Here is a 63,214-nt window from a genome sequence, read left to right on the forward strand (position 1 = left end):
GAGTGAATCCAGTCCAGACTCTGCGTCTTACTGGCTGCATGACCTTGGACAAGTCTGTTCCCCTCTCTGAGCCTGTTTCTTTTTCTTTCTTTCTTTTTTTTTTTTTCTAAAAAGATAACCGGTAAGGGGATCTTAACCCTTGACTTGGTGTTGTCAGCACCACGCTCAGCCAGTGAGCTAACCGGCCATCCCTATATAGGATCTGAACCCGTGGCCTTGGTGTTATCAGCACTGCACTCTCCCGAGTGAGCTTCAGTTTCTCATCTGATGAATAGGCATAACGATGGCACGCACCTGCCTTGCAGAGTGTGGTGAGGAGTTCAAGAATAACATAACCGTGAAATCTTAGCACAGTGCCTGACAGGCTGCAAACACTCAGTAAATGAGAACGCTATGTTTATTATTCTTTTTTTTCTTTTCTTTATTTTTATTTTTATTTATTTTTTATCGAGAGTGCTATGTTTATGATTAATAAAACTAATGCTTTTCCACCATCCCTGACTGACCCAGGCTGTCTTCTCCTGCCGTCCCCTCCTAAATTCGGCCTCAATGGGGCGTGGAGGAGCAAGGATCGTGTGGAGGGCAGAGGGCCTGAGAGGTCCTGGGGCGTACCGAGACACCCCGAGGTTGGCAGCACTGAGAGCCTGGCCCCTCCCACCCCAGGAAGCTGAGCGCTCGCAGGGCGGGGCACGGAGGGGCGGGGCGGGGGCGTGTCTGGGGGGCGTGTCCTGCCCAGGAGGCGCGGCGAACTGTTGAGGAAGCGGGGGGTGGAGCGGGGCGGGGCGAGGCGGAGGGGTGAGCTCGGGGGCGTGGCCTTTTCGGCGCGGGCGCGGGCAAATGGGGCGGGGCGGAGCGAGGCAGGGCTCGGGGGGGGGCGGGTCCGAGGCGGGGAGAGTCCTGTCCTGTGGGAGGAGCAAGCGGTGGAGCGGGGCGGGTCCGGGGGCGTGGTCTACAGGTCATGCTCCGCCCCTGGAGTCCTTCTCTGAGAGCTCCGAAGCTCGGTGGCTGAGAAAGGCGGGAGCCGCAGGGCTAACGAGGTCCCCGGGCTGCAAGCGGTGACCACGGGGAACGATGACTGCAGTGGGCCGAAGGTGTTCCGCGCTGGGGCCCCGGGGGTAAGTGACCGAGCTGGGCCGAGGACGGTCAGCGCGGGGTCGGAGTGGTCTGAGTGGGAAACCTGTGCCCCTGGGGCAACTAAAAAACCCAGGTGTGGATTTAGCTTCGGGGACTTTTCTAAGCCAGCTTTTTTTGGTTGTACCTCTGTCCCCTCCCTGCCCTGTGCAGGCCCAACATCTACTCATCTACTCCACAACAGCCTCAGGAGAGAGGTACTATTATCACCGCCATTTTATAGATGAAGAAAGGTTTGCTTGTCCAGTTGGACACAACTAGTGAAAAAACCGGATTTAACACAGCCTTCCTGGCCCATGCTCTTATGGCTGGCCAAGTCCTCTGAGAAAGGTGGTGTCTTGAGAAACTTTGAGAATGCCAAGTCCAGGACCTAGCACAAGCCTTCCTCCCCAGTGGGCAGAGGCCTGGTGGTCCTGGCAGTGCCTCTGGCATCAGGCTTGGCCTGGAGTTGATGGAGGAAATGGAGAGGCTTTGCCTCCCACTCTCATAATCTGAACTGTCCAGGGATCCTGAGGGGGTTGGGGTTAGCAAACCAGATTGAGCCCCCTCCTGTTGCCCTGGGACCCAGTGTCCCACCTGCCCTCTACGGACTGTTGAACATTTCTTCTGGGAGTCCCTGAACCTCAGCCCTGTGCCCTGGAGTCAGGAGAGCAGCCTTGTCTGTGTGATCTCAGATGAGCCCTGCCCAGCTTGGGCCTTGGCCTCCCCAATAACCCAGATGGGCATGAGATGGTCTCTAAATGTCCATCCAGCTTGGGAGGAGGGCATTTGAGAATTGCTAGTGAGCAAGATGGGGGGTTGCCATTCCTGAGTATCCCGAGGGGGTTGTCCCAGGGAGCAGCCTAAGCTGGGGGAGATGGTATACGTCCCCCACTGCCTGGGAAGCAGGGTGCACCTGGAGCAGGAGGAAGGAAGGGGAAGAGGTGAGGCTGCAGGAGTTTCCTGGTGCCCTGTTCCCTGCTGAGATCACGGGGACAGGAGGAAGGAGGGAGGAGGGGCCTTTAGATGCTGAAGAGGAGAGCACCGGCCTAGCCTGCCTTCCACCCCCACCCCCAAGGACCCTCAGCCTTCTGCATGGAAATACCCTGGCACTGTCCCCTCCCTCTCAGTCCATGTTACAGAGGAGAAAGCAAAAGCATGGTCAAGGGAGGGAGGCCCCCAACATGCCTGACCCCACCCACACCCACACAGGAATTGTCAGATGGGGGTTCCACCAGAGGTGATCACAAGTGGGCACCTACCACACCAGCCCTGCGAAGTTCTTTGCTCCATTCTCCAGTAAGGAGATTGAGGCTCAGAGAGGGGAAGGGACACTCCTGGGGTCCAGAGAGACTGAATGTTGGAGCCTAGATGTGATCCCAGGACTGACCAACTCCCAAGCCCAAGCTCTTAACCACTAAGCCACATTCCAACCGCTGTCAGTAAAAATTTACCATTATTTCAAATGACTTTCCATAATCCACTAGAAGGAAGGCTAGGAGTCCATTTTACAGATGTTGAGGTTTTGGGAGGTTAATAACTTGCTCAAGATCACACAGTTAGTTGAGTTGGAATTTCATTCATTTTACTATTTACTGAGGTGCAGCTATGCTCTAGACACTGTTTGAGGCTCTGGGAGACAGCCGTGAGCACAGCAGACAAAACCCCGGCCTTGTGGAGCCCCCATTCCAGTGCGGGGGAGAGAGATAATAGACAAGATAGATGAGCTGTGTGGTCGACTGGAAGGCAGAAGAGCTATGGAGAAAATCTAAAATCAAGTTGGGGAATTGGTCTTGGGCAAAGGAGCGAGTGCCTGGTGGTGGCAATTTAGGAAAGTTAGCCAGGAAAGAAGTTTTGCTGAGCAAGTGATGTCTGAGCAAAGGAGATGAGGGAACAAACGCTCTGGCTCTCTGGGAGAGTGTCCAGGCCAAGGGAACAGCATCCTCTGTGTGTTTGAGGAACTGCAAAGAACAGAGATGGGGAGTGCAGGAGGCACGGCCAGAGAGGAAAGGGCTCGCATGGCGGTGCAGGGCCTGGCTTCGACTCCCAGCAACCTGGGCACCGCTGCAGGCCCCGAGCAGAGGAGGGCTCGGCTCCGGCTTGTGCTTTAAGAGGCCCTCTCCTTTGAAGGGGCTCTGCGCGTAGGTCTGCTTCACTCCGTAGTGTCTCACCCAACTGTCCTTTGCCATCCACCCCCACTCCCAAGGGGGCTGTTTGAAGGAAACTGAGATTTGGAGAAGGTAACACTCTGTAGGAGAGCTGGGGGCACCCTGGGTTGCCCCTGCCCCAGCCCTGGTGTCAGGCACTGAGAACAGGCCAGCACCCCCCCCACCCCCCAACCACCAATTCCTTTTGGAATGTTGATTCTGGTCCAAGAATTCCCCACTCTCCCCAGAGTCCCACGACCCTCTCGGCCCTGCAGAATGACGTCAGCTGCTGGGCATCTGGTAGCGATTACCCACTGGGGGAGGGGGTCGTGGTGGGCCCAGCCTGTGCAGCCTCATCAGGCTCTGGGCGGCTGGTCCTTGTCTTCCAAAGAGGCCCAGCTGCTCCTGGCTCTCATTTCCTGTGGAGACTTTCTCACAGTCCCTGAGACCCTTTGACGCCTTGGGCTGTGGGAACTGGGCTGTCTCAGGAAGGATGGGCTGTCCCCCCTCCCCCAGTTGGAGCCACATCCCCCCGAAACCTCCAGAGGATCCTGTTTGCAGGCTGCTGGACCCATGTGGGGTGAGGGCTGTGGAGGACACAGTGGTCAAATACATCAGCAGCTCGGAGACCCACTGACTGTTCGACAGTGAGCAAGTCCCTTCCCCTCTCTGAGCCTCAGTTTCCCCATCTGTAAATTGGGGTCAATAACAGCACCTGGCTCACGGGGGTCATTGGAGGACTGGGTGAGATGGCAGGCAGAGCACTTTTCTTGGACTTTGCCCAAGGAAGTGCCAGTAAACAGGAGCTGCTCCGCTATAGAGGAGGAAACTGAGGCCCAATGAGAGGGGCTTGCCCAGGCCCACAGCTTCCTACCTCCCCGCCGCGGGCCCTCTGAAGAGCCCCAGAGGGTCTTCTCTCTGTCCACTCCACCCCATTTCCTCTTCCTGACATTGGCTGTGGGCTCCTGGCCTGACTGTAGTATTATTTTTCTTTGTCCCCCCTCCCCAGTTTCTCCCCATCTCTACCCAGGAGTGGCTCCCAATTTCTGGGGGAGCCTGTCCCATGTAAGGAACAGAACAGAGAATTTGATATCGGGTCAACCGGGTTCGAGTGTGAGCAGCTGTGTGCCCTGGGTTAGGTTACAGGCTTCATTTTCCTCCCCTGTAAGGTGGGGCTTCGAGATCACAGACGTTCACTCAGCACTCGGTAGATGCTCGGCCCTGTTGCTCTTCTCCAGCAGGCTTTGAGTCTCGGTTAGCAGCTCTCAGGGCTCAGAATCCACCACTCTGCCCAGGGAAGCATGGCCTGTTCTGCCCTCTCCTGCTGGACAGCTCAGCCCAGGCAGGGAGGCAGAGGGCGCAAGATGTGGAAAAGGTGCAGGATGACTTGGCACAATGGGGGTCCATCTTTGAGGGGGTGGGTCCGGGCAGGGTCTAAAGGCAAGAGCCTTCCCAGCAAGGAATCCCACAGGCCCTATAGCTGGGTGTCCCGGGAGAGATGGGGCTTTCCATCCAGCTCTCTTTGCCCAGGGCCTTTAAGGACTAAATGTGGAGCAGGCAGACGCCTGTTGCTTCTCTGCCACGGAGAAGTGAGATTGGACTAAAGAAAGGAAAGAAACGGCCCCCAGGAGGGGCAGGGTGGGAGTCTCCATGGGCGGAGGCTGGGGCCCCACAGGGGCGAGGGAAACTTGCACACTCCTTCTCATGGCCCCTCTGAGGACAGAGATATGACAAGCCCATTCACAGATGAGAAAGCTGAGCCTCCGAGAGCGGAGGGCAAGGAGTGGGGGTGGGTTGGGGGTGGGGGAAAGCTGAGAAGCAGGTGGCAGAGGTTGGGAAAGTCTCCATTCAAGGTATGACCAGACTCCAAGGCCCTAGGGAACAAACTGGGGACAGAGAGGGCAGTCCTCTGCAGAGGGCAAGGCCACCCCTGGTGAAGGAAGGCCAGGGTGGGGGCAGGACTGCAGCCTCTCCCCAGCACTGCTCCTATGGGATCCCTGGGGGAAGCTCACCCTTCCTTCTGGCCCAGAATGGAGGCCCTGAAGGTAAAGTTCAGATTTAAACATGCACTGGGGAAATAAAGGATAATAGGGTTTAATTACTGCTCATTAATCCAATTAATTAAGCTAATGTATGCAATAAGTGGTATTGGTTATCAGAACACATCAGTTAATACAGGCAATTAAAGGGATTGGTTATTTAAATAATTAATGTGGCTGATTAATGGGACTGATTTAGCTCAATTGTCTCTATTATTTATTAATTGATTTCACCACTAATATTAGAGGGGAAGTGTCTTTTAAGTCCGTAAAATAAGGAATAAATAAAGTAATTAATGGAGCTGAGTTTTTACAAACGGATGCTTTGATTCCTGGACTTGATCATTATGATGAGAGGGAAAGTGTTCTAGAAATCTCCAAGCAAAGTGAGATTGAAGGCTAAGTAGGAATTACCCTGACCTGCGGTGAGGGAGAGAGGACATTCCAGGTACAGGGAGCATCATATGCAAAGGCCCTGAGGCCGGAGGAGCAGAGCTCGTTGGAGGAAGAGCAGGGGAGAGAGGAAGGATGACTAGTAGAGGACTAGACTTTGTCCTCGGGGCTGCAGGGGGCTTCTGTGACATTCATTCATTCAAAGAAAATGTTTCTTGTGTGCCTATTGGGTGCCCAGTACGAGTGCTTGCCCTGGGGAGGAGAGAGGCTTGTGTGAGGTGGAAGGTGTGGCGGGTCAGATGAAGGCCTGGGACAAGCAGGCAGGGGAGGGCGGCGGAGTGTTGGGAAGGTCACACTTTCAGAGGCCGTGGTCAGGGAAGGCCCCGCTGAGAAGGGGACATTTTAGTGAAGACCTGAAGGAGGGCAAGGAGGGGACCCAGGAGCCATCTGAAGGAAACGTATTCCACACAGAGGGAACAGAACGTGCCAGACCCTGGGGGGTGCGTCCAGGGGGCAGCGAGCACGAAGTCCCGCTGGGCTGAGGCCACACCCGAGGGCAGCAGGCAGTCGGACGCGAGCCGGGAGGAGGGCAGGAGCCGGTCAGTGCAAGGCTGCTGGGGGGACCTGGGCTCTCACTGTGAGTGCAAATGGGGGCCCACCCATGGGTTGAAGCAGATGAAAGCCATGATCTGACCTTCATTTTAACAGGACTGCTGTGGCTGCTGGGCTTGGGGAGGAGAACAGGTCGCAGGGGGCACATATGGAGTCAGGGAAGCCAGTGGCAAAGGGGAGGCAATAGTCCAGGCAAGTGATAGCAGCGGATTGTAAGTGGACATGTTGACATTATGTCTTGAAAATCCCGAAGTGTTGCAGAGTTGCCTGGTGAGGCGATGAGGTTGAAGTGCAGCCCCAGGCTCTCGGCTTCCTGGACCTGGGCCTCTGCCCTGAGCCCCTCCCTGCTGACTCTGGCCACCCCACCCAGGCCTGATTCCTGGTGCAGGCACCCCCATCCCAAGGCTCTGCCCCAGCCCCAGAGTCTGAGGGGAAGCGGATAGGAAGCAGGAGGAAGCTCTGGGTCGATCTCAGTGTCCTGGCCAATCTGTTCCCAGCAGTGGGAGGATTTCCGGGCCTGAATGGCCGGAAATGTTGGGATGGGACACCTCACCCAGGAAGAGCGGGTGGAGGTGGGCAGGGGGAGGGGTCCCTACTCCACCTCACTCAACTGCTGCTGGACAGACAGAGCCCAGATGGCTTTGGAAGCCTCCTGTTGCCGGGCTGCAGCTAGAGGGACTATGGTTAGAGGTTAGGAGGGACTTTCTAGGAGGAAATTTTAGCAATAATGAAGCTCAGAATCTTAGAACAGGAAGAGCTGTCAGACAACTTCTCAATGAGGAGCCCCTGGCCTCAGGGGCTGTGGGGAACCCACATTTTTTTTTTTTGCTCAGCTTTCTTTTGTTTTAACTACTAGGCTCCTGTATTTGAGGAAACACTCCCCGCATGTTTGCTCTCCCTTTCCCATTTGCGGATGGGAAGACTGAGGTCTTTCCTAGCAGGAGAACCAGTAGCCAGTCTGATAACATTAGTAACAAAGATCGTGGCTAATACTGGTTGTTTACTGTTCATGCGTTCCTTGAGGCAGTATTTCTTGAGTTCCTGGTGTGTGCCAGGCGCTGTGCTGGGATTGGGGTCAACGGTCAATATGACAAGTCACTGTCCTTATTATCCGATGGAGGCATCAGATAATTAACAGTCACCAAATAAATGTAAAGTGGTCATTTCCGGCAGGGATGGGAAAAATAGAGGAAAATAAAGCAGGGTTGGCGACAAAGAGTGAAGGACAAAGGGCTATTTAGGTGGAGTGGTCAGGGAAGGCTTCTCTGTGGAGGTGACATTTAGCAGAGCCCTGAATAAAGCGGGGTAAGCCACAGGAAGATCTGAGGGGGAGCATTCTAGACAGAGAGAACTGTGAGTGCAAAGGCCCTGGGGCAGGAATGAGTGGGCAAGGAGGGCAATGTCGCTGGGGCAGGAGGGACAGAATGAGCTAGGGAGACATGTTGGAGGGTTGGCCAGGTGGGCAGTTGGGCACTACCAGGCCACATAGAGTATTATGGGCTGGGGAATGTGTGACCTGGCTTATGCCTGGTTTTCTGGCATGATAATGGCACCTCTTTACTCTCATAAGAGAAGAGAAGCTCTGGTTTGGATGATAAATTTCATGGCCATGGATGGGAGTTTAGATTTTGTTCTTCCAGAGATGGGAGCCCTGGAGGGCCAGTGGTGCACAGGTGCCGTGGCCTGCTCAGGCTGTAACCTTAGGCACTGTCTGGTGGCGGAAGCTGACCGGGGATGTGCAGGTGGACCCAGGGAGCCTGAGAGACGGCTGCTCTGCACTCCACAGGAGAGATGAGGGTGGCCCATCCTGGGCGGGGTGGACACACAGACAGAAGTGGTCAGGATCAGTTCGGAAAGCAGAGCAGCAGGATTTCCTGATGGGTTGGGTGCAGAGTGCGAGCCAAAGAGGAGGCACAGAGGACCACAAGGGTTTTGGCCAAAGCAGCAGGCAGGATGAAGCTGACATCAACTGAGATGGGGAGGATGACATGGGGAGCAGGGCACGGGCCAGAGGATGGACAGGTTCGAGAAGGCTTCAGACATCCCAGGGGAACCGTCAGGAGATAGGCGGGTTATGAGTCTGGCTGAAGGGGAAGTTCAGGCTGCATCAGATTAGGGATGGTCTCTAAGGCCATGGACTGGGGGAAGTGGCTCACGGTAACCCTCACCAGGAAGGATGACATTTTTTTGGCACCCTGGGAAAGCAGCCACCTCTGGCCTCTGGCCTTTCCAGGCTCCATCCCGGCCATCCTGAAGGCAGAGGGAATCAATTCTGTGGCCTGCTGTCACCAGCAGTGGCTCTGCAGTGTGCTGGGCAGCTGCTGAGTGCTTCACCATGCACTACGGTGAGAGTGGAAGGTGGGAGAGGAAGCAGAGCCACAGCTTCGGCCCCTCCAATGTTTAGACCCAGGGATGATGGGGGTACTGGGTGCAGTGGGGAAGGCAGGGAGAAAGAGAAAGGAGGAGAAAACCAGGGGAGCGTGGCATCCTGAGCCAGGTGAAAGTGACTGAGGAAGAGTCCCTGTGTTAACCGTGTAATGTTCATTACTCCCTGAGTCCTTCCAACAACTCGATTAGGCAGAGGCTGTTATTATCCCTGATTTGCAAATAGGGAGCCCAGGCTCAGAGAGGTGAAGGGACTCACTCAGGGTTGCACAGCTGGACAGTGGAGGAGCAGCCAGGCCAGCAGACTCCAGCAGGTGCTGTCAGCTGCAGTGCCCCTTCCTGCCTTCAGGATGAGTCATCTGGGGCTCCGAGGGCCAGGTGCTGGCCCCAGGCAGGTGGGCAGAGACTGGTAGCCAGGGAGCCAAGCAGGGCTGGGGACACTCACCTCTCTTCTCTTCTTCCAGGTCCGCTGGAGAGGTGGAGGCCGGCGGGGACTACGTGAAGGTAGGAGGGGCTGGGCTGGGGGTTGGTCGGGAACACTGGAGGGCTCAGAGCCTGGTCCCTAAAGGGCAAAGCCCTCTTTTGACCCTTGTTAGGAGCCAGACCTCATTTTCTGTTTCTAGGAGGAGCGGGTGTAGGGAAGGAGGCAGTGCTGGAGGCTGGTTTCACACTCAGCGTCTTCTTCCCAGGCCTGTCATTCTTTTCTGGGCCCAAACTCGGGGCATCTCAATGTTTATTACCCCAGACCCCACCCACCTGCCTGCTGGACGGGGCCCAAGGGTGTCTCCATGCAAAGGCTGCAGCACTCCTGTCCCACCCAGTCTTTGAGCATCTACCATGTGCTGGTGTTGGGAGGTGGGAGCGGGAAAGGATGACTCAGTTCTTCATCATGGATAATGGGCACAGCTCACACTTAGCAAGAGCTTAATTTATCCTGGGCACTGGGAATGTCAAAAACTCAGTTTTGAAATAATATGATAATAATAACAATACTAACATTTTGAGTGCCTACAGTGTGCGGCCCCTGTGCTGGCTACTGGGCACTGGAGGGGTGTTCTTTACGTGAATGAGGTCTTTGACCTCTTCCTTCATCACTGGGCAGTAAAGGCCTTCTTGTGCCCATTTACAGATGGGACACTTGAGGCCCAGAGAAGTGCAGTGACTTGCCCACAGTCACACAGCTATTACAGGCAGAGCTGGGATTGCACCCCAAGTTTGATGCCAGGACTATAGAAAAAGCACTTGGCCTCCCACCACCAGGAGCATCCCTGCCCGCCCAGCCAGGCCCCTGTTGAGTGTTGAGCATACAAAGGAGGGCCAGGAGCCCCAGGCCCTGCATTCAAAGGGCTCCTGGTCCATGTGGGGACCGGGGCAGAATCACACAATGGTTTGGACTTGTGTTTTGTGATCCATCAGATTCAAATTCTAGTCCCAGATTTGCCACTTACTTGCCACTGACTTTTGGTGTGTGCGTTAGCTCTCTGAGCCTCAGTGTTCACCTATGTAAAATGGGGGTGATAGTGGGCCTCTAACCTGGGGTCGCTATGGGCTCAGTGAGCCCATGCCCATGAGCAGGGGACCTGAGCCTGGAACAAGCCAGGCTGGCCTGGCTCCTGACCCCAGGGACCTTCCATCACCCCAAGATGCTACCTGTGAAATTCTGTGTAAGCGACCAGTAATGAGGCAGCAGGGGAGGTGCTCCAACTGTTGCCCTCACCATCGCCAGGGGGCTTGAGAGGGGGTCACTTTCAGCGGCGGGTCTGGGAAGGGGGAGATGGAGGGAGGCTTTCTGGAGGAGGAGGCATTGAAGCCAGACCATTGCAGTTGACCAGGAACATTCACCAACATCTCTCCCTGAATGAAAAGCTGGAAAGGAGACAAAGATAAGCAGAGATGGGCTGGAAAGTGGTCCAGGCAGAGGCAAGAGTAAGGCCAAAGTCTGACAGCAAACTGGGCGACCCAAAGGAGCACAGCCCAGGGCTGCAGCAGCTATGGCTGAAGCTGCTTCTGGAATCCAGGCCGCAGCTCATCTTCTAGAACCTTTGTACCACAGGGGGAGGAGGGCCACGGGGAGAACTAGCACCAAAGCTGGCGGGTGGAACACACAGGGGGTGTATTTCAGCACCCCACAAATCCCAGCTGCCTAGCCAGGCAGTGAAATGCTGTGAGGATTGTTAGCTTTATGTTTTTTCTTTAGTTTATGGGGTTTTAAAAATGCAGGGGTTTTGTTTTGTTTTGTTTTGGGGGGGTTTGTTTGTTGGTTGGTTTTTAACATTTCAAAAGAAATAATACCTGTCACTGGAACTTATTAAACAGTCTCCCAAAGGATAAAGCCAAAAGAATGTTAGTTTTAGTTTCAGTGCTCAGATGAGGATTGGAATCAATAGTCAGTTTCCAAAAGTCCATTCCTGCCTTGAACATCTTTGAAGAGTGATCTTCCAGAACTCCAGAGTCCTCAAACTCCAGAGTTCTTAGAATCCTTTGATTCTAAGGCAAAAATGTTTGAATTCCAAAACCGTAAAATTCCAGGTTCCATGCTCAGAGCTTCAGATGTATGTACAGAAAACAAATAACTGAGGCCCAGAGAGGCGGACTCCCCTACCTGAGGTCACACAGACTGTCAGAAGGATTTGGACCTCAGGCCTGACTAATGAAGAATTAGCAACACCTCTGCATTGAAGAGCTATGATTCTAGGACAAAAAGCCCATATTCTAAGGCACTAAACTTGAAAATAATAGCATGCGTTTATCAAGCACTTACTTTATGCCTGCAATTTATATGCATCAGCAAAGCCAATACTCATCAGCACAGGTATTCGCTGCGTTTTCCAGATGCGTTTTCCACAGGAGTAAATCGGGGCTCGCAGAGGAGGGGCTGGTGGGAGTAGGCGCAAGAGAAGAGGCCCGGAGCTGAACCCAGGTTGACCCTCTATCCGTAGAGCTTTACTGGCTCTCTGAACCCCCAGAGTCTGTCAGCCGAACATCCCACGATTCCCAGCAGAGTCTGATTCCAAATCAGCAACGAGAAATCTTGGGCTCTGGGAGATTTCCTGAGGCCACAAAGGATTTGGTCAAACACATACAGGGATTTTTCCAGCTTTAGATACGATGTAATTCAAAGTCCCTGCGGGCTCCCGGTCGGTGAGGGGTACAGCGAGTGGGAGAGGCAGAAATCCCCCTCGCCGGCCCAGGGGTCCCCACCCCATCCCTCTGCCTCCGTGACGCCCCGCTTTGCAAGTCCTCCGCTTCGCGCCCCCTGCCGCAGGCAGCCCGAGCGCGCGGGACTGGAGCGCGGGGGCCGAGGGGCTGGGAGCTGGGGGCGGGCGGAGGAGGAACAATGGCCCCCTCCCCTCCCCGGCCGGCTGGAGGGTGGGGTCTCCCCGCCCCGCCTCCCCGCTCCTCCCCTGACAAGGCGATGAGGTAATCGCGCCGCCGAGAGGCACGCGCAGCCGGTGCCCAGCCTGGTCTGTCCCCGCGCCCCTGCCCCGCCGGCCGCCGCCCCCCGCACCGTCGCGGCCCCGGCCGCCCGACCCCACCATGACCGAGCGGTGCAGCCTGTGGAGCGCCCTGTCGGCCGCCGCCTGCTGCTTCTACCGCGGCTCCTTCGTGCAGGTGCAGGTGAGGGGCGGCTCGGTCCCCGCCAGGCGCGCCGGGCTGGGACCCCCGACCGCTCCGCCCGGGGCCTCGAGAGCCGCAGCCCCGCGGCGCCCGGCAGGGGCGGCGGGAGGGGGCGGGGTCGCGGTCGCGGTCGCCCCAGCCTCACCTCTGGGCGCCCGGGCGCTAGGCGGGGTGAAGGTCCCGCAGCTGCTCCCGGGACTCCGGGCTGCGGGGGATGCCGGTCCGGTCCTGCCTCTTCCGCAGGAGGGAGCTGAGCTGGGGCTGCGGGTACCGGGAGACGGGGGCCCCGGCGCCCTGCCGGTCCTCCAGCCGGCACTCCGGCCCCTGCGGCTGACCCGGGCAACCTGGCTCCCCATTGTAGCGGGGGCGCGGGGCTGGGGTCTGGAGGCCGAGTGAGGGGCAGGAAGCCGGGGGGATGCTGCGGGTGCCAGGGCTGGGCCAGAGCGCCCGCCACCCTCCTGCCCTCTGGGTGGGCTCGGGCGCGCCTGGGGCGCGGGTCTCCCAGCCCAGCTGTCCGGACAGTGGGGACGCCGCCGCGGCGGTGAGAGGGTTAAACGGAAGGGGGTGGAGGGGAGGACCCGGTCCCCGCCTCTCTGCGGAGCATCGTCTGGGGATGGCTTGGCTTGGGGTTGGGATACCGAAGGGAGCAAGAGGGGGCTTGCCAGGCGCGGGCCGGTGAGGGGGTGAAGACGCTGACCCGGGGTCTCTGCGCTCCTGCCCCCCGATCCCCCTGGGAGACGCGGGCGCGTCCCCTCTGCGCTCCCCCGGGCTCACACACACGCTCCGAGCCCGCCTGAACGCGGCCCGGCGGCGCGGAGCGCAGCATCCCCGCACCGGCCAATCAGGCGCGCGCAGGCCGGGAGGCGGTGAGATCATCTCTGGCCAATAGCAGTGCGCCGAGCGCAGGGATGCTGCATTCGCGCCCCGGCACCCCCCAACTCTTGGGAGCTGGGGACCCCAGGTCGAGGGGGAGGGGAGGGCACAGGGACCCTAGGGTACCCCTCCCTCGGGTGTGTGACAGGACCAACTCTGTCTGGCCATTGATTAAGGGCTGGAAAAGAGGAGCCCTGTCTCCAGCCCCCTTTTACAGATGAGGCTACCCAGGCCCAGAGAGGGGAAGTGACTGGCTCAAGGTCACACCATGGCAGAGTCTTGGGGCCGGGCTATTTAGCACACAGCCTCCTCTCCTTCTCTGCCTTCTGTCACTCTAGCTCCAGCCGTGGAACGGGGGAAGTTCTCAGTTGCATGCTCTTTGTGAGGAAGGACCCCAGAAGGTGAGGGTAGTGGTTCCCTTTTTTCTGTGACTCCCTCTCTTCCCTCCCCAGGGCTTGGTGTGGTATGAGAAGGAAGGCCTAGGCTGGTGGGAGCACTACAGAGTGAGAGGAGGGAGGCCAGGGACCCCAAGAACAGGGGACCCCTTGGAGAAGCGTGGGGATCTGAGAAGGCCCAAATCCCAGCCCAGCCCTGGGCGTCTCTTTCCTTCCAGGGTATGAGTTTCTAACAGGGGCAGGGGATGTACAGAATTCCCATCCTCAGGCCCCGCCCTCCCCTGAGTACCTGTGCACACCACCCACTCCCACCGTCTGTCCCCAGAGCCCTGCAGGCTCCTCAAAGCCCAGATTTTCAGGGGCCCACCAGCAAGCTGCTCTTGCCCCATCCATGCCCACCTCAGAGTGTCCCATCGTCTTCCCAGGGTCTTGAACTGGCATCCTCTCTGACCCCTCTGTCCTCTTTCCCCACATCCAATCAACGGCCATCTCAACACCCCTTCCCCCACCCCATCTCCCCATGCCACACCCTGCCCTGCCATTGCCTGGTGAACACTAGGCCACTCTCCACAAGCAGATCAAACCTGCTCCAACACTTAAAAAACTGTCTGTGCCTCTGCTGTGGCCTCCGGGTAAACCCGAGCTTCCCAAGGCAGCCTGCAGCCCTGCCACACCTGCCTCTACCACCCACAGCCCCTTTGAAGCTTCTCAACCATCTCGCCCCTCCCCCAGCCCTTGGCTCTGCCCACAGGGCCCTGACTTTGCCCCTTTCCTCCCAGAAGCCCTTCCCTGCCCACCTGCTGGCCCGCCCTCCTCATTCTGGTGCTTTTGCTTGGCTTATCCAGTCCTTCCTCAGGCCTCAGCAGAAACATCACCTTTTTGTGGAAATGATCCCTGACTGTCCCCTCCCTAGGTTGGGGCAGGGGGGTCAGCTCTCTGTGCATCTCTGAACATTCAGAAAACTTGGAATCAATTGACAGTGTCAGCACGCCCCCTGCCCCCAGCAGACGACCATCCTGGTCACCACGGGGCCTCGGCCCCAGTACAGGGCCAGAGTAGGGGCTTTGTCAATGTTGAATGAATGGAGTTAGAGATTCTAGATCTCTGGAGATGGAAATCATAATGTCTTGGGAGTGGTGTAGATTGGGATGAACTGAGGCGGTGTGGCAGTAGAGGAGTGGAGAATGGAGCTGTGGAGTTAGGATCTGAGACCTATGGGAGGTGTGAGGAGGCAAGGAGTGGACTGGAGGACCCTGGGCCTCTGGAGAAACAGGGAGTCCCAGGGAGAGACTCAGTTGGGGCAGAACCAGGCCTTTTACTGCCCTCCCTCATCCGACCTGCCTTCTGGCCACTCTGGGGCCTGGAATTGGAGGAAGGGAAAGGAAGGAATGTCCCATGTCCTCACAGTGACAAGGATGTCTGTGTGCTAGTTGCACTGCTCTGGAGTGTTGTCTCTTTTCATTCTTGCAACAAGGTGAGGCAGGTTTTGTCATCATGCCCATTTTACTGAGGAAGAAGTTGAGGCCCAGAGAACTCACACGGCACAGTCAGGATTGAACTGGACTCTGCTGGGGTGCACCTGGCAGTGGGGCCTCCCCTTCCTCTGCCCTTAGAGCTGCTGGGATCTGTCAGCCTCCAACGTCAGTAACCTAGGAAACCAGGAATCTCCTCCTTGGGCAGGTGGAAGGGTGGAGTACTGAGTATTATCTCCAGTGAGTGACTTTGGGCTTCCCTGCTGGGACACAGTTTCCCTATCTGGCAAAGATTGCAAGAGGAAAAGAGCCTTGGGAATTGTAGTGCGCAACGCAGATGTCTTTGTGGAGTCCTCTGTGTCCCTGTTTATGGCTGGTCCCCCCTCCCTTATAGTATATAATTTACCATCCCTGTCCATCGAGCTTTGTTCTGGTCCTTCCTTTGCCTGTGGTACCTGCTGCCTTACCTCCGAGACTCACCTGTAGAAATCATCCCTCCACCCACTTCAAGATTATTTTGGTGTCCTTGGTGCATAATGAGTTTACTTATTGCTGTCTCCTCCAGGAAGGCTTCCTAGACCCCTCCACCTCACCCAGACTTAATCTCCCTTCTGAAAGCCACCGGGCTCTTTGGCGCTGTCCAGTACTGTGGTGCTGACCGCAGTGTGCTCAGATGCTTACATTGCTTTCGACTCTCCTCTTAGCCTAGGGGCTTCCTTCAGGATAGGGCTTGGTTTTTTTTACCACCACTCACCCCTGGTGCATAGCACAGGGCTTGGATTGCAGTAGGCATTGTTTGGTGGAATTAATTGAGATTTATTCACTCCTGCTGGGATAGGAATCCATGGCTAAGGACCTTTCTGGTGCCTGTGCCTTAGAGTTCCCAGAGTCACAGAATAGGAGTTCACCTGGAGTAGGGCGAAGTTGGGAGGGAAGGAGGAAAGGGGCTTTGAACTAGGTGCCAACTCTGCTGTCTCCCACGCAGTTTTCCAAGGAGAAGTACATCCTGGACTCCTCGCCAGAGAAACTGCACAAAGAGTTGGAGGAGGAACTCAAACTCAGCAGCACGGATCTCCGCAGCCATGCCTGGTACCATGGCCGCATCCCCCGCGAGGTGAGTGGGCTCTGAGCTGGGATCTCAACCCTGAACTCTTCCACCCACTGCCTTGGCCAGCCCGACCGCCAGAGAGGCTGTGACCCATTGCTTGGCAGGTTCAATCAGAGTGGACTGGAATGAGGTGTGGCTCTGACATTTACTGACATGTGACCTTGAACAAGTCACTTCACCTCTCCAAACTTCAGTTTCCTCCTCTGTAAAAGGGAGGATAATAATAGTACCTACCTTGTACGGTTGTTGTGAAAATTAAATGAAATAAGGCAGGAAAAGTACTTAACATGATGTCTGACACCAGTGAGCTTAATGAATGTTGGCCTTTGTTGTTATTATTATTATTATTATTATTATTACCATTATTGTTACTGGTCTATACATTAGTCTCTTGTGTGTTTGGTTAGTGAGTATCAGGCCTTGGGCTACTCAGTTTGGGCAAAGTTGAGTTTCTGGGCTGAGGTGACTTTATAAGCCACATACTTGGGCTGATAGATCACCTGTTTCTTCTTTCATTCACACTGAAAATCTTTGCCCAGCACCAACTCTGCCAGGCCCTGTGCTGGGCACCAAGAATGCAGAGATAGAAGAGGTGGTGACTTCCCTTGAGAGCTGGTAGCCCCGGGTGGGGGCTGACAGGTAGGCAGCTAGTCAGAGCCCAGTGTGATATGTGAAAGAATGGAGTGCCCAGCATGAATGCAGGCGAGCCCCAAGGAGGGGACACTGAGGAGGGAGGCCTTTGTGAGATGGATAGGAGTTCTCCGGGTGGGCAGGTCAGGAAGGGTGTTTTGGGCAGAGAAAGCAGCTTGAAGGTGCAAAGGCCCAGAGGTGAGCCAGAGCACTGGGTGTTTGGCGGAATGAGGATTGAGAATTCACTCTGCTCAGTGGGAATGCTAGGAAGGGGCGACCCCTAGCTCCTCCACACCCTGGGGCTCTGTGACTTCCATTTCAGGGTGTCCTCTCATTCCTGAGCCTCTGTGCCCCAGACCCAGGGCCTCTGCCTGAGGTGCCCCTCTAAATCTAAATTTGAAGTGGTCGTGTATCCCTACTTCAAAGCTTCAGATGTCAGATGTCTCTATTTACTGGGTTCTCCATGCCCTGCGTCTGGTCTCAGTCCCCCTCCCCCACCCCCAATCCCGGGTCTCTGTGTCCCCTAGACCCCAGGTCCAGCCCTCTCCTGGCCCCACCCTACTCCAGCCTAACCATGCCTCCTGCAGGTCTCGGAGACCCTGGTACAGCGCAACGGCGACTTTCTCATCCGGGACTCACTCACCAGCCTGGGTGACTATGTGCTCACGTGCCGCTGGCGCAACCAGGCTTTGCACTTCAAGATCAACAAGGTGGTGGTGAAGGCGGGCGAGAGCTACACCCACATCCAGTACCTGTTTGAGCAGGAGAGCTTCGACCACGTGCCCGCCTTGGTGCGGTATCACGTGGGCAGCCGCAAGGCCGTGTCGGAGCAGAGTGGGGCCATCATCTACTGCCCCATCAACCGCACCTTCCCACTACGCTACCTCGAGGCCAGCTATGGCCTGGGCCAGGGCAGTGGCAAGGCTGCCAGCCCCGCCAGCCCCTCAGGCTCCAAAGGCAGCTACATGAAACGGCGCAGCGTCACCATGACTGACGGGCTCACTGCAGACAAGGTCACGTGCAGCGATGGCTGCCCCACCAGGTTAGCCAGGACCCCATTTGTCAAATGGGGGTGTCAGTAATGAGCAAGCTGGTGAGAAAGGGGAGGCCCAGCCACACTGAGCTGGGGTGATTACTCTTCTGGAGCCTGAATGTGCAGGGTGGGCCGTACCGTGTGGAGGCCAGAACAAAGGGTTTGCAGGGCATCAGACCCAGGTTGCAGTCCCCACTCTGCCACTTGCTGGTTGTGTGCACTTGACCCTGTCACTCCTCCTCTGTCATCTCCACGTTCCTACCTATACAGAGTCCTTACTCAAGCAGCCCTCTCTGGCTGAGGGGGAGCCCTGGGTGCTGTCCCGAACCAGAGAAGGGGCCTGGTCCCTGCCACCCGATGCCACCACTTCCCACCCCACCTAGCCAGGCCAAGGCAAGCACTAGTGCAGAGGGCTCTGCAGTATGAAACTGCTGCACAGGGAATGTGTTGTTTTCAGTGACATTTTAATGACACCTGGTTGCCTCTGGGGCTGGGTGAGACCAGGCCCTAGATCCCAGGAAAAGCACCAGCAGCTAGTGGTTGGTGAGGCCCTTCTATGCCCGGCCTGTGCTGAGGGCTCTCTGTGCCCAATCTCATCGACTCCCACGTGCCCCTGGGAGGTGGGTCCTGCCACTTTATAGATGAAGAACAGGCTTAGAGAGGGAAACCACTTGCCAGAGAGTGGTAGGATCAAGATACAAACCCAGGCCCACTGACTCCAAAGTCTGTGCCCCTGTTTTCTATGGCCTTCCTGGTGGTTTGCAAAGAGATCTGCTGTCATATGTCACCAGCACTTGGATGGCTCGTCATGGATCCATCTCCCTGGGCCTGGGTTAGGTGCTTCCAGCCGAGGAATTGATGGATGGTTACCCTGTGTCAGCAACCACTTGGGCTGTGGTTTGAAGCCAGTGAACGTAATGGCACCAGAACCCACAGGCTATGTGTGCCTGAGGCATCCTGAGCATAGAGTGGGAGCAGTGAGGAGGGGCCAGGATGGCAGGCCTGGCTCCCTCGGGCTCCCCCCTCTTCCTGCAAGCCCCTCTTCCCAAAAAGTTCTCCAAATTGGGGGCAACATTCCCAAAGCTGTGGGCTGCACAAGGACTTCTGGCCCAGGTGGCAGTTGGGGGCTAAAATCCATCCTGCCCTGTGCCTGTCAAGCTGAGGCCACTAGTGAGGGGCCGTTTCTGCCAGAGAACAGGTGTGGTTGACTAATTTGCACAAAGTCACCTTGTGGGGTAGTGGGGTTCTGGCCTATATTCCCCTTCCCAGTCTCTCCTCCTGGGGACAGGAGGGACACAGAGGGGACTGAGAAGCCTCGGCTCAGCCACGTGCCTCCAAGCCTTGACCTCTTCAGCTGGTCTCAGCTTTGTGGGAGGAGATGCTGGTTAGGGGTGGGGAAAGAGAGCAGGATGATGTGGGGACAGAGACTGGAAACCAGGGAGTGAAAGCAGAGACCGGGTGTGCTGGCTGGGAGGCAAAGGTTCCCAGCTCTACTCCTGCTGCTGTGTGTCTTCAGTCCAGCCCTTCCTCCTCTGGGCTCCAGTTTTTGTCCCCATCAATTGGGAGGTTGGACTTGACAACCTCCAAGCCTTTTTAGTCTCTGAGGTTCAGGAGATCTAGGATGAAGGCAGAGGTGGGGTCCCCGAGGTGGGCTGAGGCCCCTGCCTCTGGGCACCCTGCTCAGGAGGCGTCTGCTCCACAGCGCATCCCTTCCCCACCCCCGGGACTCCATCCGCAGCAGCGCCCTCAGCATGGACCAGATCCCAGACCTGCACTCGCCCATGTCACCCATCTCCGAGAGCCCCAGCTCCCCTGCCTACAGCACTGGTATGGCCAGAAGCGGGGATAAGGGTAGGGGGGTAGGGGGGATCTGTCTTGGATGACTTCTGTTATGGACGTGTGGTCATGTGTGTTTCTCCCTCTTTTCTGAGAGCACTGCTCTGCAAGAACTTACTCTAAAAACCTGCTAGCTGAACTACGGATGTTGACATACAAGATATATCCATGGCTTGTTCATTCAACAATGATTTATTGAGCCCCAACTGGGTGGCATGCACTGTGCATAAAGTGCGTTCCCAGTGCATGCTCCAGAATCAATGAAGCCCGCTCAGAGGCACAGTGTGTTGTGGGACTGGGCTCAAATGCTGTGACGTGCTCTCTTGCAACAATTCTCAGCCCCCACTGGGTCAAGCTCCTGCCTCGCATGGTGTGCCCTGCCAGGCCCTGGGTGACAGTGTATCCCTGGTTCCAAATGGCCGGCTCAAACCAGGGTAGTCATGCTTTGTTTTTTGTTTTTCGTTTTTTGTTTTTTTCTTTTTTAAAAAAAAAGATGACCGGTAAGGGGATCTTAACCCTTGACTTGGTGTTGTCAGCACCACGCTCAGCCAGTGAGCGAACCGGCCATCCCTATATGGGATCCGAACCCGGGGCCTTGGTGTTATCAGCACCGCACTCTCCCGAGTGAGCCACGGGCCGGCCCCCTGTTTTTTTCTTAATAGACTATTTTTTAGAGCAGTTTTAGGTTCACAGCAAAACTGAGCAGAAAGTATGGAGCACTATGCTTTCTTATAAATACGAAGAAGGTTTCTATCATAGAAACATGCCACTAGTTCATTTCTGGAAAATTTAAAAAAGAAAAGAATGCTTTCAACTAGCCATATTGTCCACAAAGCAGGCAAAGTGTCATGAGGGAGGGGCAGTACTGGGGGAACCTTTGCCTAGGGAGGCGCTCTGTGCAGTGTCACTGTCTATATGGGTTGTCATAAATCCTTCCCTAGAAGCCAAGTTGCCAACTTTGTCCTAACTACAAACTTGCCTTCAAAACAATGCTCCTGAGTATAAAAGTTAAAACTATTTCCCAGAAATGATTTATTGGACAATTTCTAGACAATGTGGCATAGTACAGTGGCCCAGAAGCCAGGACTTAAATACCAGCTCTACCACTTGCTGTCTGGGTGACTTGGGCAGGTCGGTTTCTCTCTAAGGCTCAGTCTTCTCATCTGCAGAATGAGGATCATAAAAGTACTTATTTCACAGGATGTCGAGAGGGCTAAATGGACTAATGTGCAAAGAAGGATCTTGTGGGCAGTAAGAACTCAATAAATATCACCTCTGATTCTTGATGACAGTTTTACTGTTGTTGACCAGTAGGTCCCCAGTATGTTGCTAGCGCCTGGCACACAATGTGTACCCAATAAATCATGATTACTAGCTCATCGAGAAATAGTTCCATGTGGCACAATGAACTCCAGCAAGCATTCAGCTTCCCTGGATCACTAAAAGTAGTTCAGTGGTTCCCCAGGGCTGCAGCAGGGGCATGCAAACTGTGGGGTCCAGGTGATTTGAGTATCTCCCACGGAGGTCATCCACTCTGTTTGCCAGAGTCTGCTGGGCCTGGCCTCTAGCCATGAGGGGGGTGGGGATGTCGCCTGTGCAGAGTAGATGGGCCTGTCTTTTGGGGAGGGGTGAGGGAACCTCACTGGATGGGGACCTGTGGTAACTAGTCCTCTCTCTCTACCTCCCTGCAGTAACCCGTGTTCACGCCGCCCCCGCAGCCCCCTCTGCCACAGCACTGCCTGCCTCCCCTGTCACCCGCCGCTCCAGTGAGCCCCAGCTGTGTCCCGGAAGTGCCCCAAAGCCCCCTGGCGAGTCGGATAAAGGCCCTCACACCAGCCCCTCCCACAGCCTCTGCAAGGCCTCCCCCTCTCCATCGGTCAGCAGCTACAGCGACCAGGACTCTGGCCATTACTGCCAGCTCCAGCCTCCCGTCCGTGGCAGCCGAGAGTGGACAGCAGCTGAAGCCTCCAGCCGGCAGGCTAGGAGCTACGGGGAGAGGCTAAAGGACCTGTCAGAAAATGGGGTCCCTGAGGGGGACTGGGGCAAGGCCTTCACAGTCCCCGTTGTGGAAGCTACCTCTTCCTTCAACCCAGCCACCTTCCAGTCATTACTAATCCCCAAGGATAACCGGCCACTGGAAGTTGGTCTTCTGCGCAAGGTCAAGGAGCTGCTGGCAGAGGCGGATGCCCGGACGCTGGCCCGGCATGTCACTAAGGTTGACTGCCTGGTAGGTGCTGGGGACCCACAGGGGTGGGGGCAGCACCTCTGTCCATTAGCTTTTGGACAGGAGTCAGGGTGGTGAGGGCTGGCTCCCAAATTTATCAAGTGTTGCTGGTGGGCCTGGGTGCTGGCTCCATGGCTGCCCTTTACCTGCTCTTCCACTCTGGGCTAGTCATTTTCACTCTCTGGGCTTTCACTTTCTCCTTTTAAAAAGCAAAAAACAAGATATTCTTGCTTCCTCCAGATGTCAGTTTGGCACTGGAACCAGGCAGTCCTGAAACCGTGTCTGGCTTCCTCAGGCCCTTGGGGGCACTTCCCGAGTGTCCCAGAATGAGCCTGGTCAAAGTAAGCGGGCTGGTCCGGGAATGGAAGAGGCCCGACCGCCTGCCCCTTCCCCCTAGTGGACAAATAAGCAAAGACCATTACCTCGGCCCATAAATTGTCAATGCCTGGGCCTTTGCTTTGTATGAGTCTCTGACCGTCTAAGGATCCCAGTTCTCTCTATGCCTCAGTTTCTCCCTTTGTAGTTTGGGAGGAATTGATTACCTGGTTACACTGGTCTCACAGCTCAAGAAGCAAGAAAAGAGACCAGGCAGAGACGCTACTCGGAAGAGCACTGGGCGGGAAAGGAGGAACTCCGTTCTAGGTCTCGTGTGTGACCTTGGGCAAGCCCTTTTCCACCTTGGGTTTCAGGTTTGCCATTTGGAATAAGGGTGTCCTGCTCCTTAATCTTAACTACATATTCACATGTCAGGCACCTCGGGGCATTTCCTCATCTATCCCCCATTTCACAGGCTCACTCAGAGGTAGAATCCCGTGCTCCAGGTCAGAGGGTTAGCGGTGAAGCTGGGATTCAAACTCGGCATCCGAGCCAGGCTACCCTCTTAGGTAAAGCTCTCTGACTCCCAGATGGCTTGGGCAGGCCCTGACAGGAAATTAATCAGCCCTCTGGGCGTCCTTGCAGGTTGCTAGGATACTGGGCGTTACCAAGGAGATGCAGGCCCTAATGGGAGTCCGCTGGGGCATGGAGCTGCTCACCCTGCCCCATGGCCGGCAGCTGCGGCTGGACCTGCTGGAAAGGTAAAGCGCCGGCACGCGCAGGAGCCCCGGGCTGCCTCGCTCCCTCGGCCGTGGCCGGGTGGCCACTCCCAGCCTCGGCGCGGCTCCCAGGGGTTCTGGCCGCGCTTCCCGTCCCGTTGACCTCTCGGTAGCCAGCTCCGAGCGATCCTGCTTTCTTTCCCAAACACTGAGTTCTTCATCTCGCCTTGTGCATCCCCTTGACCGACCGCCCACTTGTCAGCCTGGGCCCCGCCCGCCAGTTCTGGGCTCTTGGTTCATTCTGAAAACAGCTCTGCCCGGGGATCTCCTCCGAGCCTGGCGCTCTGGCCCCGCCCCTAACTTCTTCTGGCCAATCAGAAGCCCTTAGCCTCGTTTTCCAGCCCTCAGGCCGCACCCCCTGAGCTCTTCGACTCTTTACACCCCGCCCCCCCCGCCCCGGCCCTTGGCGGCGCCCCCCTCTGTCCCGGCAGGTTCCACACCATGTCCATCATGCTGGCCGTGGACATCCTGGGCTGCACGGGCTCCGCCGAGGAGAGGGCGGCGCTGCTGCACAAGACCATCCAGCTGGCGGCCGAGCTGCGGGGCACCATGGGCAACATGTTCAGCTTCGCTGCGGTCATGGGCGCCCTGGACATGGCCCAGGTACGGAGGGGCCGGCGGAGAGCGGGCGTACGGTAGACTGTCCGGAAGAGCCCTGGGGTGTGTGCTTCTGACTTGACTGTGTATCGAACCGGGGAAGAGCTCTGTGAGTTTCTAGGCTGCAGTGGTGAAAGTTAAGCCGGAGAACTGAGTTCTCCCAGTGCTGACCGGGCTCGAAGACCAAGTCCTTCCCCTTTTCTGGGCCTCAGTCTCCCCACTTGTAAAATGAATAAGGAGCATTATATGAGTTTAAAGAATAAAAGTAAAATGACTATCACTTAGTGGGCACTGACTATATGCTAGGTAGGTGCTACGCTAAGCACTTTACCAGCACTGATTCCTCGAAATAGTCTCATGAGGTGGGTGCCTTTACTGTCCCCACTTTACAAACGGAGTAAATGAGACAGAGCAGTACTTGCCTAAAGTCACACAGTCAGAGGCTGAAAGAATTAGGGTTTGAAACAGGTCTGGCTGACTTCAGAGCCTGAGCCTTACGCACACTGCACTGCCTCTGCTGTGCCTAATGCATAGGACAGCAGGGTCACTGAGCAGTGTCCTGGGCCCCACTCCCAGCTCTGCTACTTATTTTCAGAATGACCTCAGGCCAGTCGTTCCCCTTGCTGAGCCTAAGTTCCCACATCTGTAAAATGGCTTGTGTGAGGGCTTCATGAGAGAAGTATGCAAAGCAGTCAGCTTGCCCTTGGTACCTGACTGGTGGCCATAATAACAATTATTATCTCACATCTGCGTGTCCACTCAGCAGGGTGGCCTGAGGCCAGTGGTCCCTGCAGGCCCCTTCCCTAGTTGGTCTCTCACAGTCTAATCTCTCCAGATTTCCCGGCTGGAGCAGACATGGGTGACCCTGCGGCAGCGACACACAGAGGGTGCCATTCTGTATGAGAAGAAGCTCAAGCCTTTTCTCAAGAGCCTCAATGAGGGCAAAGGTACCTCCCCCACCTTGCTGTGTGACCTTGGATGGGCTCCAAACCTCTCTGAGCCAGCAAAGACTCTCCTAGTGTGATAAGAGGATGACGTGAGCCTGACTGAGTTCTGTGCAAGCCATTGTCCCTGTGCTCACTTTCCGCACCTGGCAACTGTGTAAGATGTGTCCAGGTCCAGGCCAAGCCCTCGGGGTTGGGCCAAGACTGTAATGGGTTCAGCTGGGGAAATTAGAGAGGAAGGGTTTGTCCAAGGAGTCAGTGGCCCTGGGGAGTCTCTGAGACCTCAGTCAGGCCCCTTCCCTCCCATACTTCAGCTTCTGGGCCTGCAGTGGGTGGTGGGGACCCCCAGGGTCTCTAAGTGCTTGCTGTCTCCCTCTCTGCAGAAGGCCTGCCGCTAAGCAACACCACGTTTCCTCATGTGCTGCCGCTCATCACTCTGCTGGAGTGTGACTCAGCCCCAGCCGAGGGCCCAGAGCCCTGGGGCAGCACGGAGCATGGCGTGGAGGTGGTGCTGGCCCACCTGGAGGCCGCCCGCACGGTGGCGCACCACGGAGGCCTGTACCACACCAACGCCGAGGTCAAGCTGCAGGGTGAGTGGCCAGTCGCATTTTGGGGGTCCTTTGGGCCTGGGCCACCCTCCACCTGACTTCCCGCTCCCCTTTTCTGCAAGCCTCCGTTCACATTTCTCCATCCCCCGTCCTGCCCTGTCTCCCCAACTCCTCTATCTCATCCCGTTCCTTCGTTCACTCATTAGTTCAGCAAGGAATTGTTAGTTGCAGGCACCGGGTAGGGATGGGGGACGCACAGATGATGCAAAGAGCACCTTAAGTGTGTATCTTAGCTTTGCTGAGCCTCAGTGTTCTCATCTTTGAAGTGGGCATCCTATAAGCCTGCAAAATGTATATGTGTTTCTTAGAAAAAAATTTGGAACTTACAGAAAAATACAAAAAAAGAAAAGAAAAATCACCCAAGCCCTTAAAAAAAAATAACATTAATATTTTATCTTCTAGTCATTTTGAAATTGTATGTTGCAAATAGGACAAAGACTAGGTGCTAAACTGCGTGGTCATGTTCATAAACAAAACTCGTTGGATCCCTGGTGGAGCTGGGGGGAGGTCTCAATGAGCCGGGCCCTGAAGGATGGGGAGCCCTGGGAAGGAGCCCCCGCCTCCCCAACTGGATGGTGGTCCCCTGACTCTGTGCCCTCACTCTGCAGGGTTCCAGGCCCGGCCAGAGCTCCTGGAGGTGTTCAGCACTGAGTTCCAGATGCGCCTCCTCTGGGGGAGCCAGGGCGCCAGCAGCAGCCAGGCCCGGCGCTATGAGAAGTTCGACAAGGTCCTCACTGCCCTGTCCCACAAACTGGAGCCTGCTGTCCGTTCCAGCGAGCTGTAATCCCCAGGGACTTTCCCCTCTGCAGCTGCGGGCAGCATCAGGGACAGAGGGGCACAGACCTTTCCCCAGAGCACCCCAGGGACACTGTGATCAGCCCAAGAATGTTCTGGGTTCAACTCCAGAATCTCCCTTGCACCTCCAGGATCTTACGTGGACTCTAGGCTCCATCCCACTGCTACACATGCACCAGTCTCCCTTCAGGAAGAGCAGGAACTCCTGTTCCTCCCTCCAGCTTGTGCTGCTTCCTTCCCGCTGAGGTTCCCTGTTTCAAGCCATACAAGGCTCCTCATTCTCCTCCAGGCATCTGACCCCCAACTACACCAAGGCTTCCATCTTGCTGTAAATAAGTCTGTCTGTTCTGTAAATAGATGTACAGAAGCCATGTTCTTTCTTTCATATAATAAACTTTTATGAGTCTTTCTTCTGTCTCTTGGGTCTGGGGGTGAAGGAAGCATCTTTTCTCAGGTGAAAGTTGGAAAACTTCGTTCAACAAACACTTCGGGTTATTCCAGATTGTGCCAGGAGCCAAGGTTACAGCAAATACTAAAACCCGGTGCCTGCCCTTGAGGAGCTCACAGACCAGTGGGGGAGATAGATAGCGAATTCCAACCCACTGGGAGAAATACTGGCCGACCCCTGCTCCTACTTCATCCCCTGCCTCGTGGAGCTACAGCCGTAGTTCTCACAAACACAAACCAGGGGCCCAGGATGTTTGGGGTGGAAGGGCTTTTTGACTGGGAGCCCAACTGCCCTCTGGAAAACAGATCTGGAGGGAGAAGGGACTTTTCCTGGGTCCTAGCAGCAGAGTGGGGAAGGCTAAAACCTGGCTGGCCTGACCTAGAGTTCTTACCTCTTTTCTCTTCAATAGTGGGAGCTACTAATTTCTTGTCAGGCTTTGAAATGAGGCCCCAGAAGTCTTGGGGGTGTGTGTGTGACTGTGTGTGCAGGGGTGGGGTGGGGTGGGGAATCTTTGAGGTGGGCCATGAAGATGGTTGTCTTGGTTCCCCTGCTCCAGTGGGTGGGGCAGGTGGACAATGTGGATCCTCGATTTCAGGCCGAGCTGGAGGCCTGGGGAGCCTGTTCACTGAATTAGAAACATATGGAGTTTCTTGCCTTCTGAATCCTTTGACCAAGAGAGGCTGACAGCATATACCATAGCACATCAGATCTTTGGCAGCAGCCAGACTTGAGTTTAGTTCTATTGTTTACCAGCTGGGTAACCTTGGATAAGAGGCTTAACCTTTGGGCCGGCCCGTGGCTCACTCGGTAGAGTGCGGTGCTGATAGCGCCAAGGCCCCGGGTTCGGATCCCATATAGGGATGGCCGGTTCGCTCACTGGCTGAGCGTGGTGCTGACAACACCAAGTCAAGGGTTAAGATCCCCTTACCGGTCATCTTTTAAAAAAAAAAAAAAAAAAAAAAAGAGGCTTAACCTTTTGGGTCCTGATTCCTCCTCAATAAAATGGAGATAATAACAGAACCTATCTTCTAGGACTGTTGTTAAGCACTTAACATATAGTAGCTTCTAGGTAAGGGACAGCCATGTTTCATACATAATGGATTGCCGATGATCATTTATTGATTAATTTTTGAACCAAAACACTCTATGGACATGAATCTCATTGAAATATCACAATTTCTCTGTATGGATATTATGTATTATTATGTATTATGTATTACATGTACTATTATAAGACATATAAGGCACCTAATGCTAATGCCACATAGTAAGTGCTCAGCCAAAGCTATCAGTTATATGAAAGAAAAAAAGAGCATGGAAAAGGCGCTTTGCAAGGTGTAAGGTTCTTACTCACAAATTTTTGCTATAATTGTTACGTCACCCTTTGTGGTCATAATCTTTTATTTATTCTTCTTTCTGAGCTACTATGATGGTCCCTTAGTTACAGTGGCCATGGCAACGCGGCCCGCCGTCCCGGATTGGACGGTTCACGGGCTCCCCCTGGAGGCCGCCTTCCGGTCCTGCGGCAGGACGACGGGGCGGGCCTTTGCGACAGGCGAGAGGGAGCCGGGAGTTGTAGGCGATGGGCGTGGCTGCTGAGCAGTGCAGGCCGGGAGTTGTAGTTTGCTGGCGTGGTGGTTGGCCGCCCCATACAGAGCTCCGGCCTCACACGGATGGCGGCTGCGGCGCCTGGCCGCCGGCCCTGGGGCTCGCTCCTCGGGCTGCTCGGGCTGCTTGGGCTGGCCTCGACCGCCTCCTGGGACCTGGCTTCGCTGCGCTGCAACTTCGGCGCCTTCTGTGAATGCGACTTCCGGCCCGACTTGCCGGGTGAGGAGCCGGGGAGCCCGGAGCGGAGGGGCAGGCGGACAGGAGAGCGCTCGGAGCCCGGCTTGCCGGGCCGGAGCAGCTGTAGACCCCGAGGGTAGAACCGAGGGGCGGGACGCGCGGACTTGAGGATGGCCAGGGCCGGAAGCGGGCTCGGCTTCGAGGGAACCTGAGAGCCTGGGGCACCAACCAGAGGCGAGGGTTTCGGGGGTGCCTGTTGGGGTCCATGCGGGCCCGCCGGGATGGAGACAGGCCTCTGACAGCAGGGCCTTGGGGGGGAGTGTTAGGCCTCCACGACCGACGAGGGAGAGAAGCCTGTCTTGGGATTGGCAGAGGTCTGGGGCAGACCCTGTTGACAGCTCGCTCTCACTTAAGGCTGAGAGCAATCTGGAGGACCGCCTGGTGGGGGCGCTGCCGAGCTGAGTCAGGCTCGAGGTGGCTCCTGCAGCCAGAGACCCCAAGGGCCCCATGCCATGTACATAGACAGCTTGGACATATATGCTCCGGAACACAGAGATTCCCCAGACCAGGTTCCAGACATGACTTCTCCCTTGGACTTCTGCCTTGGTTGGGATGTGTCCTCAGCTCTAACACTGTCCTTTGGTGGCCCTAGGTCTAGAGTGTGACCTAGCCCAGCATCTGGCTGGCCAGCATCTGGCCAGGGAGCTGGTGGTGAAGGCGCTGAAGGCCTTCGTGCAAGACCCGGCCCCCACCAAGCCGCTGGTCCTCTCCCTGCACGGCTGGACCGGCACCGGCAAGTCCTACGTCAGCTCCCTGCTGGCGCACTACCTCTTCCGGGGCGGCCTCCGGAGCCCCTACGTGCACCACTTTTCCCCAGTCATCCACTTCCCTCACCCCAGTCACATCGAGCGCTACAAGGTAGGCTGGACCACTGTTCTCCTGCACCACGGGATGACAGACCCTAGGGAGTGAGTCCTGAGCCGAGAGGGGAGTCACTTGCTCCAGGCCCCACAGCCAATTGGAGCCTCAGCCCTAAGGACCCATCCTGGACACAGCTTGGGATGGCACCATTCTAACTGGCAGGAAGTTCTCTTTGATTTCTGGGAGGCAGTAATGGTCATACCTGCCAGGATTATTGTGAAGGACATGGGATTATATAATTGCAGGTATTATTTATTGAGTGAGCACCTATGTTTGCCAGACAGTTTGCATATACAGGAAGACTGACTACAGATAGTCTCCCTGTAAAGCACCCAGCCCCAGTTCGTGGCTCAGAGTACGTTCTCAGTAAATATTGTCTCTTACTACTATTGTTGACTACGAGTACTTTCCAGGCTGATCTGTTTCAGCTGTTTATAACAAAATACTTGGAACCAGGTAATTTATAAAGAAAATAAAAGTTATTGCTTATAGTTTCTGAGGCTGGGAAGTCCAAAGTCCATCTGGTGGTGGCAGCAGTGACCCAGGGGTCTCACACTGCAAGATGATGGAAAGAGAGAGAAAGACAGACTCTCCTCTTCTTTTAAAGCCCTCAGAACCATGCCCCTGACCACTATTTTTAATCCATTCACTACAGCGTGGTCCTACAATCCAATCATCTCTTCAAGGCTCCACCTTTCAATTACCATAATAGGATTTCCCACCCTCCTAACAGTCACTGTGGGGGCTAGGTTTCTAATACATAAAAACTGGGGGACACAATTCAAGCTTCAATGAGTTTTTGGGGGGACGCAATTCACTACAGCTGTCAACGCTGTTGGGAAGGTTCAGGGAGCAGGAAGGATTCTTCCCCTTTTATAGAAAGCAGTAGGTATCATGGAAGAGACCCTGAACCAGGGAGGTGGGAGGCCTAGGTTCAAGTCCCTGTTCTCCTGCTGACTGGCTGTGTGACCTTGAGCAAATCCTGCCCTTCTCAGGCCACAGTTTTGCCATCAGTCTCATTACGGGTTGGTGCTCTCTGGGAGACCATATCTCCCTGGGAAGGGGATTAGTTCTTGGCTTGAGAAGTCCGGGGTTGGGGGAGTATCTCCAGCCCCACCTCGTGCTCCTGTCTCTCCCCCGCAGAAGGATCTTAAGAGCTGGGTCCAGGGGAACCTCACTGCCTGCGGCCGCTCCCTTTTCCTCTTCGATGAGATGGACAAGCTGCCCCCAGGCCTGATGGAGGTCCTGCGACCTTTCCTGGGCTCCTCATGGGTTGTGTATGGGACCAACTATCGCAAAGCCATCTTCATCTTCATCAGGTGGGGCTGGGCTTTGCAGTGGGTACAGTGGGGTTCATTCCTCAGAGATCCAGCTATGCAGTCCTGGAATACTGTTCCTCCCAGGCTCACTCAGACTTTCCCAAAGCTCCCTCCCACTCTTGCTGGTGACATTGTCATTCAAGATGGTTGACTTCCCCTTTGACATTCCTAAAGACCATTCTGGGCTCAGTCTTTTTTTTATTTTTTTTATAAAAAGACGACCGGTAAGGGGATCTTAACCCTTGACTTGGTATTGTCAGCACCACACTCTCCCAAGTGAGCCAACCGGCCATCCCTACGTAGGGATCCGAACCTGTGGCCTTGGTGCTACCAGCACCACACTCTCCCAAGTGAGCCACAGTGTGGCTCAGGGCTCAGTCTTTTTGATCCTCACAACTTCTTTGTGGAAGCCCTGCCAGGTCAAGAGTTTTTCCTCTTTTGTAGCCAGGAAGACACAGGCCTGGGGAAAAAAAAGACTAGAGCTCTAGTCCTCTAGTCCCAGCTCCAGCAATGCTAGCTGTGGTTCCTCAGGCAAAACCACTTCACCTCTCTGAGCTTCCAACTCCTCCTAACAATGTTGGGGCCAGTGTTAATGCCCCATCGTCCCGGAGGCTGGTGAGGGAGTTGGTTATAGGACACAAAAGTGTTTTGTCAGCTGTAAAGTAAGTGGCACATATGGGTGAATTACAGGGGTCACAGTTGTGGACACAAGACTGGAGAGGGGACATGGAGCATTTTCAGTAGGTTTGGCTCCTGCCAACACTAAGCTGTGCTCCCAGGTCATGTTAGGTGGGACTGGGAAAGTGAGGCCCAAATCCTGCCCTTCACTCATCCCTGAGTCTCAGCCTGGGTCCCCATGGTTTTAGCAACACTGGTGGCGAGCAGATCAACCAGGTGGCATTGGAGGCGTGGCGCAGCCGCCGGGACCGTGAGGAGATCCGCCTGCAGGAGCTGGAGCCGGTCATTTCCCGGGCTGTGCTGGACAACCCGCACCGTGAGTTCTGCTCAGGAGCCCCATCCTGGGGAGACCTCCTACCCAGACCCAGTGGGCTGGACTCCCAGGGCTGGGCCAGGTTCTCCCGGGGTCTCATGCCTTGCACACTGACCCAGCAGTTCCAAGCTCAGGCTTTGGCACTCCCTGCTCTGTGACCTTGGGTGAGACATACAACCCCCCTGCCCCAGCCCTATGCCTGGAAGGTAGCTGAGGATGGAGGCCAGCACCTTACCTCCACTGCCTCTTGGGGACGGGGACCTGGCTCTCCCCACTTGTGAAGCACAGGGTCTTCTCCCTACCTGCCCTCCTGCAGATGGCTTCTGGCACTCGGGCATCATGGAGGAGCACCTCCTGGACACTGTGGTGCCCTTCCTCCCACTCCAGCGACACCACGTACGGCACTGTGTGCTAAACGAGTTGGCTCAGCTGGGCCTGGAGCCAAGGGACGAGGTTGTCCAGGCTGTGCTGGACAGCACCACCTTCTTCCCTGAGGACGAACAGCTCTTCTCCTCCAATGGCTGCAAGACCGTCACTGCCCGAATCGCTTTCTTTCTCTGACTCCCAGGTGGCATCCTTGCCTTTCTCTACCTGGCTGGGCCATGCAGGAAAGGCCTGGGGCCTCTGTCAGAGGGACCCTTGTCCTGAGCCTCCTGGAGAGTGGGACTCAGAGCACAAAGTGAAGATGAAGAGAGTGTTGGCCAGGACATGGGACAGGGGGCCAGGAAGGGCCCTGACCTCTTGACTGGTTTGAGAGCATCTTGGTCCTTGCTGCCTTCCCCAGGGAAACCCCTGGCCACCCCAGAACCTTACTGAGCCTTGACCTCCCCCTCCAGCCTGAGCCTTCTTAACATGAATTGTAACTCAGGGACTGTGGCTCGTGGCTGCTCCCTCCCACCTTGGTCTGTTACCTCGCCCCTTGCTCTGGCACGCTCCCCCACTCTCCACCCCCCACCCTGTGTCCCAGTATCACAAAGCCAAGCCGGGACTTCTCAGTTTCCATGAATGGAGGGACTCAAGTTGCCACTGGGCCTGGTTATAGAAGTTTTTAATTTTGTAAAAGAGAACAAGTATAATAAACTTAGCCATGGAACCAGAGAAATGTAGGCTGAAGGTTCTGCTTGCTGCAGAAGGAGGCAGCTTTGTTGAGTGCCAGTGTCTGTGTGGAATAGAATCTCTCCCCTTTCCTGCAAGAAGCAAGGGGGCTCAGTGGCCCCTTCAGAGAACAGCATAACAGCTGGGGTCCTAACCAGCCTCGGTTTTGCTGAGAATTGAGTTCAGTTCTCAAGTGGCCTCAGTCTTGCTGGAACTTGAGCTTGTGCTCTGGCTCTGGCACTGGGCAGCCTCCATCTTGCTGGGCCTCCGGCTCTGGTCCTGGGCAGCCTCAGTCTTGCTGGGGCTCCAATTTGGTTCATAAAAAGCCTTGGTCTTGCTGGAACTTCGGATCAGTCCCCAGCTCTGTCCCTGGGTGGCATCAGCCTTGGGTCTCCAGCTCCAGCCATGGGCAGGCTTGGCCTTTCTGAGCCTTCGCCTTGGGCTCTGGATGGCCTTGGTCTTCCTGGGTCTCTGCCTTGGGCCTTGAGTGGCCTCGGTCTTGCTAGGGCTCTGGCTCTGGTCCTGGGTGGTTTTGGTCTTGCTGGGCCTTTGTCTTGAGCCCTGGGTGGCCTTGGTTTTGCTAGGGCTCTGGCTCCAGCCCTGGGTGGCCTCAGTCTCACTAGACCTCTGGCTCTGGTCCTGGGTGGCCTTGGTCTTGCTGGGGCTCTGCTTATGGTCCTGGGCAGCCTCAATTTTTCTGGGTCTATGGCTTAGGCTCAGGTCCTCCCAATTGTTCCCAGAGCCTGAGGATTGAGTCTTCAGCAGTGAGGAGTCAGAGGATGTCACAGCAGTGGCTGAGGTGCTCCTGTATTCCTGGCAGACAGTGGATATCTCCCTCTCTGAGATGGATGTGGTCCTGACTGGGAAGGGTTTCCCAAGAGCACCTATCAGGCCTGCCCCGCCTCTCCTGGACAGCCCCAGGAAAAGGGGGCTTCCTGGCCTAGATCCCTGAGGCTTCACATGGCCAGATCACAGCAGCCCAGCCCTCCTCAGCAACCAGAGCCCTGAGGTGCGCTAGGCTGTGAGATGAGGGGGAGATGCGCGAGGGCTCCTGGCCCAATCGCTGGCCTCCACTCTGCTGGCTGCCCCTTGCCCTCTGTGCTCCTGCAGGGCTCTGGGCCACCTGCCCCCAGCAGTGCCCCTGCTGTACCCCTTCCTCCACTTGGCTAACCCCTACTTCCTTTGTGCCCTGGAATCACCCCTGACCCCCCAAAAGGGGTCTAAGTGCACCCATAGCCCACTGGACTTCCTCTGTGTTGCCCATTCACCAGCATGCCTTCTTTCAGAGTTGATTCAGCACTCACTGTCCAGGGCAAGGCTTGTGCCCTCCATCCCTGTCACCAGTGCTGGGCCCCAGCCTGGCCCGGGCCCCTCAGTGCATTTGTTGAATTGCACTGAATGGAAGAAGGGGACTGGCACTGCCATTTCCCCCCTGCCAAGGACCAGCCCTTGGGACTGTGTGGAGCGGCCTTCCCAGGTTTCTCCCTTTTGTCCCCTCTAGGCTGGTGCCTCGCAGAACTGAGGTAAAAGCCTCTCGGACATGCACAGGGTTTGTGGGCTTATTTCAGGGACAGGCTGAGGTGGGCAGAAAGAAAAGGGACTAGCCTGAGAAGGCAGTGGGGGTGGAGCAGCAGTCGTGGCCCCCCTGCTCTGTGCCAGGGTCTCTATGTGTCCCCACCACGTCCCCTGCAGGGTTGGGATTGTTACTCTTGCTTTAGAGTCACTTGCTCAAGGTCACACAGTTATGAACAGCAGAGCCCAAATTCACACCCAGGCTAGTGAGTCTCTGACCCCTGACCTCTGACCACTCTGCTGCTTTGGCTCACTTAGGCCTGGCAGGGGGACTTACAGCCCAAGCTGGAGCCTGAAGAGGTCTGATCAAGGTAGCTGTCCGATAAGGATGTCACCTTGTTAGGGGTGAGCTCCGGTTTCTCCTCCTATGGCAAGAAACAGGCTGGGCAGTCGCAGACTGTGGGAGGCCCCTGGACCAGTGGCTACACCTCTGGAAGGCCAGCAGGCCCTGGGACCCTTCAGTTCTCCTGAGCACAGAGCTCCTCAGGAGTACCAAGTTAGGGTTAGGTGGGGACACAGAGAGGCAAGACTGGCAGGAAGGGGAGTGACCAGGCTAGACAGGCATGATCCCATGAGAAAGGCGGTGTTCAAGGGGCTGTCTGAGCCTCAGTTTTCCCAGCCTCCAAAACTGTAAGCAATAAATATTGTTTTTTTTACAAATTACCCAGTTTCAGGTATTTCTGTTGTAAGCAACAGAAACAGACTAATATACCTATTGTCCATTTATGTGAGGAAAAGGCAAAACTCTGATATGGTGTTAGGAATAAGGACAGCCTTGTGGAGCTGGGAGGGGGATCTAGAAGGGGGGATGGGGGGCCTCCAGGGGAGCTGGGAACGTGTTCCTTCTCCATCTGGGTAATGGTGTCACAGGTGTATTCAGTTTGTGAAAATTCATTGAACCGTTCACTTACAATCTGTGCACTTTTCTATATTTATGTTACATTCAATAAAAAAGTTTTTAGATACAAACTTAAGTATTAAGAAAGTTCTGGCGCAGGTGGCCAGTGCACACAGCAGAATTTGTGAGGGTGAATGTGGGCAAGGATCATGAAGCCCCTTTCTGAGAGGGCTCCGTCTTCCCGCACCCTCCCCCGGGAGTGCCTCCTACTGGTACCATCCCCAACTCACAGCAAGGTGTCCCCAGCCCACTCACACAGCTGAGAGGTGGCAGAGCCAGGCCTGGAAGCCAGCTGCTAGCACTGCAGCCCTCAGCCCTGGGCCAGCGCATGCTGCCCCGGACGCTGTGGACCCCAGGCTCTGGCATGTGTCCTGCTCACCTTTTCTTTCTCCTCCTCCACTTCCTCCTCCTTCTTGGGGATCTCCTCCTCTGAGTTTTCTGGTACTACCTGCAGCATTTGGGGGGTGGCCTCTGGCTCTTTGGAAGTCTCAAACAAAGGCTCTTCCAGCTTCCATGAGATCTGCAGGGCTCGGGCCTTCTGGCGCTCTAATTCCCACTTCCCGATCAGTCTGCCAAGCCCCGGCCCCAGGGTGCTGGGTCAGTCTCCCTGAGTCACCCTGCATCCCCAAGGACTAGACAGTGGCTCCAGGAGGCAGCTGGGGCCAGGAGAGCCTTGAGCCCAGCCATACCCCTGGCCTGGGGCCCCTGACCAGGAGCTTACCCCACAATGCCTTGTGGGCTGCCAGCCTTCGAGCTGCTCTCCAGCAGCCGCTCCAGCTGCAGCCTGGCCAGGTGGCCCACCTGGCTGCCAAGCACCTCCTCCACTGACATGCCCGGAAAGAGGTTGGTCATCAGTGGGAGTAGCTGTCACGAAAGGGGGGGACCAGAGCCAGGTGTGGGCCCGAGCAGGAGCAGATGGTGTGATGCTGCCCTGCCCTTGCAGAGTCCTCCTCGGCCCTTCTCAAGGATGAATAGGGAAGGATTTTGCACCTGTTGTTTTTAAAGGGCTGTTTCCTTTTACCCCAGAACCAGCAGGAGACCATGAGAAAGGGACTATTCCACGAGGGAGCACTGATGGGGAATCCACCTATGGGTTCTGCAGCCAGACAGAGGGTTTGACCTCTAAGCTGTGGGACTTGGGGAAGGGAACTGCCTTCTCTAAGCCTTACTCTCCTCATCTGTAAACTGGAGCTGATAGTAAGGTCAACTTTCTCATGGGGCGGTAGGAGGGTCGAACGTAGTGGTAAGAGCTGTTGTGGTTAGAGCACTGCCTGGCTTGTAGAAAATGTGCTGGCATTAGCAGCACTGATTATTGTTACCAACCCCAGACTTCTTTTAGGGACTGCAAGTACCTTTAGGCAGACAAGGGTATTGACTCCTGGCCCAGCAGGTACACACCTTTGGCTGCTTGGGGTTGAGGAGCAGGACCGTGGCAATGTCCTCGCGGGCCCCAAAAATGTTCTGCAGGAGCTGCCGGCTCTTGGCCCGCTGCAGGTAGTACTGCGCCCTCTGGGGGTTGTGCTGGATGGCCATTGAGAAGTGGTTCTCAGCCTTCTGGAACTGCCTGCAGGATACAGCGGGCCCAGACTGCCATGAGCTGGGCCACCCATGGGGAAATGGCAGCTTCCGGGCCCCACTGAGGAATTCAGGGAAAACCAGGCTGGGGTCTGTTCCTACCCTCCCCCCACCCCGCGATGTCCTTCTCCTCTCCTTCCACCACTATGCCCTGGATGGACCCAACACTTAGATCCTAGTATGAAACCTCAGCATAAGGGAATATTTTTATAATCTTGCAGTAGGGAAGGCCTTTCTGAGGATGTCATAAACCCAGCAGTTAAAAATGAAAAAAATTAATTGGACTGTCATTAAATTCCAAGTTATTGAGTAGCAAAAACGCCACAGAAAAAAAGCGATATATAAGAAAAATATATTTTGCCACATACAGCAGACAAGAAGCTAATATTTCTAGCCTATAAAGAACTCTAATAACCCTCCCCCAAATTTTTAATGAGCAATTTAATAGCAAAATTGTCAAAAGATTTGGGCAAGCCATAATGGCCAATGAACACACAAAAGATGCTGGACTCCACAGCAATTTATTTATTATTTTTTAAATTTATTTTTTATTAGCATATTCATTGTTACTAATCCTACTTATTCTTCACGCCCCTTATCCAATCTCCCTCCTCCCCCTTCTCCCCCTTTTTTTGCACTAGCAATTTATTTATTTATTATTACTATTTTTTCTTAAAAGATGACTGGTAAGGGGATCTTAACCCTTGACTTGGTGTTGTCAGCACCACGCTCACCCAGTGAGCAACCGGCCATCCCTATATAGGATCCAAACCCGTGGCCTTGGTGTTATCAGCACCGCACTCTCCTGAGTGAGCCACGGGCCGGTCCCTGGACTATCAATTTAAACATGCAAGTAAGGGCCGGCCCGTGGCTCACTTGGGAGAGCGTGGTGCTGACAACACCAAGGCCACGGGTTCGGATCCCATATAGGGATGGCCGGTTAGCTCACTTGGGAGAGCGTGGTGCTGACAACACCAAGTCAAGGGTTAAGATCCCCTTACCCGTCATCTCTTTTTAAAAACAACAACAACAAAAAGAACATGCAAAGTAAATCAACTGCGAGAGAGCATTTTTTGGCTTATAGATTAGCAGAGCTGAAAAACAGTTGTAACACCTGGTGCTGGGGAAGTCAAGGTTCTCTTCTCCTCGGGGAAGTTAATATTGGTTCACTGTTTTTGGAGAACAACTTGATATTTATTTAATATGAAATGTCTACACTCTTTAACCCAACAATTTAACCTCCAACCATCTAACTTATAGCTTTAGTAGTGTGAATGCATGAAAACATATGTTCTGGATGCTCATTACAGCATTATTTCTAGTAAAAAACTGAAAACAGCTCAAATAGTCATCAGTAGAGAATTGACTAAAGAAATCAATGGTACCTCCACAGGGCAGAATGCTATGCCACCAATAAAAGAGAGTGAGGTGATCCTATGTGTAATGCCATGGAAAGTAAAAAAGCAAGTCAAAGAACAGGTTAGCACGACCTCACTTTTGTAAAATAATAATAATTGTTAATACATGCATAGGAAAAAGTCTGGAGGAATCTTTACCGAACTTAGGGGGAAGGGGGTTGGCAGGTATTAGAATGATAACTCACATTCCGAGTTATATATTACTGAACACTTAAATTTTTTTTTTTTTTGGCAGCTGGCCAGTACAGGGATGGAACCCTGGACCTTGGTGTTATCAGCACCACGCTCCAACCAACTGAGCAAACCGGCCAGCCCTGAAGACTTAAAATTTTTAATAAAAAGCATAATTACCATAATAATCAGGGGGGTAAGTGAAGGCTTTTTTAGTGAAGACATGGAAAATAAAATCGGTATTTAGGAAACATACCGGGAGAGAGGAATCTTGACCAGAGATCCCAGCAGGTGGCTTCCCGCCAGGCCCGAGCCCGCCCCGCCCCGTAGGGACCTGAGCCCGGCGCACCTGCGCCTCTGCTCGCAGAAGCCCATCTTCTCCTGCAGCAGGCCCATGCGCATGTTGGCGCCGTCGTCGTGCGGGCTCAGCGCCAGCGCCTGCTGATAGTCCGCCTCGGCAAAGGCCAGGTTGCCCAGCTGGAAGAAGCAATCTAGGGTCCGGGAGCGGGGGCCGAGTGGGTCTCCAACTCCCAGCGTCCAAGAGCGCCGCCGGCCCAGCCTGACCCAGCCCCGGAGGGGGGGGGCCTGAAACTGGTGGCTTACACCCATAGGTGGTCGCGGCCCCCTCTAGTCTTCTGTGCGTCTGAGCACCTTTGCCCAGCTTCCCGATTCTGAGCATTTTAAGGAGACTGAGGCCAGTTTGTCTAAAGCAACATTTCCCAAAGGGTGTCCCTGGGACACTAAGACTATTAAATGTTTCCTCTTTCCCTGCTTCCTTGCCTTCCTTCCTCCCTCCCTCAGGGGCCTCAAGCACTCAGCCCTGGCCCCGCTCGGGCCCCCACTCACCGCCACGGTTGATGTAGAGGCCCTTCTCCCGCTGCTCGTCCTTCAGCGCCTTGTTCAGCAGCAGCACGCCCTCCTGGTAGGCGCCCTGCATGTAGCAGTGCACGGCAAAGTCGTTGTAGGCCAGCAGGAGCTGGCGCTGCGCCTGCCGCACCAAGTCCTCCTGGCTGTCAGTCATCATGTCCAGCGCCTTCAGGAAATCCTCCACCGCGGGGTCATACTCCCGGAGCCGGCGGTACATGGTGCCCCTATGGGGAAAGGCATGGCAGGCAGCAGGGAGGGGCGTGAAGGCCAAAGCACTCCCTCTTCACCCCCCAACTGTCCCACTGAGCTGGGCTGACCCTCCCAGTTGTTCCACAGGCCTGGGGTTCTAAGATTCCCAGGTCAACTGCGAAGCTGCTGCCTGCTCCTCCTCCAGGAGCAGTAACAGAGACCACCTCCAAAATGCCTTGACCCCAGTGGGAAGCAGGGAAAGATTACAAGAGGCTAGATAGGGAAATTGAGGCCTGGAGAGGGTCAGGGACTCTCCTGGGACCACACAGTAAGTCTGTGGTGGGGCAGGGCCTGTGACCCAAGGCCAGCAGCTCCCCACCCAGTACCGGAAGAGGAAGAGGCTGGGGTCCAGAGGGTTGTTCTCAATGGCGCAGTTGATGCGCAGCAGTGCGGGATGCAGTTTGCCCTGCACGGCCAGGATCCCGGCATCACGGTGAGCCTGCTGGGCCTGGTCCACCATCATCTGGAGCAGCACCCTGGCCTGAGGGTGCTTGGGATCCAACAGCAAGGCACTGTGCAGGTCCCGGTAGCAGAGACTGGGCTGCAGGCGCCCAGGGATGGCATCAGGGGTGCGGGCAGGCTGAGCTGAGCCCAACACTGCCCAATGGGGAGGAGAGAAGCAAACCTCCAGGCCTGCCGGGGCCTTTCTACAGGCAGGCTGGCATCACGCCATCTCTCCTTGGTGCTCCCACCTTTTCAGCCTCATGAAGGAGGCAGGGAACACTGTAGGAAAATCTCATCCCAGGCCCCATCCCTGCTGGCCCTTTTCCAGATGTGACCACAGGTGAGCCAAATCAATCTCAGTGGTTTCTGCCGATGCTGCCTTTTTGTAGGACTTCTGTGAGGCTTTTCGAGGTGAGGCGAGTATGTGTCCTCCCTGTCCTCCCCAGCATTCCCTCTGCCACTCCCTGACCTTTAAGCCCATGACCACTCTGACCAAGAACAGGTTCAGGCTTGAGTATTAGCCGAAAACATCCCCAGGCAAATACCTTCCACTGGGTGTGCAGGTCAGTCAATCAGTCAACAGTTTTAGCAAGCAGCCCGGGTTTGTAGAGTAATCAGTTGGAGGGTGAATAGGGCAGAGAGTGTGGGCAGCAGGTGTTAATCAGTTGGAGGGTGAACAGGGCAGAGTGTGGGCAGCAGGTGTGAGCGGAAACCAGGAGGGGAATGACAGATGCTAGGAACAGGGCTTTGGACTTGGGCTCAAGAACAGTACCACTAAGCACTGGCGGTGCGACCTTGAGCAAGTCACCCGGGGCTGCTGCTGATTCATCTCTGGAGAGGACAAATGGAGCACCTACCTCAAAGGGTTAGGGTGAGCCTTAAAGATAAACAGGGGTGAAGTGCTCAGAACTGCCTACACACAGTAGGGCTGAGGTGGCAGGAGTGGCTGACAAGGAGACAGTCAACAATTATCACTAATTATGTCTCGGGTCTCTGAATCAACCTGTGGGACACTGAAGCCCGGCCCCTCAGCACAGGGAGAAGTCACCTGCATGGGCCGAGCTGCTGGAGCCACTCTGGAGGGGCAGCAGTCCCCTCCCTCTGGAACTGTAGGCTCACATTTCCATCCCCCCAGGACACCCCACCTGGTGAGATGAGGTGAAACCGCCCAGTCCTTCCCAGCTGTCCCCCCCAGTCCTGAGCTTCCCAGCTCCCCATTCACCCGCCTCCAGCCAGACACTGGTCCTGACTTCTGAAGGACTGTGGAACTTGTCCCCTTCTTGCCACTCCCAGGGTCCTCTTCGCCTCAACCATGAAACAACTACCTGGCTGTGCAGCTAAGTGGTCGGGGCCTTTGCCCAGGGAGGACCGTGCTCCACTGCACTGTGGGGATGTGACTTCTGGCAGGAGGCTCCAGGCTGGGGACAGGGCACACATCTGCCCCTCCTCCACTACCCCCCCCCCCCACCTGCTCTACCTTCTGAAAGAAGTTGTAGAGTCTGGCCCGGAGGATGTAGATATCGGCGTTGGTCGTGCCCTGCTTCACCTCCTTGGTGATGAGTGAGAGGCAGTCGTGATGCCGATTGAGGGCAAGGAGACAGGCTATGCTGAGGGCAGAGACAGAGGGGGTGCTCTGGCAGGTGCAAGGGGCATTGGTGGTGGGGAGCTGCTGGAAGAAAGGGCCTGGCTGGGCACTCACCGGCGGTAGTGGAAGCAGGGTTTCTCGGGCTGGAGCTCAGAGGCTTGTGAGAAGACTTTCAGGGCATCCAGGAAGGCGCACTGCTCGAACAAACACTGGCCCTGAGGACAAAGGGGACTGTCAATTCTGCTTGTGACCCCGGCCCAGCTGCACTCACCAGTTGGCAGAGGGGAACACTGGGGCAGAAGGGGAGAGAGACTAGGGTCAGGGACAGAGCCTTTTAGATCTGGGAGAGACTTTAAGAGACAGAGACTCAGACGGAGATGGAGAGAGATACAGAAGGCAAATACCTTCCACTGGTATTTGGGGAAAGACACTGGGGAGAGTCAGCAAGAAACTGAGAAACATACAGTTGGAGAGAGACACAGGAACAGAAACAGAAAACCTGAAAGGCAGACGAGAACAGAACCAAGCCTGTGCCAGGAACCTTAACTGGTCGTCATGCTGGCACTAGCAAGCATCCCTTTTGTTTGCTTGTTTGTTTTGGTGGGTGGCTGGTAGGTGTCACAAGGCTGTGCTCTTACCAACTGAGCTAACCAGCCAGCTCCAAGCAACCCCTTTTGGATGAAGGAACCAAGGATTAGAGAGGTGAAGTGACTTCTTCAAGGTCATACAGGAAGTGGGAGTGCAGGACACAGGCCCCAGCACACAGATTAAGCACATGGTTGGGCATCCCAAATGTTTTTAAGAATTGAAAATTTTCTGACATAAAGAAAGACATTAAAGTTGTCAAAATGGAAAAAAATCAATACTTCGTTGGTGTTTTATAGTTTAATGCTGTTTTTACATTGAATTTTATTTTGAATTACAAGTGGGGTCACTATTATCCTTTTAGTGCTTAAAGCCAGATCTGTGCTGTCTAATCCAATAGCCACTTGCTTCATGTGGCTATACAAATTTAAATTACTCTTAAATAAAATTTAAAATTCAGTTCCTCAGTCACACTTGCCACATTTAAAGGACTCAACAGTTCCATGTGGCTGGTGGCTACCATGTTGGACAGTGCAGAGTAGATCACTGTCATTACTGCAGAAAGTTCAATTGAACAATGCTGCAAAACTTTGCCCAGCCTGGCAGTAAACCAGCTCGGGAGGTGAAAGAGGCAGCAGGTGAGGACACAAGGACAGGGAGGTCCCCAGGGAGACAGAGCTGGTCCTAGGGGCAAGGAAAGCCCCCCATAGCTTGGAGGGAGAGCCAGCGGGCCCTGGTATGAGGTGGGTGCCTTGCATTGGCCTGGGGCAGCTCCAGGCACCTTCAGGTAAAGCACAAAGGTGAGCCGCTCCAGGTACTTGTTGTTCTCCGGCTGGAAGGAGTAGGCCCTTCGCAGGTTCTGGGCAGCCGAGGAGAAGTCGCAGAGCTGGATGTAGGCCTCAGCCCTTAAGGCATAAAAGTCTACCTGATGGTGAGAGGATCCATGCTGCTGCTGTTCCCTTCCCACCATCCACCCCTCAGGGTAGGGAAGGACTCTGCCTTCCTGAAGATTAACACCCAGTTACCAGAGCAGACTCTGTGGCCCTGAGAGGAGGGATCTGGCAGGTATGACAGTGAGGAGGAAAGGATGTGTCAGCAACTACCCATGCCCACCCAGACCCTCTCCCTCACCAGCTGGGAGTCCAGGTGGAGGGCACGGGAGAAGAACAGCACGGCCACCTCCCAGTCCTCTTGCTCCAAGCACTGCTGACCTTGATGGTGGCTAGGGCAAGGGAATACAGGCAGAGGGCCTGGTCCTGACTTTGGACCAACCCAGGGCAAAAGGCTGGGGCTGGAGATGGGGATGGGTGGGAGGAGGAGTTGGATGGAGAGACAGGAGGGGTAGACAAAGACCCAGGGAGGGCAGGCCTGCGTTCTTGGAGCTCATCCAGGCCATCAGCCTGGAAGAGCTCCATTACACAGTTGAGTTTACTGAGGTGGAAGAGCCCCATTACACAGCTGAGTTTACTGAGGCCCAGAGAGAGAGAGTAATTGGCTCAAGGCTGCACAGGGCATGTCAATGGCTATGTAGCGCAGGAGCCTGGGACCCTGGAGCAATATAGTCACTCACTACTCCCTGACTTTGAGGGGCACTGTTAACTCTGTGACCTTTGGTTTTATATCACTGAAGCCCTGGAACACTTGGCTGGTTCCAAAGATGCGTTGCAGGGTCTCCTTTGGGACTGGAATCACCCATGGTTTTCGGATGTCCTGTGAGGGGGACTGGTCAAGCTCCAGAGCCTCCTACAACCAAGGGACAACAAGCTGGAGCAGGCCTCAGAGACAACCCTCATCCACTTACATGCTCTCCCCAGGTATTTTACAGGGTGGAGGAGGGGTGGAAATGAGGCTCACACAATCTGAGGTCCAGTGGCACTCCCAGCCCCATTCCTCTTAGGGATGTTTCACCTATCTCTTTCCAGTCCTGCCTCTCTCCCTCTCCTATGGTCAAGATCAGAGATCAGGGTCCTCCAACTCATACCACCCTCCGCTCTCCCCCTGGACCTTTCCTGCTCTCATCTCCAGCTACCAACACCCAAAGCTCTAATGTCTCCAGCTTAGACCATGCCCCAAGTCACAGGCCTTCAGGGCTCTGTGGGACCCTTCACACCCCGCAGGCCACACTCAGCACCTCACCTGACTTCTGCCCCAGGCTTTCCCACTTCAGTGAAGTCACCTTCTCCACCAGCCGCCCAAGCTAGAGACCTATGCCCCATCCGTCCTCAAGTCCTGTCTGTTCCACTTCCTCAAAATCTCTCAGTTCCCAGGGCCTGCCCATGGCTCACTCACCAAGGCCATGGGTTTGGATCCCATATAGGGATGGCCGGTTAGCTCACTGGGTTAGCATGGGGCTGACAACACCAAGTCAAGGGTTAAGATCCCCTTACCAGTCATCTTTAAAAAAAAAAAAATCTCTCAGATCCCTCCTCTTCTCTCGCTCCCTCGTCTGGGACAATGCCAACTCTGCCTGGACGCCAGTTCCAGCCACCCCTCCCAGCTCCCCACTAGCCACACATCCCAAGCCCTCCCTTCTGTGCACTGGGCCAGGGCCTGCCCTTTGCTTCGACCCCAGCCTTGGTCTCTCTTCGACCCCGTGACCTTTGCTTTAGCCTTCTTCCCAGCCCGCACCTCGCCAGCGTCTGTCATGAGGCCCCTTCCAGGAGGACACTGGGGCCTGCGCCAACTCCCTCGCGGCCCCCACCCCTCTCGAGGCCCCTACTCTGACGTTGCTAGGCACCATCTCCAGGATGCCCACAGGCTCCGCCTCTTTGGCCACGCCCCCGGAATCCAAGGGCTGTTTGAGTCGGAAGGAGGTTAGAAAACTTTTGTTAGCTGGGGAGGCTGAGGCCTAAAGCGGGAAAAAGACTCTCTAGGTTTCTGCCGGGACGCACGGTCATAAGGGGGGCATAATGAGGCTCCCGCCTCCCAAGCCGAGGGCCAAGCAAGGGCTCTGAGAGTCCCACACGAACTCCACAGGACACGGTGACGCCGCTCCGCGGAATGCGCCTGCACTCCCCAGCACGACCTCCGCTCCTCCACTTCCGCCCTCCAGAAGTATGGCGGCGGCAAGCCTGGCCCGGATTGGCTGCTGGAGGCCGCCCCTGGACGGGTGGCGACGCGATTGGGCACGGGCTGGATGACGTCAGGGGCGGGATCCGGGCCGTGAATGCGGGCAGCATGCAGACGCCCGGCCTCTTGCGCGCTAGGATGTGGCGGAGTAGGGCCAGGAGCTGGTGCGTGTTGGAGCCTCGGCCCCCGGGGCAACGGTGGCTGGTGAGTAGAGTGGGGAGGACGACTAGGAGTCCCGGGCCCTAGCTCCAGTTCTGTCATTGTCTCCTGGGCACAGTCCCCCAAATTCCTTCTGTTTTCTTATCTAGGAAATGGGTCTAATACACGACGGGCGCCACACTTCCCGGAACTCCGCTCCTGCACCAGGGCGCCCGGCCTGCCCAGCCTTCTGTAGTCTCTGGGGGCTTCTGGGCCCCTTCGTGCCCCTTCCCCACTCCAGCCCTGTTCTCCGCTTTCCCCTCCTCTGCTTTGGATTCCCGGGGGCGCTGTGCCATCGGGGATGGCGAGAGGTGTCGGACCTCAGTTTCCCTCGTGTCGCCCGCAGGTGGCTGGCCTGGGGAACCCCGGACTGCCCGGAACGCGGCACAGCGTAGGCATGGCGGTGCTGGGGCAGCTGGCGCGGCGGCTGGGTGTGGCGGAGAGCTGGGCGCGCGACCGGCGCTGCGCCGCAGATCTCGCCCTGGCTCCGCTAGGGGATGCCCAGCTGGTCCTGCTCCGGCCGCGGCGGCTCATGAACGCCAACGGTCGCAGCGTGGCCCGGGCCGGTAAGTTGAGGGAGCCAGCAGTGGGCCGGCCGGGAGGGCGCAGGGGCCAAACAGGGGGCTCTGCCTGCAGCCGGTTCACCTACAAATGCCTGTGGAACACCAGTTGTTGCATGGCCTTGGGTACTTATGGGAGCCAGGACAATGCCCCTCTGGGCAGATGGGCAGTAACCAGGGCCACCGTTTCCTTGTGCCAAGCGGAGCTGTTCGGGCTGACTGCCGAGGAGGTCTACCTGGTGCATGATGAGCTGGACAAGCCTCTGGGGAAACTGGCCCTGAAGCTGGGGGGCAGTGCCAGGTGAGGCCCTAGGTGCCCTCGGTTGGGGTAGGGATGCTGGCCTCCCTATTGGGGTGCAATTAGGGCTGGAAGGGTTGCTCAGCCAGGGAAGTACTAACCCTCCCTCCCATGTCCCTTGAAGGGGTCACAATGGAGTCCGTTCCTGCATCAGCTGCCTCAACTCCAGTGTGAGTCTGCCCCTCTGTCCTGCACTGGGTCGGATGGGCCGGGGCATGGGGCCCCCACTACGCCTCACCAAAGTTCCCTGGGCCCCTCTGGCTCCCACAGGCAATGCCCAGGCTGCGGGTAGGCATCGGGCGCCCGACGCACCCCGACGCAGTGCAGGCCCACGTGCTGGGTTGCTTCTCCCCTGCTGAGCAGGAGCTGCTGCCCCTACTCCTGGATCGCGCCACCGACCTGCTTCTGGACCACATCCGTGAGCGGAGCCAGGGGCCCTCATCCAGCCCCTGACACCCATGGGCATGGCTCCTGTTGACTGCAGTGCCCACAACCTACCCACGGCCACAAAGATGCCATGCCAAGCTGTGGTATCCACTGTTTATACAACTCTTCTCTGGGCTGCTCCAAGCCACCTAAAGATTAAAGGTGGGGGTGGGGAACTGTGGCTGGAATGGTCCATTTCCAGGGTAGAGGGTTGGCCTTTTCTCTGCGTCCTACTTGGGAAGTGGGAAAGGTTCAGGAAGACTAAACTTTTTGAGCCTTTTGAGAGAAGCGGTGGAGTGGATCTGTAAGATTAAAGATGCCAGCTTAGAAGCTGAATCTTCCTCAGGGGGTTCCACCCTTCCCCCGCCAGTGGGAGGGGATAGCAGGGTCCAGCAAGCCCCCCTCCCAGGGGATGCGTGGGTATAACTTAGCCCACTGAGGCCTTGCCACACTTTTCTTCAGCCTAGTTTGTAGATGAGGAGGCTCAGAGAGGTTCAGCCACATTTCCAAGGCCACACAGTTGTGGCCTGGCTGAGAGCCCCAATTTCTACCCAGGGCTGGCTGGCACCTTGCTGTTCCTGGGTCCCCAGCACCTCACCTCAGGGCTGCTGTGCGCCCGGAAGTTCCCCATGCGGGTGGCATATGAAAGCAGCCTGAGGTCCTGGGGGTTGGGTGGGATGTGGGCCCGGCGAGGCACCAGGCCTAGATCCCCCAGCTGGTAGGTTTTGATGCCAGCCAACTGCTGCAGCAGAGGCCCCATCTTGGGCAGCTGGAAGCTGGGCTGGCTGTGGGAGGGGAGTTAGGGTCATCACCTCCAATTCACAGATGAGGAGGCTGAGGTTCAGAGAGACTTTGGAGAGCAGGTTTTTGGTTTCTGGCCCAGGATCAGCTGAAGACAGCCTCTGGACGGGTCTCATGGTAGCTTCCCTTTGTCCTCCTCATGGCTGCCTCCTCTGAGTCCACATAAGACTACCTGCTCACCTCTCCTTGAGTGAGCCAGTGGGCTGGACTTTCCGGCGGGGACACACAGTCACAGGGGGTCTCAGGACTACAGCAGAGCTGAGCAGGACCAGCAGTTGCTGCAGCATCTCCTTGCGCTGCAGCTGGAACACCACGTCGAAGTCACCCTCCTCGTCCTCTGCTTGCATCTGCCGGTAGGGGCGGGGTGGGAACAGAGACACAGTGGCCCCAATCCCCACCCACCTCTAGGGAACTCCAACCCCGGGGCCCCTTTTCTCAAAGTGTTCCTGGGCTATGGTGGCATACCCATTCTCCAGTTGGGAAGACTGAGGCCTGAGACCTTTCAGAGCCTCAGAGAAGAAATCCAGCCCCTTTGAGACCTTGAAGGGATCTTTGAAGTCCAGATTCAGAAATGGACAGACTGGCTGGGATTCTCTCAGGGGGGAAAAGGGTAGTCTCTGAACCTGGTCCAGCCCAGACTGGTCTTTTCCCAGTGGCCTGACTCTGCGAGCAGCTTCTGTCCTGGGCCCACTCCCTGCGTGCTCTCCTCCCGCTTCCTGCTTACCTGCAGGATGTCCCGTAGGGAGGAGGTGGCCTGTGCCAGGGCTGTCTCCAGGCTGGCCCGAACCTTCTGCTCTTGGATCAGCTCCTGCTGTAGCCGCCGCACCTCCACCTGCTGCTGCTCCAGCTCCAGGTTCAGCTGGTCTCTCTGACTCCTGGGCCCAGACCAGGACAGGTCAACAGCCTTCCCCCCTCCCTGGCCCTGCCATTTCTTTCCAGCCCACAGGGGCCCTCATCTAGCCCCAGGCCTCAGCCTGTGTGATGGATGAAACCTCCAGGCCCTTCCAGAGGAGGGAAATCACTGGCGTGGGTCACAGGGCCAAAACAGATGGACTTGAGCTTGGTGCCCGTCCCTCTGCGGGCTGCACCTCAGAGCCTGGCTGTCGGTCTGCAGCTGCAGAAGACTCTGCTCCAGGTTGCTCAGCAGGAGGCGCAGCTGCTTGGCCTCCTCCCTGCCCTGCTGCTGCTCGTGGCACTTCTTGATCAGCATGAGGATGATCTGCAAGAGTGAGCAGGCAGCCTTGCCCCAAGCCCACCCAGCCCTTGGCCAGCCCCGCCACTGTTCCAGACACAGCCGCTCGCCCCCATGTCCAGAGGCCAGCACCTCCTCTGGACAGCAGCTGGACCAGGGTGGGCTCCACTTCAACAAGTTATGGGGGCTTTAAAGCAAATAAGGAAGTGGAGAGCTGGGCCCAGCACCCTGGAGCCCCCACAGGGAGGCTCTGTCCCCTCACTCCTGCTCCCCTCCCTCGTTACCGCCTGCTGGGCTGTGTGCACCCGAAGAACAGGGCCCCTAGGGTTCCCTCCTGCTTTATGTGCCAGATGCCCTGTGATGAGGGATTGGCAGGCATACCTTCTGGTGGCCTCTGCTGTTCCTGGCCATGACCTTCTCGGTGTTCTCCAGTAGCTGCAGCTGTTTGCACAGCTCATCCTGGCTGCCCTTGAGCTGCTTGTTCTCCTGCAGCAGCTGCATGCCCTGCTGGGACAACTTGGCCATCTGCAGGGTCACACTGCTGTTCTCCAGGATGGCCCGCCTTGTCGTCTCCCACATCTGGTTGCTGGCCACGTTGCGGAACTCCGTGGCCACCAGGTTCACGCGCTGGATGATCTCTTTCCTCAGTCTAGACAGGGTGGAGGGAGTTGAAGGGGGCCAGGCAGAGTGGGCACAGCCCAGGCACCCTAGGGCCATGAAACACCCCTACACTACCCCCAGGAGGGGTGGGGCTCTGGGTAGGAGGCTTTTCTCTATAGACCCTCTGGACCTTTGGAATTTGACCTATTTCAGTGTATTATTACCTATTGAATAAATATAATTTAAATCACAAACTGGCAAAAGGAAGTCTGGGGATTCGCCAATGCCAGTGTGAGGACTGATGTGGGGAGCTTACGCATTTTCTCCCACCCTCCGTAAGTCATCAGTCAAGACTCCAAGGAGCAGCAGGCTGAGGAGTCAATGACTAGTCCAACCCCCCATTAGAAGACAAGGAAAACAGGCCTGAGGGTGGGATGCCCTAGGACCCGGCCAGGAAGGCTCCAAAGCCTTCCGAGGACACCCAGCCAGTCCACCTGTCCTTGTCCAGCACCGACTTCTTCTCCAGGCTGTACACATAGTCCTTGTAGTCACTCTTCTGCTTCTGCAGCTGGTCCTCTAGTGACATGAACTTGTCTGTCAGCTCCTCTTTCTGTAGCCGGAACTCCTCCAGGGCTGCCAGCTTGCCCCCTGCCCACCACAGGGCACAAGTCCTGATGAGGAGCTGCCTCGGTGGGCAGGGCCCCAGTGGGGACAGCGAGGGCCTTGAATGAAGCCCTTCATGTCTCTGTCCCTGCCCACTCAGGTCCTGTCCTTCCTGCACTTCCTGATCCAGTAGGGCTAGTCAGCTGTCCCTGCACATGCCATGCCAGGTCCTTCCTACCTTTATTGCCTTTGTCTGGAATCCTCTCCCTCCTCCCCTCCACTAATCTATGACACTAATCTATGACACTAATCTATGTTCAGGTTCTGCCTCCTCCAAGAAGCCTCCCTTGATACTCTCCTCTCTCATGAAAGTAGTAGTGACAACAGCAACTGAGTTTGGACACCTTTTCTGGACCAGGCACTCACGCTGTCATTTGAGCCTCACAACAACCCTTGCCAGCTAGGCGACCTTGGACAAGACACTTTGAGATGATTCCTTGTCTATAATGTGGGTGTTGGGGATGGGGGGGCTAAATGTCCTGCCTCTTAGGATTGTTGGAACAAGAAAGATAGGGCTGGCTGTTTAGCTTAGCTGGTTAGCACACAGCGTTGTAATGTCAAGGTCAAGGGTTTGGATCCCTGTACTGGCCAGCTGCCCCTCCCCCCCCCAAAAAGTTAGAAAGATAATAAGATAATGTGTGCGAACCAGCACTGTTACTCAAGGTAGCCAGTGTACCCCATTCCCCAGGGGAGAAAACTGAAGGTTAGAGAGAAGCGCTTGCCCATGGCCAGAAATATAGTCGGTGGTAAAGCTGGGATTTGAGCCCTGCATTCTCTGCCCCATGGCTTCTGCCCACGGGCTCTCCAGCCAGTCCTGTCCTCACCAAGGACGATGTTCTCCGTGGTGAGTTGGTCCTTGGTCTCCTGGAACTCGTGGCGCACCTGAGCTAGCTGTGCCTCAAAGGCATCCTTCTCCATTTCCTTGGCCAACTGCAGGCTTTGGAGCTGCTCGTTGAGGTCTGTGATCTCATCCACCCGCTGGTTGAGCGTGCGTTTGAGGAAGGACACGATCTCTTTCTTGCTGTTAGCCAGCTGCTCAAACTCCTGGCGGAAGAGCTTCTCCTGGACGGCCAGCTCATCCCACTTCCTCTGGTACCTGGGGCAGGGGCAGGACAGAGGTCCAGGGGTAGAGCCAGGCCAGGCCTCTGGTGCAGCTGGACCCACTCTCCTGGACCCCTTTCCCATAAAGGGGCATTTGAGGTTCCTTGTGGTCTGAATCCAGCCTCATCTCCCACTGTGTCCGTGATCAGTGGTCACAACCACCCCCAACATCTCTGCTCAGTGTTTTATGTTTATTACATCACTAGAAGGTAAACTCCATGAGGATAGAGTCTTAGTTATGAATACAGCTGTGTCCCCAACACTTGTGCCTGGTACAATTAGGTGTGTAGTGTATATTTGTTGAATCCTCTCAGCAACGGACAAGGATGCACGTACTATGATGATTATACCCATTTTACAGACAAGGAGACTGAGTCTCAGAAGGATAAAGAAACTCCTAGTAAGTGGCAGAGCCAGCACTTGAACCCGAGCCAATCTGACCCATAGCTGAGGCTCAGCCACAATGCCTACTGCTGCTGTTAGCCAGCTCTGCATCCCTCTCTAACACTTCTGCACTTCCTAGGCTCAAGGCTTGGCACCTGCTATCTTCCTCCCCCATTACCTCCTCAGTGGACCTTCTTGGCCCTGAAGCACATCTGTGGCCTCTCCTTGGTGCCCTCCTGTACGTAGGTTGGCCCTTGTCCTGACCTCCTCCACCTCTGTATTCTCAGGGTTTGGCAAATAGTCAGTGCCCAATAACTGTCTGCTAAATGCATTTTTCCCAAATACATTCCATCTGCTGGAGTGAAGTTTGTGAATTTTAAGAACACCACATAACCGATTTACCGGTTTCCAGTGGAATAATTGAAGTTATTTGGAAAGATGTTTTCCTTCTTAATTTATTCAACCAGCATCTTTGAATGGCTGCTGCTTGCAGGGCACTTCAGGGGCATGGAGCTGAGTGACCTGCTTTGTGGAAGGAGGAAGCTGCCTGGCATCAGGGAGGCAAGGGCCAGGGCTGCCATCCTGGCACCTCTTCTTCCTGAGAGTGATTTCCCCTTTCTGAGTCTTGGGCCCCCCGTCTGTGCAACAGGGGTGATGTCACGACCTTTCTCATGGGATTGTCATTAGGACGCAGTGAGTGCCAGCACAGAGCCCACCTGGTGCACACAAAAGGCTCAATGTTAGCTATGATTATCTGCAGCATCAGTCACCTGGGGAAAAGCTGCTGCCTACATGTCTTTTTGAGGGTCACCCTGAGACTGGGGCTGGTGCCTCCTAACTGGGAGGAAACTAGTTTTAAAATAAGAAAAACGATAGGCAAGTGAACATGTCTGTAAGTGAAGAGTTAGAGGATTCCCCCCTTCCCCCATCACACACTACATTGACCCTAGGACAGAATGTCACAGTTATGGAGGGGGACTCAACCTTCCTCATTTACATTTGAGGAAACCAAGGTCCAGCCTGGAGAAATAACTGGGCTCAGCAGAACTCTTGATCTTGATCCAAATCCTTGACTTTACTCTTATCAACACCTGACTCTAACTAACTGAGCTAATTGGCCAGACTTACCCTCAAAATCTTGAAGGCTCCCAATGTTATCTTTGAGGAAACTGAGGCTGGGGTGGGGCTGGGGTCTGGACATCCCATGGGATGGTGACCCCATCGGAGCAAGGCTTCTGACCCAGCAGCACCAACCTTCCTCCCTCCCCAGCTGCCCGCCCACCAACCGGGCCAGCCTGTCCTCCAGGTCTCGGATCTGGATGTGGTAGAACTCCCGCATCTCCTCAACTAGAGACATTTCCATGGACTTGGTGGCCACACTGGGATCCTTCTTGCCCCCTCTCTTCTTCTTGACCTCGGGCTCCTTGACCCCCTTGCTTGCTTTCTTTTTGGAAGCCATGGCTGTTGGCAGCCACTGCTCAGGGGCCCCTTTAAGAGGCCTGGTGGTTGCTAAGGAAGTTGGTTCCATACATAGCAACAGACTGAGGGAGCCAGGCTGGTCTTAAAGGGACCTGCCCTCTTCCCAGCTGGGCACCTGTGACCTGCCTCCCCTCCAAGGCAGATAGCAGCACTGAGGCCCTAGGTCCAGGTGGCCCAGGCCATGGCATCTTAGACCAAGATGCCAGGCTCTTGGGGGCACTCTTTTGGGCTTTGGAGAGACCCTTCCTTCCCCCAAGTGGAAATAGGTGACTTGGGAAATACTAGAGTGGGCCAAGGCCCTAGAAATCACCATCCTGCCCCTTTGTGCTGATCAGAAGATGGAAGCTCACAGAGGGGTGGGATCTCCCCCTAGCCCACCATACCAGAAGAAGCAATCACCTGGTCCCCGCACAGGAAGTGCCTCCTCTGAGGCCTCTGAGACCATCTTGCTAATTCTTTGGGGATGTGGCTACTCAGCAAAATCATTCTACCAGCCTCACCTAATGCAGGCTGGGGAGGCTGTGTGCTAAGTTGGAGGCTCCCAAGCAGGGTTTCTGGGACGTCCTTGTCCAGAGGCTGATTCAGTTTTCCACAAAGCTTGGTGGAAGTGGCCCATCTGCCCAGTGCTGACCCTGGGAACACAAAGGCCCATTCTGTAGCTTTGGCCTGCGGTGGCAGCATCCTGGGGGCTACGGCATGCTGAGAGGGTGCAGTGGGTGAACAGCTGGCTGGTGCCCTGGCTGGCAGCCTGTGCCCCTAACAGGTTCTGGCCCCTCCAGGCTCTGGCCCCTATCCCTGATCTCCCATCAGTCATGCCTGTTGCCTGCTTGTGTCCTGTGCCAGCCCAGGCACTCCCTGGGACAGTGGCCAGGTCCTCGTAGACCCTGTTGTCCCAGGGTTTAGCACTTAGAAGAGATGGCTCTAGCTCCACCATTAAAGTCTGATGACCAAGGGCTGGCCTGTGGATCACTTGGGAGAGTGCGGTGCTGATAACACCAAGGTCCCGGGTTCAGATCCCTATATAGGGATGGCCGGTTGGCTCACTTGGGAGAGCGTCGTGCTGACAACACCAAGTCAGGGGTTAAGATCCCCTTACCAGTCATCTTAAAAAAAAAAAAAAAAAAAGAATTGCAGGAGGCCCCCTCTACTCCCAGCTCCTGTTCATATGCTTTCACCCTGGGAGGGGCAGTCTGCTGGCCTTTCTGTACGCTGCCCCCTCCCCCACAGCCCTGTGCTGCACAGTCTATATTCCTAGCAGGTACAGCAGAGAGGACTTCCCCACCCAAGCCCGCTCGAAGGGTGGAAGCTCTATTCTAGGTGTGGCAGGTTGAGAATACTTGGACTCTGATGGCCCCACCCCAGGAAGGGCAAGCTGAGACCAGGGGATGCCACCTCCTAGTGCCCACTTATAGAGCAGGGTGTAACTCCAGGAAAAGGAGGTCCTAGCCCAAATTTGGGCGCAGTGGTGTGTGGGCTTTGCTCTGGGGAAAGACAGACTGTAAGGACACAGCTCTGCCAAGGGGACTGACTATCTGGATCAGAGCTTCGAAACACTATTGTCTAAGGGTATGGTCAAAAATAGGAGAGATCTCGGCAGAGAGCAATTCAGAGCAGATTAGTAGCTCTTCTCCCAATGACAGAGCAGCAGAATGGAGAGAACTAGAGAAAAAGGCAGCCAAGAGGACCACGGTCAACTGTGGGATCAGGAAGGCTCTGCTCATGTTGTAGGATCAGGAAGGCTCTGCTCAATTCCCCCTGAGGAGGAATTGTTGGAGCAAGCAGGACTGAAGCCATGGTGAGACCCAAGACCACCTGGGCCGTAGGAAAATTTAAAAGACAGTTTTTTCTTAGCAGGCATTTCTCTGTGTTCCCTCTTTTCCCATAGTTTTTTCATATTTTAAACCTTGGTTACAAGGCAAGATGACATTATTTATATAAATGTAAAGTTGTTTTCCAATCAGCCTGGAACTGCATACTTGCAATGAGACACGTACTATCCAGACCCTGAGAAACCAAGGAAGACATCCATAAAGCTATGCTGATTCCACCCTCCAGCAGGACCCTAAGATAACACCAAGGAGAAGAACAGAAACCAGAGGGAGCCTTGGTGAGACTTTGTACCTGGCTCCTCGCATGGAGCCCCACGGCTCACATCCCCTTCCTTCCTGCTTTTCATTTCCCACTTTCAATTCCCTCAGCCCCTTCTTTAAACCCCCTCAGTAAATCTGGGTCTGGAGATGGCTTTAGCCTGGCCATTCACCTTCAGATTTGCTGCAGAGATGGGTTAGCCTAACATCTCTCCTCAGGTCACTGGTATTCCTGAATTAAAGCTGACTTCCATTTTCACCAACATTTGACTTCTGAGTGGTTTGTTTTTGTCTGGGGCAGGCAGCCGGACTTGGGCTGGTAACAGAATCAGGGCAGGACAAGAGGCTGACTTGAAGGCATTTCCCTAAGCCACACACAGATCCCTCCACATGGGGCTGAGGTCTCACTGGCACAAGGGGCTTAAACACTGAACAATCACTGATTGAACAATACCCTACTCTGAACCAGAAGTCATTTCTGGAAATCCAGGCTTAAAAATAATAGTACAGTGCCGGAGACCAGCTCCAGTCGAGTTGTGGGTACCCAAAAAGGGAGAGGGAGGGTCGGCAAAAATAATAAACACAGACAGAGACCTCAGTGCATCAGTATGCATGTTCTCTCTCCGCGGGCTGTCAGCGTGTTGCAGCTGGAGCACAGTAGAGCATGAGACAATGCCTTTTATTTAGTTTTTTCTCTGTAGGGGGTTTTGGGGTACTATTTTTATTACATCAGCAAGCTTGAATTAATAATTCAAAAAGGACAGGGGAAGCCAGTTTTTTTTCCTTCGTTAGCACGTCTCAGGTGATTAGCTCGTGCTTCCTCCTTTTGGTATCAGGTTATCAGATTGGGACCATCTTCTCATTGTCCTGAAGTTAACCTGTGACATTTTCTGGTTGGCAAGCTGTGGCTAATATCTACCTTATTAACAGGGTGGGACTATTGCAGTTACAAAGTGATAGACAGTACTATCATATGACCTATGTCTATTGCTAAATGTTAAGTACAAATTTGCTAAAAGGAACAATGCTAACATTTAAATTCTAATGGGGGTGTAATGATCTTATGTTCTAATGGAATGAACCTACTGTTCATATGGAAAAAGAACAGTGGATATTTGAGCAGCATTATCATGCACATTTTGAGGTTATGCATTCGCTGTGGCCCTATAATCTTGATCTAAATGTTAAAGTGTCCTTGTGCACAGCACCATCCCTCACAAAACCAGTTACATTTACCTCTTAGATCTAATTTTGTAGGTTTAATAATTTTACAACATATATTTTTATCCCAATATCTAATTCTTAATGATTTATTAAAACTGGACACCACCAAGTAAAGGGGGTTCTACAGTTTTATTCCCATATACTTAATTTGTCCCAATCATATAATTTCCCATTAATACCATCCATTCTCTTGCCATTAATATAATCTCCAGTAAATGATGTTTGCCCACTTACATTAGGCTGCAGCTCATATTTAGTCCTGAGCGGTGCTTTTAGAACATATGTTGGTGTGGTCAATTTATCATAAGGGGATAATTTTAAATTGTCCAATTTACTCAGATCCTCTGTGGAAATGTTAAGTTCAATGACTGCAAAGTCATTTGTGTTATTTTATAATCTTTTGGGAATTCAGAGAACTGCCACGCTAACCAGAATATCGAAAGAGAAAAGACAAAAGCCACGAAGCCGAGGCAGGAGCCCTTATGGTTGTAGCAAGTGCTCGTAGCTGCGGCCTTGCCAGCAGCTCTCCCTCCAGCGGCCTTGCCAACTCGGAGAGGGCAGCCCAAGCTGACTTCTTTAGGATCCTGCCATGGCGTGGACCACGCCAGTACAGTCATCTCTGGATTCAAGAAGACTGTTATGAACCCTGAAAGAGCCAATCCCTGAAGATGGATCCTGAAGTAGCTAACTAGATCTAAATTCAAACTGAAGCCAAGTACCATTTGCTAACTAGAAGTTACACATGTACCCTGTCTAGGATTTCCACAAGCTACCTGCTCCTGTTCAGGCTGTCGGCCAGCTGCTGCCACTCGAACCTAACCAATGGACCTGTCAAGTGTTATCTGGCCAGAACTTAGCAAGCCAGAATCCCTCTTTTGCATAATGGGCTGGACCAATCAGGACTGAGCATGCTTGAATCCCTCATTTGCATAAGAGGACCAGAGTGGGAACCTGAGTGGGAACTTTTGCTATATAGGACAGTCTCTGTTCTGGCAGAATGCACTTTCATTTTGTACTAAAGTTTATGTCTCCTGGTTTGCAAACATTTTGCCAAATAAAATTTCCTTTGTCCCCAAATTTCTTTGCCAGTGAATTTGGTAATACTGTGCATGCTCAATCTGTGTTCTCTCATGAACAACCAGAGAGGGGATCTCCAAGTGTTTTAGTCCATTTTGTTTTGCTATAACAGAATACCTGAAACTGGGTAATTTATAAAGAACAAAGGTTTATTTGGCTTATGATTCTGTGACAGCTGCACCTGGCACAGGCCTCAGGCTGCTTCTACTCATGGCAGAAAGTGGCAGGCAGCCAGCAGGTATGAGCGGATCATATGGTGAGAGGAAGCAAGAAAGAGAAACAAGAGACAGAGAGGAGGTGCCAGGGTCCTATAAACAACAAGCTCTCATGGGAACTAAAAGAGCGAGAACTCACTCACCACCCCTTCTCCCCCAGGGAGAGCATTAATCCATTCATGAGGGATCTGCCCCCATGACTCAATCAGTTTCCAACACTGCCACATTGGAGATCAAATTTCCACATGAGTTTTGGAGGGAACAACACATCCAAACTCTATCACCAAGCTACTAGGCCTTGGCTGAAGGGGGGACAAAACCCCATAAAATCTCTGAACAGTGATAGCTAGCAGCCTCTAAGCCACACACACATACAATGGTAAGGGGTAAAAATCCAACTTGCTAAGGGGACTTAACCATAATCTCTGACCAATAAGTGCTTTACACTGACCCAGGGGTGATCCCTATATAGCAAAGATAAAAGATAAAGGCAAGGAGGAAAATCTGGGTGGGGACATCAGAGGTTGCAACACTGTGAGGGAAATAGATTTCACAGAATTAGTTCAGCCAAGTGACTAAACAATCAAGTAAATAACCAAGCAATCAGCAATCACCACAGGGGAAGAGTCATGGTCCACACACAGAAAAAAAAGGCAGTCAATAGGCTCTGTCCTTGAGGAAGCCTAGATGTTGGACTTACTAGACAAAGATGTTAAATAAACTATGTAAAATATGTTCAAAGACCTACAGAAAATGATGTCTAAAGAACAAAAGGAAAGTATGAGAACAACGTTTCACCAAATAGAGAATATCAATAAAGGGACAGAAATTACCTTTTTAAACAAGCGATTTTGCAGTTGAAAAGTCAAATAACTGAAATAAAAAATTCACTAGAGGGAGTCAACAGCATATTTGAGCAGGCAGAAGAAAGAATCAGCAGACTTGAAGGTAGGTGAATTGAGATTATCCAGTTTGAGAAGCAGGGAAAAAGAAAAGAATTAACAAAAATGGATAGAGTAGCTATTTGATAACATAGAAGAAATGAATAAATTCCTGGACACATACAATCTACCAATATTAAATTATGAAAAAATCAGAAAATCTGAACAGACCAGTATAAGCGAGGAAATTGAATAAGTAATACAAAGTCTTCCATCAAAGAAAAGCCCAGGACCTCATGGCTTCACTTTTAAATTCTACCAAACATTTAAAGAACTAATACCAACTCTCCTCGAGTTATTCCAGAAAATTGAAGAGGTGGGAATAATTCCCAATTCATTTTATGAGGCCAGCATTACTCTAGTTCCAAAACTGGACAAGAACACAGCAGAAAAAGAAAATTACAGGCCAATATCCCTGATGAGCATAGATGCAAAAATTCTCAACAAGGTACTAGCAAACTGAACCCAACAGCACATTAATAAGATCATCCACTATGATCAAGTGGGATTTATCCCAGGGATGCAAGGATGGTTTAACATATGCAAACCAATAAATGTGATACCACATTAACAGAAAAAAAAAAGACAAAAAGCACATGATGATTTCAATTGATGCAGAAAAAGCATTTGACAAAATTCAACATTGCTTCATTATAAAAAACTCTTAACAAACTTTATTGTATTGAAGGTATGAGCTTCAATGCAATAAAGGCCATATATGACAAACCCACTGCTAACATCTTACTGATCAGGAACAAGACAGGGATGCCCACCTTCTCCACTTCTATTCGCCATATTACTGGAAGTCCTAGCCAGAGCATTAGACAAGGGAAAGAAACAAAAGGCATCCAAATTGTAAAGGAGGAAGTCAAACCATCCCTGTTTGCAGATGACATGGTTTTATTTTATTTTATTTTTTATGGTAGCTGACCAGTACGGGGATGCAAACTTGTGACCTTGGTGTTATAAGGCTAGGGTCTAACCAGCTGAAAACCCTAAAGAAAACCAAATAGAAAACCCTAAAGACTCCACCAAAAAGCTATTGGAACTGATAAACACATTTAGTAAAGTTGCAGGATACAAAATCAACATACAAAAGTCAGTAGCATTTCTGTATACTAATAGTGAATTATCTGAAAAAGAAATCAAGAAAACAATTCCTTTTACAATAACTACAAAAAAGAATAAGATACTAGGAATAAATTTTACCAAGGAAGTAAAAGACCTCTACACTGAAAACTATAAAACTTTGAAGAAAGAAATTGAAGAGGACACAAGCAAATGGAAAGATTACCCATATTCATGGATTGGAAGAATTAGTATTGTTAAAATGGCCATTCTGCCCAAGTTATCTACAGATTTAATGCAATCCCTATCACAATACCAATGACATTCTTCATAGAAATAGAAAAAAAATCCTAAAATTCATATAGAGCCAAAAAAGACCCTGAATATCAAAAGCTATCCTGAGAAAAACAAACAAAGCTGGAAGTATCACACTACCTGACTTCAAATTATACTACAAACCGATAGTAACCAAAACTGCTTGGTACTGGCATAAAAACAGACACATTGACCAATGGAACAGGATAGAGAGCTCAGGAATAAACTCACGCACCTACAGTCAACTGATCTTTGACAAAAGCATCAAGGATACATATTGGAGAGAAGGCAGTCTCTTCAATAAATGGTGCTGGGAAAATTGGATATACACATGTACAAGAATGAGACTAAACCCCTACCTCTCACCATATACAGAAATTAACTAAAAATGAAAGATTTAAATGTAAAACCCAAAACTATAAAACTACTAGAAGAAAACCCAGGGGAAATGATTCATGACATGGGGCTAGGCAAGTATTTTTAAAATAAGTCTTCAAAAGCACTAGCAATAAAAGCAAAAATAGATAAGACAGATTACATCAAACTAAAAAGCTTTTGCACATCAAAGGAAATTGCTAACAGACTGAAGAGACAACCTACAGAGTAGGAGAAAATATTTTGAAACTATACATCTGACAAGGGGTTAATATCAAGCATATACAAAGAACTTAAACAACTCAACAGCAAAAAACAAATAATCTAATTGAGAAATGGGCAAAAGATCTTAACAGACATATCTCAAAAGAAGACATACAAATGGCCAGCAGGCATATGAAAAAATGCTCAACATTATTAATCATCAGGGAAATGCAAATAAAAACAACAGTGAAATACTACCTCACTCCAGTTAGAATGACTATTATCAAAAAGACAAAAGAAAGCCAGTGTTGACAGGATGGGGAGAACAGGGAACATTTGCACACTGTTTGTGGGAGTGTAAACTAGTACAGCCAGTAAAGAAAACAATATGAAGATTCCTCACAAAATTAAAAATAGAACTACCATATGATCCAGCAATCCCACTGCTGGGTATATACCCAAAGGAAATGAGTTTGCTTTTTTTTTTTTTTTTTTGGTGGCTGGCTGGTAAGGGGATTTGAACCCTTGTTCCTTGATCTTGGTGCCTCAACACTGCACTCTAACCAGCTGAGCTAACCAGCCAGCCCCTATGGAAACGAAATTAATATGTTGAAGAGCTATCTGCACTCCCATGTTAATTTCAGCACTGTTTACAATAGCCAAGATATGAAATCAACCTAAGTGCCCAACAATGAATAAATAGATAAGAAAATGTGGTATATAAATACAATGGAATACTATTCAGCCATAAAAAGAATGAAATCCTGTCATTTGTGGCAACATGGATGGACCTGGAGGACATTATGTTAACTGAAAAAAGCCAGGCACAGAAAGACAAATACCACATGATCTCACTCACAGGCGGAATCTTAAAAAAAAAAAGCTGGTATTATAGAGGAAGAACAGTGGTTATCAGAGAATGGGGTGGGGTGGGGAGGAAAGACAGGGAGAGGTTGGCCAACAGGTACAAAATTACAATTAGATAGAAAGAGTAAGTTCTGATGCTCTATTGCACAGTAGGGTGACTATGGGTAACAGTTTTGTGTATTTCATAATAGCTAGAGAAAAGGCTTTTGAATATTCTTGCCACAAAGAAATGATACATGCATGAGGTGATGGATACATTAACTACTCTGACTTGATGATTATGTGACACACATATGTATCAAAACATCAGATTGTGCCCCACAAGTATGAATAATTATGTTAATTAAAATAAATAAAAGTTTTAAACTAAAAAAAAAAAATTTGATAGAGCCTCAGGGACATGTGGGATATCATCAAGTGTACCGACATATACTTAAGGGAGATCTCAGAAGAAGAAGAGATAAATGGGAAGAATGAATATCCCCCAAAAATAATAGCTGAAAACGTCCCATATTTGATTAAAAAATTAATCTGCACATCCAGTAATTTCAGTGAGTTCCAAGTAGGATAAACTCAAACAGATGCATGCTGAGACACATCATAGTCAAACTGCAGAAAGACAAAGAATCTCAAAGCCGCAATAGAGAAACTACTCATAACTAGGAGGGATCCTCAATAAGATTAACAGCTGACCTCTCGTCAGAAACCATGGAGGCCAGAGGCAGTGAGATGACATTCAAAATGCTGAAAGAAAGAAGTCAGGCAAGAATTCTATATTCATCAAAACAATCCTTCAAAAACCAAAGGAGGAATTAAAACATTCCCAGATAAACAAAAATTGAGAGAATTCATCCTTAATGGACATGCCCTATGAGAAATACCAAGGGATCCCTTTAGGTTGAAATGAAAAGACACTAGACAATACTCAAATCCACATGAAGGAATGAAGGGCACTGGCAAAGGTAACTACATAGGTAAATATGAGACATTATAAATGTATTTTTATTTGCAACCATATTCATCTCCTATTTAAAAGACAATTGCCTAAGGCAATAATTATAAAATTGTGTTAAATGGCGTACAATTCATAAGATGCAATTTGTATGACAATAACAGCACAAAGAGGGGGAAAAAATGGGCAAAGGATCTGAATAGACATTTCTCCAAAGAAGGTATACAAATGGCCAATAAATACATGAAAAGACACTCAACGTTAGTCATTAAGGAACTCCAAATCATAACCACAGTGAGATACCTCTTCACACCCACTAGAATGACTATAATAAAAATGACAGATAATAAAAGTGTTGGCGAGATGAGAAGAAAGTGACACCCTCATGCCTGGTACAAATGTTAAACGGTGCAACCTTTTTGAAACGGTTTGGCAGTTCCTGAAAAAGTTATTTTATTTTATTTTATTTTTCTAAAAGATGACCAGTAAGGGGATCTTAACCCTTGACTTGGTGTTGTCAGCACCATGCTCTCCCAAGTGAGCCATGGGCCGGCCTTCCTCAAAAAGTTAAACATAGAGCACCAGGTGATCTAACAATTCTACCTCTAGGTATATATGCCAAAGGGAAATGAAAATATACGTCCACAAAGATCTTCATACATGAATGTCGAGAGCAGCGTTATTCAGCATTGCCAAAAAGTGGAAACAACACAAATGGCCATCAACGGATGAATCGATAAACAAAATACGTTATGTGAATACAATGGAATATTATTTGTCAGTAAAAAGCAGTAAAGACTGATCCATGCTACAACATGGATGAACCTTGAAAACATGCTAAGTGAAAGATGCCTGTAACAAAAGGCCACATATTAAGTGATTATATTTATATGAAATGTCCAAGAAAGGCAACTCTATAGAGACAAAAAGTAGATTAGTGATTGCCAGGAGCTAGTGGCGAGTGCCTGCTAATGGATATGGGATTTCCTTTTGGATTGATGAAAATGTTTTCAGATTAGATGGGCTGATGGATGCACAACCCTGTGAATGTACTAAAGAATATTAATTGCACACTTTAAATGGGTGAATTATACGTATATAAATACATCTCAATAAAGCTGTCAAAAAACCAGCACGGAGGGAGGCAGCACGTAGATTGTTTGAATCGAAGTCCACCCCTTACCAGCACTGGAACCTTGGTCAAGTAGCTTTACCTCTTTGAGTTTCAGTTTCTCCATTTGTAAGAGGTGGGTATTAACAGTGCCGGTTCACAGGGTGACTA

The 63,214-nt window shown here is 53.3% G+C and overlaps 5 protein-coding genes across 7 annotated transcripts; 3 read left to right on the plus strand and 2 right to left on the minus strand.

Annotated features, from left to right (window-relative positions):
• The first annotated feature begins 1,023 nt into the window (after positions 1 to 1,023).
• SH2D3C (SH2 domain containing 3C) lies at positions 1,024 to 26,278 on the plus strand. The gene is made up of 11 exons (XM_063081841.1): positions 1,024 to 1,115; positions 9,151 to 9,190; positions 16,030 to 16,158; positions 17,370 to 17,824; positions 19,518 to 19,642; positions 21,343 to 21,878; positions 22,836 to 22,951; positions 23,401 to 23,572; positions 24,402 to 24,513; positions 24,894 to 25,100; positions 25,727 to 26,278. The coding sequence occupies exons 1-11, from the start codon at positions 1,072 to 1,074 to the stop codon at positions 25,900 to 25,902; spliced, it is 2,112 nt and encodes a 703-aa protein (XP_062937911.1). The 5' UTR covers positions 1,024 to 1,071; the 3' UTR covers positions 25,903 to 26,278.
• Positions 26,279 to 28,034: 1,756 nt separating this feature from the next.
• TOR2A (torsin family 2 member A) lies at positions 28,035 to 32,439 on the plus strand. Of its 2 annotated transcripts, XM_063082230.1 has the most exons (6): positions 28,035 to 28,263; positions 28,579 to 28,593; positions 28,886 to 29,064; positions 30,211 to 30,386; positions 31,253 to 31,380; positions 31,694 to 32,439. In XM_063082230.1, the coding sequence occupies exons 1-6, from the start codon at positions 28,035 to 28,037 to the stop codon at positions 31,936 to 31,938; spliced, it is 972 nt and encodes a 323-aa protein (XP_062938300.1). In that variant the 3' UTR covers positions 31,939 to 32,439. The 2 variants fall into 2 exon arrangements, with proteins under 2 accessions (XP_062938300.1, XP_062938299.1); XM_063082229.1 differs by lacking the exon at positions 28,579 to 28,593 and having other exon boundaries at positions 28,035 to 28,188; positions 28,799 to 29,064.
• A 222-nt stretch (positions 32,440 to 32,661) lies between these two features.
• Positions 32,662 to 44,482, minus strand: TTC16 (tetratricopeptide repeat domain 16). 2 transcript variants are annotated; one of them, XM_063082228.1, is made up of 14 exons: positions 44,465 to 44,482; positions 43,407 to 43,579; positions 42,968 to 43,058; positions 42,618 to 42,722; positions 41,366 to 41,466; positions 41,144 to 41,273; positions 39,549 to 39,763; positions 38,953 to 39,197; positions 38,456 to 38,597; positions 36,341 to 36,506; positions 35,664 to 35,806; positions 35,322 to 35,511; positions 34,322 to 34,409; positions 32,662 to 33,332 (listed from the first exon to the last, which is right to left on the minus strand). In XM_063082228.1, exons 1-14 carry the CDS (start codon positions 44,480 to 44,482, stop codon positions 32,662 to 32,664), a joined length of 2,478 nt encoding a protein of 825 aa, XP_062938298.1. The 2 variants fall into 2 exon arrangements, with proteins under 2 accessions (XP_062938298.1, XP_062938297.1); XM_063082227.1 differs by having other exon boundaries at positions 42,618 to 42,761.
• A 516-nt stretch (positions 44,483 to 44,998) lies between these two features.
• PTRH1 (peptidyl-tRNA hydrolase 1 homolog) lies at positions 44,999 to 46,566 on the plus strand. The gene is made up of 5 exons (XM_063082033.1): positions 44,999 to 45,109; positions 45,450 to 45,669; positions 45,865 to 45,964; positions 46,086 to 46,131; positions 46,232 to 46,566. Exons 1-5 carry the CDS (start codon positions 45,014 to 45,016, stop codon positions 46,412 to 46,414), a joined length of 645 nt encoding a protein of 214 aa, XP_062938103.1. The 5' UTR covers positions 44,999 to 45,013; the 3' UTR covers positions 46,415 to 46,566.
• Positions 46,567 to 46,617: 51 nt separating this feature from the next.
• Positions 46,618 to 52,587, minus strand: CFAP157 (cilia and flagella associated protein 157). Its single transcript, XM_063082032.1, has 9 exons — positions 52,415 to 52,587; positions 50,468 to 50,739; positions 49,475 to 49,628; positions 48,762 to 49,029; positions 48,277 to 48,407; positions 47,913 to 48,063; positions 47,369 to 47,535; positions 46,986 to 47,172; positions 46,618 to 46,689 (listed from the first exon to the last, which is right to left on the minus strand). Exons 1-9 carry the CDS (start codon positions 52,585 to 52,587, stop codon positions 46,618 to 46,620), a joined length of 1,575 nt encoding a protein of 524 aa, XP_062938102.1.
• Between the last annotated feature and the right edge of the window lie 10,627 nt (positions 52,588 to 63,214).

The sequence above is a fragment of the Cynocephalus volans genome, chromosome 17 (genome assembly GCF_027409185.1).
Source record: "Cynocephalus volans isolate mCynVol1 chromosome 17, mCynVol1.pri, whole genome shotgun sequence".
NCBI lineage: Eukaryota > Metazoa > Chordata > Mammalia > Dermoptera > Cynocephalidae > Cynocephalus > Cynocephalus volans.

Excerpts from the sequence above, each read along its gene's own strand:
- TTC16 (XM_063082227.1), bottom strand. Across the intron at positions 38,598-38,952 it reads CCTCTACATCAACCGTGGCG|ATTGCTTCTTCCAGCTGGGC; the intron begins GTGAGTGGGGGC and ends CCCGGACCCTAG. Across the intron at positions 36,507-38,455 it reads TTCTGCGAGCAGAGGCGCAG|GCAGTTCCAGAAGGCTGAGA; the intron begins GTGCGCCGGGCT and ends TGTATCCTGCAG.
- TOR2A (XM_063082230.1), top strand. The coding sequence starts at position 28,035 with ATGGCGGCTGCGGCGCCTGGCCGCCGGCCCTGGGGCTCGCTCCTCGGG. Across the intron at positions 30,387-31,252 it reads GCCATCTTCATCTTCATCAG|CAACACTGGTGGCGAGCAGA; the intron begins GTGGGGCTGGGC and ends CCATGGTTTTAG. Across the intron at positions 31,381-31,693 it reads TGTGCTGGACAACCCGCACC|ATGGCTTCTGGCACTCGGGC; the intron begins GTGAGTTCTGCT and ends GCCCTCCTGCAG.
- SH2D3C (XM_063081841.1), top strand. The coding sequence starts at position 1,072 with ATGACTGCAGTGGGCCGAAGGTGTTCCGCGCTGGGGCCCCGGGG. Across the intron at positions 16,159-17,369 it reads ATGGCCGCATCCCCCGCGAG|GTCTCGGAGACCCTGGTACA; the intron begins GTGAGTGGGCTC and ends TGCCTCCTGCAG. Across the intron at positions 22,952-23,400 it reads CGGCTGGACCTGCTGGAAAG|GTTCCACACCATGTCCATCA; the intron begins GTAAAGCGCCGG and ends CTGTCCCGGCAG.
- CFAP157 (XM_063082032.1), bottom strand. The coding sequence starts at position 52,587 with ATGGCTTCCAAAAAGAAAGCAAGCAAGGGGGTCAAGGAGCCCGAGGTC. Across the intron at positions 48,408-48,761 it reads ACAGCAGAGGCCACCAGAAG|ATCATCCTCATGCTGATCAA; the intron begins GTATGCCTGCCA and ends TCACTCTTGCAG. Across the intron at positions 47,536-47,912 it reads CCCTACGGGACATCCTGCAG|ATGCAAGCAGAGGACGAGGA; the intron begins GTAAGCAGGAAG and ends CCCTACCGGCAG.
- PTRH1 (XM_063082033.1), top strand. The coding sequence starts at position 45,014 with ATGCAGACGCCCGGCCTCTTGCGCGCTAGGATGTGGCGGAGTAGGGCC. Across the intron at positions 45,965-46,085 it reads AAGCTGGGGGGCAGTGCCAG|GGGTCACAATGGAGTCCGTT; the intron begins GTGAGGCCCTAG and ends TGTCCCTTGAAG. Across the intron at positions 46,132-46,231 it reads TCAGCTGCCTCAACTCCAGT|GCAATGCCCAGGCTGCGGGT; the intron begins GTGAGTCTGCCC and ends TGGCTCCCACAG.